Source organism: Urocampus carinirostris, chromosome 6, assembly GCF_059441175.1.
Source record: "Urocampus carinirostris isolate Australia breed hairy pipefish chromosome 6, RoL_Ucar_1.0, whole genome shotgun sequence".
Classification (NCBI taxonomy): Eukaryota; Metazoa; Chordata; class Actinopteri; order Syngnathiformes; family Syngnathidae; genus Urocampus; species Urocampus carinirostris.
Genome location: NC_142354.1, coordinates 23,372,241 through 23,444,329, shown reverse-complemented (window position 1 = coordinate 23,444,329; position 72,089 = coordinate 23,372,241). Strand labels below are relative to the sequence as shown.

General features: G+C 38.6%; 1 protein-coding gene and 1 pseudogene across 4 annotated transcripts; one reads left to right on the top strand and one right to left on the bottom strand.

The window, feature by feature from the left end:
* Positions 1-29,241: 29,241 nt before the first annotated feature.
* On the bottom strand, positions 29,242-70,130 carry rad18 (RAD18 E3 ubiquitin protein ligase). Of its 4 annotated transcripts, none has more exons than XM_088338353.1 (13): positions 69,953-70,130; positions 69,628-69,706; positions 65,616-65,677; positions 65,140-65,210; positions 54,554-54,918; positions 52,561-52,660; positions 50,397-50,584; positions 47,220-47,290; positions 47,050-47,110; positions 44,677-44,799; positions 42,975-43,098; positions 37,448-37,489; positions 29,242-29,612 (listed from the first exon to the last, which is right to left on the bottom strand). In XM_088338353.1, the coding sequence occupies exons 1-13, from the start codon at positions 70,001-70,003 to the stop codon at positions 29,510-29,512; spliced, it is 1,440 nt and encodes a 479-aa protein (XP_088194479.1). In that variant the 5' UTR covers positions 70,004-70,130; the 3' UTR covers positions 29,242-29,509. The 4 variants fall into 4 exon arrangements, with proteins under 4 accessions (XP_088194479.1, XP_088194478.1, XP_088194480.1 ...); XM_088338352.1 differs by having other exon boundaries at positions 42,975-43,101; positions 69,953-70,129; XM_088338354.1 differs by lacking the exon at positions 37,448-37,489 and having other exon boundaries at positions 42,975-43,101; positions 69,953-70,129.
* Positions 48,710-48,841, top strand: LOC148364293 (U2 spliceosomal RNA; annotated as a pseudogene).
* Positions 70,131-72,089: the final 1,959 nt, after the last annotated feature.

Genomic DNA, 72,089 nt, shown 5'->3' with positions numbered 1-72,089 from the left:
GTCCGCATAAAATGTTTAAGATGAATTGCCAGTACCAGTTTCATGTTGTTGTTTCATTTCTTAAAATATCTCATCTCATCTCATTAGCTGCACCGCTTATCCTCAGTAGGGTCGCGGGGGTGCTGGAGCCCATCCCAGCAATCATCGGGCAGTGGGCAGGGGACACCCTGAACTGGTTGCCAGCCAATCGCAGGGCACACAGGGACAGACAACTCGCTTGCTCATTCACACCTAGGGACAATTTGGACCGGCCAATCCACCTGAAATGCCGGAATGCCCGGAGGAAACCCACGCAAGAAAGGGGAGAACATACAAACTCCGCACAGTGGGTCCGGTAGCTGGATTTGAACCCACACAGGAGGTTCCCAAGACCTTAGAACTGTGCCGCACACGCGCTATCATGTTGACAAAATGACAGCATAAAGTATACGTATACGCACTTTGGTACACTGAAAGGACTGTTGTAAAGGGTTGCGTAAATAAAGTACTGTACATTTTACGTTAACATTTTTATCATCATTTGTGGTCACTGTGGGTACGGAGGTAAACCAAGTTATTCATTCTGGTTAATAATTTTGCTGTGATTTGGAATTGTATTCCAGGATATGTTTCATCTGTTTTCAAGTTTTACTATATGTTTATGATGTTTTCCTAGAAAAATAACAAACTAAAAATGAGCAAAAAAGATTTTCTAGTGGAACAAAACATGTTTCACTCCGCTCTAACTCTTTCAGTCCTTTTTTTGGTAAAATATCAAGATAATATTTAAATTATGATTCTTACTTGATTCCATTTATTTTATTATTTTCTGTTGGAAAATGTTAAACAGCTTCATTAAAAACAAAATAAGCGATCAAAATATGTACCTGTTCTGTCTCATAAGCAGATAACTGCTTTATAAAAAGAGAGAAAGTGAATGCTGCCACCGACCGGTATGGATGGATTTCACAGCACACATACTAATACAATTAGGCAATTTCCTGTGGCACACGAGACAAGGTGTCACGGCACACTAGTTTGTCCGGCACACCGGTTGAAAAACACTGGTTTAGGGTACCCTTTGCGGCAAGATGGCGGACCATCGCGTCTGCTTCCTTTAAGTGAGACTCATGTTATTTAAAAATACATGTTTACATTATAGTAATGTATTTTTGTCTATTATTTAATCATGATTGCTTTATATATTTTTTCCCACTACAAGCCGCTAAATAATACACAATGTGCCTTTAAATGAGAAAAAAGCTATTTTTTCCAATTCTACCGACCATGCTCTGCTCTCCCGCTCTGGCTATCGACACGTTTTGCTCGTTTAACCATGCTTCGATCTCTCGCTCCGGGAGATCCACTTCCGCATTCCGATCACGCTCCAATCCCGGGAACGACTTGCTTCCCTCGTCCAGCGAGCACCGGATCGGTGGTGTTTGTTTTCCTCTGTATCTCAATAAACTTGTGTGTAAACGTTACTCGTTTGGGTCTTCCTTTGTCCTGGTTCTGACACTGCTTGTAATATTCCAAACACTAACCTAAAGCCCAAAAAAGATGGAAAAAAAGAGTTCATTCAAGTGTGTCTAAGAAATGCACATATTTGCACACACATCATTTATGAGGTGATTAAGGCTGCAGTTTCAAGCTAGGAGAGAATTTAAACCGGCAAACAGTAACAATGTTCCAAATTCCGTACAACTACTTTGAATTGACAGAGTGTATTATAATGTACAAAACATGTTAAAATTATGAACCAAATATTTCACTCAGAAAACTGAATAAATCAACTTTATTAAAAAAAAAAAAAACTAGGACTTCAAATTACCAAACAGTATATAACAACATGCCCTGGTCTATAATTAGCTGTTTGTTTTTTCTGTGTCCAAGATGGAGTCAAAAATGATCCATTATATCCAAAAAACCTACTTTATGAAACAAACATAAAATAAAATAATCAGGCGAAAAGTAATCTTCCCTTTTTAAAAAAATAAATAAATCACAAAGTCCTCATTTAGCCGTCGTTCAACTTTCAAACCAAGTTATCCTGGCTAGCTACTACAAACAGTAATTAAAGATACCATTAAGTATTGCTCTGAAATTGGAACTGCATGGTAGAATCTCTTCATCTTCACTTCTCAAACTGGCTTCTGGCTTGCTAAAATAATATTATTGCTCCCAATCAGACACCGAAAATCGTGACTAAACTCTCTTATGCCTCCATATTTCAACCTACTGAAGCCGATAAATCTCACTGAATACACTTTGGAGACTCTTCAGATTTAAAATAAGACCGCAGAAGATTAAATGTCTGTGGTCTTTTATACTACATAATTCTTGTACATACACTACTGCTTTCTCTGTGGTTAAACTGTATTTATTTCAGAAATATTTTTCAGGATGTTTAACATATTAAGCAAGCCCCAAAATTGTGCAACATTTTTATCATAAAAATAGTGCAAAGATAAAATAAAATTTGGGCAAGAAAACCCAAATATTTCTATTATGTAGTTTTTGTAGATACACTGATAAAAAACCCCAAAGAAATCTGAATGGTATGCCACTGGTGGAATATGAAAAAAAGAAAACGTTACATATTGCAGACTGGTGCAGCATACATGTGAGGCGCATTGTCCCAGGAACAACCTCAAAGGAAAATCGAACAGAAGTAAACAAAACAAAACAAAAATCTGAAAAAAATGTAAATTTGTGACAAGTGACAGAGGGGAATATTCAGTCTTGGGAATAATGCTGTATGTAAATGGCATTATATTTTCAGTAACAGGGTAATATAACTAATTATTTTTGCCGTTACAATGTCGTTACCGTTACTGACGGTCAGTGTTGGGAAATATCGCTGTTATAAATAATGCTGCTATGTAATGCTGTTGTTTTTTCAGTAACGTGGTTATGTAACTAAGACACTTTTCCGCGGTTACATCGCCATCATCGTTACTGATGGTCAAAAGTGTTACGGTGACTGCAGAACACCGGCAGCGGCGTGTCCCCCATAGCACACTTGAAGCTGTTTTCAGCAGCGTGGTTTTCCGCTCTCATCTGAGTTGTTTACGTCACGTCTTTTCAGATCATGTCACCATTCAAAATACTGTCATATAGTTATATAGCGATTACGAATACAGTATTTACTAATGCGTGCACCGAAAGAAAAGGCGAATGGGGGCTGTGTTTTGACAGCACCCGACTAGTGTCGTTTGCAAACGAAACGTTTCTATGAGCCGGCTCTTGGAAATGAACGAAGGGAGCCATATGCCCACCAATCAACAGCTGGTTCCCTCCGAGACACATTTTTTTCTTTATGATTTGTCAATATGGATTTTTCGTTGACTTGTTGAGCATAAAAAGGTTAAAATTGTTTTGCATTTTTTTGTTGTTGCGGATTCATAAATATTGTAATTGTATTTCCTGTGTATTTTAGTGTTAATGTGTTCAAATAAAAATGTAAGGTTTATCCTTTGCTTTCACGAGGTTTTGTTTTTTGGGGTACCAGTAAAATCAAAGATGGGACGCAATCATGTCATTGTTTATGTACAACTAAGACGGCAACGCCATTGAAGCACAGGCAGACACAGGCAGAAAATGGGCAGGGCAACTGTTTAGCCAACCAGATGCACTATGAAAATCTGCAAAACCGCAAAAACTAAACTACGATACCGCGAGGGATTACTGTAAGCGTATTTTTAATTGTAACTTCCTGATGAAAATCAGACTTCTTACTTTTCTTGAATGCAGCATTAGTTCAAGCCCAATCCCTGCAGACAAACCGTGATTGGTCGTCACCTCAGAAGCTGTGGTGTTATTTTCACTCAACAGCAATCATCAAAATGGCCGCCTTCTGATCAAGATTAAAAGCAAAACATTTTTTTTCTGCTTCATTCTTATTCCGAACCCACGGAGCTCCTAGAAATCATCCCTGGAGCATTGCTCCTAACTGACGAGATAAAAACTAAAACTATCTAATCGCACATTCTTTTTCAATTCCTCGCAAATGTCAGCAAACTTCGAAGAAACGTTCGAGGATCCTCGGGTGAGCAACTTCACAGGTAAGAAAACTCAGCTCCCATTAAGTCCAATGTGACAATTTACTGGTTACATAAAAAAGTAGGAATTTTCAGCCTCCAGTGGTTTTCCATAAGGATGACGTTGAAGTAAACACATGTGGGACAAGAGCAAAAGCAGTTTTTTAACTGCCTTCTATGGTGCTGTGAAGGACGTACCAAGTCGTGTTACTTCTAATTTAATAACCGTCTAATTGGACCCAAATGGATCCTTTCTTTGAACAGTCGGAAAACTCGCTGAAAGCACTTTTTTCATCCTAATTAACATAATGATAAATGACAGGGCAAGACAATAGAGTCATTAACGGCTTTGGGTACTTGTATAAAGGACTTTGTCCATTTTTTGTTGCCCTCTGTTGGAACGCTATCTCAAGGCAGGAATTGATTTTCATAGCGGGAATTAAAATAAGACGCGATCAAAGCTATGTGTAACCAAAGGAGACTTGACAAAAACAAGTTGAAGTGGGAAATATTCGCTCACGTGTCAGAGAAGATTATAACACAAAGACAGTTCGAAAATGTTATGGAAAAAAGGTTCACAGTGCCTAGAACAGGGGTGTCAAAGTAAAAAAATGGAGGCCCGAATCAGAAATTTGATTACAAGATAAAGGCAGAACTAATGGAATGTTGACATTTTTGGCATATAGTCTTGTGGACTTGTTTGACTTCAGGGCCCAAAATATCCAATGAAAGGATTGTGTGGTTAAAAGCAGATATAGTACAATATATTTACCTTTATAAACAAAAACAAAAAAACAGCAAAACCAAAACGATTTCAAGTATATACTCGCAAATAAGCCCACAATTGCATATAAGCAACCCCCTTAAAACTGCTTCAAAATAGCCACAAATTAAAATAAATTCAAAATATGAATTAGGTGTGTACCTTAACATTGATAACTATTTAGTTGTGTTGTTAATAATGAAAATATACAAATAAAAAGCTAAAAAATTAATTATTTTAAACCATTTTATTTACATTTCAACAGTGCTTCGATGGCAGACACTCGTACACAATTTTTGTTCCCTTCTTCGACCCGATTGTTTCTACTGGTTACTACTTATCATTGACTTTCTCACAAATTTTTGGGGGATCCATTTTTATAGGCGGAAAAATAAATAAAACTAACACAATCACAATAACGTGAGATGTGGTCCCTCTCAAACGCACTGATTGACTGAACACGTAGAAGAGATCGAACAGGACATTATCGCCATCTACTATTAAGGAGTGTAATTTGTTTCTTCTTAGCCTTTGTTTGCCAAGGAAGAGATCCACGACCCACTTTCAGAAGAAGAATAGAGTAGAATAGAATTTACTATTATTGTCATTCTTTGTAACAATGCACACAGAACGAAATGTCGATACACCTGACCCGTACAGTTAAACTGTAGCGAGCCGATGCAGGTCCCGACCCACCATTTGAGAAACACTGGTCTCATGAAACTAATTGAAGCAATGAAAATATATTGAAAAATAATCAGACAAATAAAGCAATATTTCCTTATGGCTCTTTTAGTAATAATTGTTAATCAACTGATACAAAAAGACAAATTTCCTTAATACAAAAAACCTTATATCCTGAACATAGAATACGCTAATGCCAGTTGCTAAAATTGATCTAGTCACAGCTCACGACCACTAAAGCTAGTGACAACGTCCAAGATGTCCACTGATAAAGCAACACTAGTTGCTAGGGATGTGCTACTTAACCCCTAAAGCTATGCTAGACGATACAAATATTAAGACCACCTTAACTCTCAAGACTTATTTATGAAACCCTAGCCTTGCTTTAACACCCTTCTTTGAAACACTTCTTTAAAACCCTGGACGTGCTTTGAAACCTTACTTTAAAACCTTAGCGGTACTTTTAAACCCTACTTTGAAACACTAACTTTGACTTGACACCCCACCTTTACTTTGAAAACCTAATTTGAAACTCTAGCCTTTCTTTTAAAACTACTCTGAAACCCTAACCTTTGAAACACTAAGCTTGCCTTAAAACCTTAGCAATGCTTTTAAACCCTACTTTAACATGGACTTGACACACCACTTTTACTTTAAAGACTTTTTCCTAAATCATGCCTTGCTTTAACCATTTTCTCAAACTCTAACCTTTAAAACCATAGACTTGCTTTGAAACCTTACTTTAAAACCTTAGCAGTACTTTTTAACCCTACCTTGAAACTCTGACTTAACACTGTACGTTTACTTTGAAATCTTAGTCTTGTTTTAGATAGATAGATAGATAGATAGATAGATAGATAGATAGATAGATAGATAGATAGATAGATAGATAGATAGATAGATACTTTGTTCATCCCCGAAGGGAAATTCACATTTCCAGCAGCATCCCTGAGCTGAGAACAATCGAGAACAATCGAAAATAACACGGGAGCTGCTGGAGTGGCTGCCATTCGTGACGGCGCCGGAAGAAAAGATTCAATTTGAATCATGTACAAACAAAAACCCTACTCTGAAACCCTAGCCTTTAAAACCCTAAGCTTGCCTTAAACCCTTAGCTGTGCGTTTAAACCTTACTTTGAAACCCTAACACTAACATGACACCCCACTTTTACTTTAAAGACTTATTTCTAAACCATACCCTTGCTTTAACCACTTCGTTGAAACCCTAACCTTTGAAACCCTAACCTTTAAAACCATAGACTTTAAAACCTTACTTTAAAAACTTAGCAGTAGTTTTTAACCCTACCTTGAAACTCTGACTTTGACTTAACAGTCCACCTTTATTTTAAAAACCTACTTTGAAACCTTAGCCTTGCTTTTAAAACCCTACTCTGAAACCCTACCCTTTAAAACACTAAGTTTGCTTTGAAGACCAAGTTTAAAACCTTGGCCGTGCATTTAAACCTTAACTTTTACTTGACACCCCAACTTTATTTTGAAAAGCAATCTGAAAACTCTAGCCTTGCTTTTAGCTCTACGTTGAAACCCTAAACCCACTTTCAAACGAATGATAATTCTGAGCTCCCTGACCTCAATTCCAACGCTCGATTATTTGTCTTTAAAAGATAAAATGAAGTTAATAAAAATCCTTCTCGTAATGAAAAAATAATAGAGAAATATTACTCAATGCTAACGTCGTCACATAAGTGTAATATTTTCTTAGTAGAGCTTAACAATTTAAGGTTCTCTTTAAAATTAATTATTCACACAGAAACAATTATGCTAAATGCTAATGCGGCACAGGTCTAGACATAATAGATACACTACGATTAGATTTTAATTTAAAACTAGGGAAAACATGGGATAAAAGATTGAATGGTAATTGTGAGAATCTCAGTACACACAAAAAACAAAAACAAGATTTAGCATGTCACAAACCTGACCTGATTTCCAAACTTCAACTATGTGTCCTTTAAAAGAAAGCAAAGTGAATATAAATAGTAACAAAAAAAATGGACTAGTTTACCCACCCCTGATTTAACACTCTGATTAAAACTTGCCATGAAGACATTTTTATACCTGACCTTCCATTTTAAATGCCACCACTGCGTCTGACTTTGATAGAGAAAGGAAGGGAAAAATGATTTGTTTGAAACCAGCCATCTATAACGAAGTATTTTTAACTTCCATTATATATGAAAAAGGAGATATTTTACGTGACTGTCACAGAGTATGACATCCACTGTTGAGACCAGGGTTGGGTAGGGTTACTTTAACTGGATTACTTTCAATTACTTTTAGATTACTCCAATACCAAATATGCTAACTAAAAACAAAATAAACTAAATATGAATAAAATTATGACTCACAACAACAGTAAGCTTTCTCTCCTGGATTTGATCTCCGGCAAAACTAACATAAAATGCGACTGAAACAAAATGTAAATAAATCCAAACAGCTTGCCAACATCATTTTTGCCGTTCCATGTATTCCGTTACTCCCCAAGCCTGCACAAAATTTAATAATTTTATTCATATTTAGTTTATTTTGTATTTTATTAGCATATTTGGTATTGGAGTAATCCAAAAGTAATTGAAAGTAATTCAGTTAAAGTAACTCTACCCAACCCTGGTTGAGACTAGCACGTAACAAAGGAAGGCAATTACTTTACTCGGTGAGGAGTACTGTAACGGGTTAGTATTATCAAAACATTGCATTATTCTGCTACTTATTAAAAGCGGATTGTGTTTTGCAGAGTCTCATTTTTGAAAATTACTCCTTCTTTGCTCTATATGTAGACAGAGAGATAGAGACTGTCTCAGAAAATTAGAATATTGTGATAAAGTTCTTTATTTTCTGTAATGCAATTAAAAAAACAAAAATGTCATACATTCTGGATTCATTACACATCAACTGAACTATTTCAAGCCTTTTATTATTTGAATATTGCTGAATTTGGCTTAAAGCTTAAGAAAACTCAAAAATCCTATCTCAAAATATTAGAATATCATGAAAAAGTATACAAGTAGGCTATTGAACTAATCACCTGAATCATCTAATTAACTCGAAACACCTTGCGAGGGTTTCCTGAGCCTTAAAAACACTCAGCTTGGTTCAGTAAACTAAATCACAAGTATGGGGAAGACTGCTGATCTGACTGCTGTCCAGAGGACCATCATTGATACCCTCCATCAGGAGGGTAAGACACAAAAAGAAATTTCTTAAAGAGCAGGCTGTTCACAGAGTGCAGTTTCAAAGCATATCCACAAAAAGTCTGTTGGAAGGGAAAAATGTGGCCGGAAACGCTGCACAACCAAGAGAGATGACCGCAGCCTTAACAAAATTGTGAAGAAGAGCCGCTTCCAGAATTTGGGGGAGCTTCAAAGACAGTGGGCTGAAGCTGGAGTCCAGGTATCAAAAGCCACAGTTCACAGACGTGTCCGGGAAATGGGCTACAATAGCCGTATTCCCATGGTCAAGCCACTTCTGAACTCAAGACAACGGAAGAAGCGTCTGACTTGGGCTATGGAGAAGAAGCACTGGACAGTTGCAGAGTGGTCCAAAGTCCTCTTTTCAGACGAAAGCAAGTTTTGCATTTCATTTGGAAGTCAAGGCGCCAGAGTCTGGAGAAAGGCTGGAGAAGAGCAAAATCCAAGTTGCTTGAAATCCAGTGTGAAGTTCCCACAGTCAGCAATGGTTTGGGGAGCCATGTCAGCTGCTGGTGTTGGTCTACTGTGTTTCATCAAGTCCAGAGTAAATGCAACTGTGTACCAAGAGATTTTAGAGCACTACATGCTTCCATCTGCTGAAAAGCTCTATGGAGATGAGGATTTCATTTTCCAGCATGATCTGGCACCTGCCCACAGTGCCAAAACCACCAGTAACTGGTGCACTGACCATGGCATCACTGTCCTTGATTGGCCTGCTAATTCCCCTGACCTGAACCCCATCGAGAATTTGTGGGGTATAGTTAAGAAGAAGATGAAAGACACCAGACCTACAAATGCAAATGAGCTAAAGGCCGCTATCGAAGCATCCTGGGCATCAATAACACCTCAGCAATGCCACAGGCTGATTGCCTCCATGCCACGCCGGATTGATGCAGTAATCCGTGCAAAAGGATTCCCAACCAAGTACTGAGTGCATCAATGGACATTTTCAAATGTTTGATTCTAATATTTTGAGATAGGATTTTTGAGTTTTTTTCAGCTGTAAGCCAAAATCAGCAATATTCAAATAATAAAAGGCTTGAAATAGTTCAGTTGATGTGTAATGAATCCAGAATGTATGACATTTTTGTTTTTTTAATTGCATTACAGAAAATAAAGAACTTTATCACAATATTCTAATTTTCTGAGACAGTCCTGTAGATAGATAGATAGATAGATAGATAGATATAGATACTTTATTCATCCCCGTAGGGAAATTCACACTTCCAGCAGTATCATTGTGTTGAAAAATAAAATAATAGAATAAAAGAAATAGAATACAGAAACACCCAATATACCGTGTTGATATAGAGTATTTAAATGGTGTTACATAAAATACACACTGTAGTAATAATAGGGTAATTTGAAAATGTCGGGGTGGGGTTTAATGTGGGCTTTTACTCCGCCGGGTGGAGTTAAAGAGCCTCATGTAATTTCTGAACGGCATGTAACATTTCTAGACAAATTTCAACAGGTTACCTATTGCTTTCGTTTATTGTTGTTCACTATGTTTTGTGTACTGTTACCCAATGCTAAATTAATTGCACCCTTGTCATCCTGGAAGGGGGATTACCACTTGGGAGGCCCCTTCTCAAGGTTTCTTATTTTCCTCATGCTGAGATTTTTGGGGTTTTTCTTGCCTGCATGTTGGTTTAAGATCAGGGGATGGTGTAATTGTAACCTGTGCAGCCCTTGGAGACATCTTGCGACTAAGGGCTATACAAATAAATGTGACTTGACATTGCAATCAGCATTTAAGAATGGTGGGCATGATATATCTACGGACAAAGTACAACTGAATTTAGTTACAGTGGCGCTGTCTCAAGCTCTGAATTTCTCCTCATGGAGATATCCTCCCTACTCTATATACTTGATTCTAAGCCGTATTTACAACTACAGAATAAAATACTGAAATCAGAGGGTTAGTTTATATGCGCATATTTTGTTGTGCGTCACCAGTAGCGAATAGTGGGCGGTGCGTGGGGAGGGGGCGTGGCTTATACAGTAAAAACAAAATTGATGGGGCAAATGGAGATCACAGAAGTTATGGTAAAAGTGTGCTGAAACTTAAACTTTTTATTTATGAAATTAGTTTTGCAATAAAGCACGTCTTGGACAGTATCCAGAAATGAAGAAGAAAATCTTCGAGGGGTTCAATGACCTATATTTCACATTGACAATATCTGTGTATTATTTGTTATTGCAACATCCGTTGCAACCTGGTCATCCTGAAAGGTTTCTTCACTTACCTCATGTTGAGGTTTTGAGTTTTTCCTTGCCCTCATGTAGGTTTTGGATCAGGGGATGGTGTAATAATAGACTGTAGTTTGCAACAATCTGTGCTCTGTTCTTCCCTTTGAGACTCCTTGTGATAAAGGGCGTCACAAGTAAACATGACCCGACTTAAAGACTAGAGACAAAATGGATATGGAGTGTCTCAGCTAAGTGTTCATTTTTGATTGACTGAAGATCGCACAAGGTACGAAACGTGAAGGGTTTGATTCCCTTTATTCATGGCAGTCGTATAGGGTCTGCTTCTCTGCAAGTTCATACAGTAATTTGTAACTAGATAGTTACTTTCAGACTAATGCGCTCTTTTTAGGTGTCAGTAACTAAATTACTTTATAAATAAAGTAACTAGTAACCGTAACTAATCACTGATTTTCAGTAACCTGCTTAACCCTGGGGACATTACTCATGTTTGCCACAAGAAAAGTCTGAAAGAAGCCAAGAAACCTGCATACAGAAGAAAGAGCAAATCCATTCAAAAACTTTAAAAACACTTCAAAGTTTCAACCTGTCTGCTGAACAAAAACGAAGCCCATTAAGGTTTAAAAATACCCTCAGGTGGTCAAGTGGTGACAGTCCATTAGTGCCAGAATATCACCATTCTCCTTTGAAAGGTAGTAGGAACAAAGTGCTGAAAACATTCGTGAGGACCTTCAAAAGACACAGAATAACCACCTAAAAAGCAAAAAAGTTTAGAAAAATACTTTTTTCAGGTTTTGCAAAAAAAAAAGCACGCCATTATTCAATATCTTTTGTCTCTCCCAGTGATCGGCCAAATAACTAGCATTCATCCATGTCAGTAGGTGGCAGCACTATACTACGCACCTATGAACCCCAAATTATCCTATAATTTGAAAGTGCGTCTTTAAATCCAGTGCGCTGAAAAATGCGGTGGATAAGATTGGAAATTACTAGCTGTAATTATAATTCTGCATACATTAACTGTCCTGCCTTTGTGAAACATGAAGTGGTATTCCAGTGCCCTCTTGCGGTTAACATGTCAATTGTTTGTTGCAGAAATTGATTTTAGTGGTGAAACCAGGTGTCATAATGTCAATACATTTTCAATGAAGTAAATTATTTAAATTTATATGTATTTTAATTTTCTTATGCATGTCACAGTTGCCATTGCGCCCAATTGGCCCCGCCCGTGTGGCGCCAGCTGCGGCTCGTTGACAGATTGGTTTCCCTTCTATTTAAGCTCAGTGCTCTCAATCTGCCTTGGTCAGTCCGTCAACTAACCTCTGCCCCGCAAGACGTGTCCGGTATTGTTCCCGTTTATTTTGTCCTGTTTAATATCAGTTTCCATTTTCTTTCCCATCTAGTTTGTCCTGTCTAATTTCAATATCCTGTTTTGATATCAATCCTGTCTGTCCCGTCTTATCCAGTATCGACCCCATCTCTGATATCTGCTCGGGCAATTGGTCGATCTCGTCGGCCTCTGGCTTCCTATTTCCACGCCAGACTGCTGCCTACCGTGCATGACTCCCCATTTCCCGTAAAATAAAAGGCTTGTGTGAGAAACGTCACGCATTTGGGTCCTGATCCAGTTCCGGTTCATGACAATGCAACTCTAGCTTTTAATGTAGTTTTAATTCTATGTGCCCTATAGTCTAGTGCGCCTTATATATGAGACTATTTTGGGATGTGCACCTTATAATCTGGTGTGCTTATAGTGGGGAAAATGCATTACTATTTTTAAACAATAATTATCTGCTCATGTACAGGAAAGTATTCTGTTTGATAGAGCTGTTTTAGATTGAATTGCTAAGAGTAGAAAAATAAATTAAATAAAGTAAAAATCTTGTACAAAATTTTTTAGATTTTATTTATCATTTTCTTATTTTACCCAAAAAGATACAGAAAAGGTTTAAACATAGACTAGAAAAACTCCAATGCCAGGAAATATTTACTAATTTTAAGTATTTTTTATCTTATTTTATTAGAAAAACATTATTATTTCATTATTTTAATTCATTATTCATTATTTTAACATTTGTTTGTTTTGCAAATTTCACTTCTTAAATTTATTAAATGAAAGGATTGGAGAGTTTACAGCAGAAATAGTATGAAATATTCAACTTTTAATAAAAATGACTAGCGTAGCCAAAACCATATTGTATATACACGTTTATAAGCCTACATCGCATACAAGCCAGCCCCCTAAAACTGCTTTAAAGTAGCCACGTACAAAAAAAAGGTACCCTAAATATTTACAAAACCTGTACCTGAACAACTGTTAATACTTCAAATATGTAGATGAAAAAGATCAATATACCGGTAAAAAAAATCTAAAAATATCACATTTTTAAACCATTTACTGTACTTTCAAGCAGCACTTTGTATTTCCTGATCACATCGATCGTTGTCTTTAATGTTGTCTGTGTTTTCCACTTCTACTCTCCCTTATCACAAATTTTGATGGGACCCATTATAATTGGGGGAAAAAAGGAAATAAAACAAACACAATCGCAATAAAATGAGATGTGCTCCTTTTAACACAATCGGGACGCAACAATTAACTGAACAAAAAGAGATCGAGTAAGGTACTATCGTCATCTACTGTTAAGGAGTGTTATTGACTGTCAGTTTTTTTTCTTCTTATCTCGTTAAGTCAAAAGTCCGCGACCAACTGAGAAAAACTGTGCTAATGTACAGTAACTATTCATGAAGGAGCATGAGCAGGATAGATGACTTTGTGTGACAGTGGCACTGAATGAGTTAAGATTCTGAGATTTCCAAATAACGGTTCTTATGAAATGTTGTGCGCTGTTATCATTTGCATATTTAACATACATTCTCTATTGCTATAGCCTCGATGATGAGTATAATTTCTAAGGCGCACTGATCTTTCATCGAGGTCCTTAATCCCAAACGGCTCATGATTAATGTCGGACATAATCCTTTTCCATCGCCCAAAAAAATGTACGCGAGTTTGAATTTCATTTCATCTCATGAGCATGCGTCATTCCGCTCTCCACGGAGGCCGTGTGATAGCAACCCCGATAACTGGCGCTGATAATCTTACCGCTTAACAGCAATATTTTTGTTGTTTTGAGCTATGACAAACGTTTTTTTTACTTAAAAAAATCGAAACCGGTTGGTGTTTTGTTACGTGTATATGTCGTTCTGGATGATCAAGAGATTTTTGCGCTCCCTCTTATCGTCGTGGGACGTCAAAACGTATTGGGAAAGAAGTCATTAAGGAACAGGACTCAAATTCAGCTGACGTTTTCTTCTCCGAGGTTTATAATTATGTTTTGAAAGATTCAATAGGGAGAGAGAAAAACATCTTAAGTTTATGAAACTGATACATTAAGCTTACATAAACATTGCATCAAGTGGATGACATCATGTCAAGAATAACTTAAGGAAACGGGAAACCTGAAGATTAGCCACAGTAGAGACCCCTCGCTATTTCAAGATTCAAGATTCCATCCATCCATCCATTATCTGCACAGCTTATCCTCAGTAGGGTCGCGGGAGTGCTGGAGCCCATCCCAGCTATCTTCGGGCAGTGGGCAGGGGACACACTGAACTGGTTGCCAGCCAGTCGCAGGCCACATAGAGACAGACAACTCACTCGCTAATTCACACTTAGGACTGGACTTTGGACTGGGAAATTAACCCGAAATGCATGTTTTTGGAATGTGGGAGGAAACCGGAGTGCCTGGAGGAAACCCACGCAAGCACGGGGAGAACATGCAAACTCCACACAGGAGGTTCGATCTCACGACCTCAGAATTGTGCCGCACACCTGCTAACCACTGCGCTGCCGTGCTCCCCGATTCAAGATTCAAAGTGTTTATTTGTCAAATGCACAGTGAAGAACCATGTTTCCCTGCACAGTGAAATTTTTACTTTGCTGTCCACACACTTGCCAGTGTAAAAATAGAAACAAGAGAACTCTATACATGTACAGACACTGCTTTACTTAGAAACGAGACGATCGTTCGTATGTTGAATTTTTTCGTAAGTTGCTTCAGTGCTATATTTTGTATAATTAAGGCTTGTATGGGTAACCTGTATTGTTTTGTGCGAAAAAAACAAACATTTCATGAAATAATATGCTCTATAACGTTAAAAAGCAGGCTTAATGATAAAGCATAGTACTGAGTGTAGTGCACGCAAATCTGAACAATTTGGTACTTTCCAGTATATATGGGGCATATTTTTAACTACAGTTTACAGTCATGGTGATACACCTACAGGCCTCGTTTTGGTAGTTTGCAAAGAAATATTTTGTATATAGCTGATAACTATTGAGACAACTTATGATGAAAAACTACATAATAAACTATATACAGTGCTGTTCAAAATAATAGTGCAATGTGACTAACCAGAATATCGGAGGATTTAGTCTATTTTCTTATTGTTGCATTCCAAACAAGTTACCAGTATGTGCAGTAGATTCTCAACCAACAAATAAGCCCCAGCATTCCATAAAGGCATGCTCCGAAGACTGTGCAATTGGGCGAATAGTTCAAAGGGGTGTGTTAAAAAAGTTAGCCGTGTCTACTGTTGACTGTACAAACCCAAAACTATTTTGTATTTCCATAAAAAATAGGATTATGTCATCTTAATATTTATTGCATGACCACAGTTTTTATAACTGTATCACGTCTGAGTGGCATAGTCAAGCAACTTGTGGCACCTTTCAGTTGTTTTACATTTCACAATTGTTGGTGTTGCTTCACAAACAGCTTTTTTGATATTACCCCACAAGTTCTCGATTGGATTGAGATCTGGGGATTGAGTTGGCCACTTCATAAAAATAATTGTATTGGTTTGGAACCAAGACTACTCCTCTACAGGTGTGTTTGGGGTCATTGTCTTGTTGAAACGCCCATTTCAAGGGTATGTCCTCTCCAGCATAAGGTAACATAATCTATCCAAGTATCTTGACATACACAAACTAATCCATGATCCCTGGTATGCAATAAATCTGCCCAACACCAGAATAGGAGAAAAAGGCCCAGACCATGATACTTGCACCACCATGCTTCACTGTCTTCAATATGTACTGAGGTTTGAATTCAGACTTTGGGGTCGTCTCACACGTGGTCTGTGCCCCCTGGGCCCAAAAAGGACAATCTTACTTTTATTAGTCCACAAACATGTTCCTCCATTTTTCTTTAGGCCATTTAATGTGTTCTTTGGTGAATTGTAGCCTCTGCACATGCCTTTTTTAACAGAGCGACTTTGCGTGGGATTCTTGAAAATAAATTTGCTTTACACAGACGTCTTCCAAATGTCACAGCACTTACAGGTAACTGCAGACTGTGTTCGATCGTCCGGGAGCTGGTTATTGGCTGAGCCGTTGCCATTCTGGTTATTCTCCGGTCCATTTTAAAGTTGTTTTTCGTTTTCTTCCACTCTGATTTTTCTACATATTTTAAAGCATTGGAGATCATTTAAGCTGAACAGCCAACAATTTCTTTGCACCTTTTTAAGGTTCTTTCCTCTCCCATCAACTTTTTAATCAAAGAACACCATTCTTCAGAGCAGTGTCTTGAACGACCCATTTTCCTCAATTGGAAAACCTGTGCTGGCTTTATCATCCTTAAATAGGCACCACCCAATACGCACCTAAATCAGACCTATTTTTGTTTTTCTTTTCTCCCCCAAAATTGATGAACTCAAAGATTGGGTACCAACCTGTTATTTTTTTAACACACCCTTTTGAACTATTTACCCAATTGCACAGCTTTCGGAGCGTGCCTATTATGAATGCCTGGTCTTGTTTGTTTTCTGAGAATCTACTGCACCTATGGTAACATGTCTGGCATGTAACAATACAAAATATCCTAAAAACCAGGGATATTCTGGTTAGTCACATTGCACTGCTATTTTTTGAACAGCACTGTACGCAAAAAACTCCGGAAGAGCACCAAAAGCAGTTTGATTGGGTGAGCGGTAGGGATGGGTGGTGCTATGTAGATCGCAAGCATATCTTCCTTTCTTTCACCCTGCGCCGTCTGCGCTAGAAGTAAAAACGTCGGGATATTCGTTTGCAGAATTCTACGACGTTTTACTAAATAACTGCTTGCACCTTGTTTTGAAACCATTCTTTTATGAGAAAATGAAGGTCAAAATGAGCCACAGCGATCTTAAGTAATTGAGGGAGGGAGACAAGTTTAGAGTGGTAGATCTGTTGATATTTGGGACACAGGCTCTGGTATGATTGTTATTTCATCAATTTTGATAAAACGTCACACAGTGAAAAAAAATGTGCTGAAGAAAAAACTTATGTCCATGGTCACGGGTTTAGCGGTTTTGTTGAATTTTGACTCTAAATGTATGGTGTAGCTCTTTCTCTAAAAAAGATCGAAACATTTTGCTTTTATGGCTGTTTGAGTTGAAAAGGTACCTGACCCCTGTTCGAGGTGTTTCCCACCACCGTGAGCTACGATGTGAGACCCGCTGTACACTTTTGATCGTCTGGACTGGGAACACCTTGGGATTCCATTGGCGAAGCTAGACAAATTGGCTCGGGAGAAGAAAAACTGGGATTCCCTGTTAAAGCTGCCAACAATGTAAACATGAGCCCAGATAAGAAGTAGGTAATATCTCGGTGGAGGTCTTAGAATGTCTGCAGACTAAACTGCCGGAAGCTCTGACAAGTCCCAAGTTGCGCTATAGTGCTTCGAAAAGTGCATCAGAATATCACAAACATTTTGAGCCGCAGGCTGCTGCTGGAACATCATACCATAGGCTGATCTGACAGCCTTATCGGCTGAAACGTATTTTGAAACAGTCAAATGAGACTGAATAAATACGAAAATCTTAAGTACTTACCTCTTTTAACTGAATGTATCACTGCTTTCAAAGGCACATATGATAGGTAGAACAAAATTTCCACATTTCCGGGAAAATTCCTATTGCATGCGTGCACGAGTGCACTGGGCATTAGTAGGACGTCTGGGAAGAAAGGAATTTTAGAACACCAGCCTAGAAAGAAAAAAGATTGATTGATTCAATTTCGTTCCTATGCCAATGATTGTTGGGCACATTACTTAAAAGCCTATTCTTCAGCACATTTTATTTCACTGTATAACAGGTAGATGATTTGTTAAAACCAATGAAATAATAATAATGCAAGCAAGAGCCTGTGTCACATTTAAATACACCACTTATAGTTTCTCTCCCTCCCGCAGTTACTTAAGAGTGCCGAGGCTCATTTTGACTGTCATTTTTGTCATAATGGTTTCGAGGTGCGAGCAAAGTTATTTTGTAAAAATGTCACAAAATTCTGCAAACGAAGATCCAGACGAATTTAGCTTTGTTGCAGACGGTGCAGTGAGTGACGGGAGGGAGTGCTTGTGCTCTAAGCGTAGCTCCACACATCTCTATTGCTCACCCAATCTAATTGCTCGCGGTGATTTGCAAGATCTTCTGGGTATTTAAACATAGTTAGGTGGCCTTTCATCATAAAGAGTCTCAATAATGAGCATAGATTGTTGAATAATCTTCTATATTGAGGATTCTTTAGCGATATACAACCAAGACAAAGTTTTTTAGTGTGACACTTTAACTGTAAACTGTAGGAAAATTTGCCTGTATAAATACTGGACAGTACCTTTCTTTAAGTAGAGCTATTTTTGGCCTCATGTGCATTAATGATAACCGTTGCTCATGCAATCTGCAACAACATGGAGACAATTTGCATTGCTATAATTTTGTCCCGGAGCCATACGCATTCATGAAAAGAGCCATATATGGAGCCACAGGTTTCCGAGCCCTGAGCTAGAACAACCCACCAGGGAGAATTCCCACCTCAGGTGTTTTGTTTTAACATAGATAAATTGTTGGACACAGTCCAAAATTAGAGAAGCTACTCTATGAGTGGTTTGAAGACAAAATGGATATGGAGTGTCTTGGCTCTGTTCATTTGCAGGTTCTCAAGATTGCTCAAGCCAAGAAATATAAGGGGTTGACGGCTTCCAAAGGTTGATGTACACGATCATTTATGACTGGACAGTTATTTTTAGAGTAACACGCTACTTTTGGGTGTCAGCAACTGCAGGTATCTGAGCAGTAGCTCAGGCGGTAGAGGGCTCGTCTTGGGATCAAGGGATCCCAGTTCGAATCCCGGCTCGTCCGTGTTACATGTCGAAGTGTCCTTGGGTAAGACACTGAACCCCTAATACAATAAGCAGGTTAGTGCCTTACATGGCTGCAAGGCCACTATTGGGAAATGTGGAGCACATTGTAAAGCGCTTTGGGAAGTCATTGACTTGAAAAGTGCTATATAAATGCAGATCATTTCATTTCATAACTAGGATATTACTGCGGGTATTTTATTTGTCTTAAACGTGGGACATTAGGTTTCGAATCCCGGCATGGATGAACATCACCGAATAAGGGTCCTTATGATATCCCTGCCTACCTCACAGATGAGAGTACACAATAATGATAGAGTCATACAGGCTCACATATCGCCCAGTTCAAAAGGTCTGTAGAAGGCGTTAGGGAAGCAGGGCATACTGATGAGAAACGGGCTACCGGAACAAAACACAGATGGATGAGGTCAGAAAATATGAAGTTGTTGGAATGCTCCTACAATAGCAATCCCAGAGAGAGGAGCTACATGCGCCGAATGTATATAATATATACACACACTATATCTAATGGTATGGGGTTTTTCTCATTGATTTTTATTCAGTTTTTAATAGCTATCGTACAACACAAAAACACAATTCAATAAAAGAAAAGATTTTTATGTGTATGTAAAATACTTCTTTAATGAATCAAGTACTTTAAGAACATTAAAAGTGAATATAAAACTGGTAACCCTTTGCTTTAACCGGTATCAGTGATGCAGCTTATTGATTAAATTAATTTGCACCTCCTAGAGGTAAAAATAGGTGCTTTATTAAAAAAAAATGTATTTGAATAATATGCAAAAATATATACGTGCATTTCCTTTTAAATACTCATAGGTCGAGATATTTGTATATAATTTACATAGCATGAGTGACAAGTCTCACCTTGAGGGAGCAGATATGATTGTCCGCCATCTTACTATTACAGGAACCCCCCAAAAAAACAAAAATCTGGGCAAAACAGGAAAGGCTGGGCAAAACATTAAGAAGAAAAATGTTGAGGTTATGACTCTTTAAATCACCGTAGTTTGCGTTCTTCTTTGTAGCACTCGTTTGTAGTTGCACTACAGCAGAGGTTGGCAACCCAAAATGTTGAAAGAGCCATTTTTGACCAAAACAAAAAACATGTTTGGAGCTGCGAAAAAGTAAAAGCTTTAAAAAAAGCCACATAAGGAAGGCAACACGTACTGTATAATTTTATATACATACACATTTATATATATATATATTGCGTGGGTTTACTCCGGTTTCCTCCCACATTCCAAAAACATGCGTGTCCGGTTAATTGACTAGTCCAAATTGTCCCTATGCGTGAATGGGCGAGTGAGTGGTCTGTCCCTGTGTGCCCTGTGATTGGCTGGCAACCAGTTCAGGGTGTCCCCTGCCCACTGCCCGAGGATAGCTGGGATGGGCTCGAGCACCCCGCGACCTACTGAGGATAAGCGATGCAGATAATGGATGGTTGGATAAATATACACACACACACATTGGGAAACGTGAAAAATGTTTGTGTCGTGTTTGTACTCCTGCATTTTCCATTATCAATCCAGGAAGCCACTAGAGAGCGCCAAAGAGCCACAGGCGGGTCCAAAGCCGCTTGCTGCTGACCTACGCACAACACAATACAGCCACATTTCGTGGTCAAATATTACATAGTGGCCCTTTAAAAAAGCTGATGAATAAATAAAACAATGTAATATAATCAAGGATATTTTCAAGTAAACAAAAAACGTTTTGTATTAATATCTGTAAATTTTGGACCGAATCTGCAAGTCATTTAATAGAGTAGGAGGAGGTTAAGGGTAAGAGTAAGAGTAGGAGTAGGAGTAGCAGTACAATAGAATAGAATGGATTAGCCTAAAAATTTTAAAGAGTATTGCAAGCAAACACCTCAACAATGAGCAAGCCAAAGTCAGCACCTGAAATTTTATCTGACGCGGATCCTTCCATATATTGTCGAGCAAAACATGTCAGGAAGCCGGAATGTAAACAGACCTTTTCCATTGATGTCATGCTCCTTTGATTATTATTATTATTGTCAACGCTGTCTGCTGAGATCAGGCAATCACCAGGCAATCAGTGTTTGGCTCGTCAATAGCAGGAAATTGTGCTTCATTTTTGCGTAATCATATCTTGCATTTGTGTACATGACCTTTAAGATGCATGAATGAATAGTTTCTTGTTTTGCATCTCAAGCAATTAATCACTCAACGAAAGATTTTTAAAGATCTTTTGAAATCGTTTGTTGAGTCTAAGGCAGGCATGTTTAGAGTCTGGCCCAGGGGCCAAATTTTTACCGGCACGTGGCCTCTGTCATAAAATTAGTAATATGTGTACCAAAAGAATTTAACCATTTCCCCAGATGATGACAGTAGCCCTTTGACCACCTTGCCCTAGGCCTTCTGTGAGCATGTTAGCCCACCCCATTTCAGACATGGCGTCCTGTAAATAAAAAAGGAGAGTAGACTGTGAGGGAAATTAAAAAAAAAATTCCACTGATATCTGAAACCACTACGTCTGAGAGACTGTAGCTGTTTTCAAAGAATATAATATCATGAGGCACTGCCAGACTAAACATGCTGACTACGACAAGCTAACCGGAAAGGAACGCAGTGGGAAGGTGAAGCGACTGGAAGCTGTTTTAACGGCACAGCACTAATGTTTCACAATGATCTGCATGTCAAATGAGAACGCTACAAAGGCAAGCTACAAGGTTGCAACACCAAATACTGCAAACCTTTCACGAAGGGTGAATCGATTAAAGACTGTTAAAAGAATGCCGGGCTGAATAGTCGGCCCTCGCACATTTTCAGTTCACCAAATTAAGACTAAGGGATTAAATACTCAACAAAAGCAAGATAATTAAAGCAGGGGTGTCAAACTCTTTTTATCTTAGGGGGTCACATGGTAGAAAAAATGTTCTCACAGGGCCCGGACTAATAGATTAAAGTGGAAGAAATAAAGAGAGAGGGAGTGAGAAGGAGAAAAAAAAAGGAGAGAGTTATATCAGGGGATGATGTAGTATGTAGTTTGCAATAATCTGTGGTCTGTGAAGCCCTTTGAGACTCCTTGTGATAAAGGATATAAAGGGAAAGGGGGATAAAAAGAAAGATAAAAGGAGAGAGAAAGAAAAGGAGAGCAAGAAAGTAGAAAAAAGAGAATGAGAGAGAGGGAACGTATTGGGAGAAAAGAGAGAGAGAAAGATATAGGGAAAGACAAATTGAAAGAAAACAATAAGATATACAAAGAGAAAGAAAGGGAGAGAAACAGAGGTAAAGGGAAATACATATAGAAAGAAAAGGAGAGCAAGAAAGAGATGAGAAGCAGAAGAGAGAGACAAAGAGAGAAAGTTAGAAAGATGTAAAGAGAGACAATAGAAAAATAAAATAGTTGGACAAAAAACAAATTGTAAAGAAAAAGAGACAAGATAGATAGAAAAGAGAAAAAAGAGATAAAGAATAAAAGAGGGGGGAAAAGGTATTAAGAGAAGGAAAGAGAAAAAGAGGCAGAAATGGACAAAAAGAGAACAAAAAGAGAGAAGGAAATAGGGAAAGACAGCGAGATAGGGGCAAAATAAAGAAGAAGAGGAAGAAAAAAAAAAGAGTTTTTGAATATTTTAGGCAGTAGTTAATTTTTTGACCTTTATTAGCTTTAGCGGTTCACTCAGAGTTGTCTGGCGGGTCAGATTGGAGCTGATGGCCAGCATTTGTGACACCTCTGCATTTAAAGCATTCAGCCATTATAAACAAACCTCATACATACACTGTTTTTTCACTACCACGCCAGATTTGTTGCTGGATTTCTCGTTTGGATGACGTATTAGCGGTATTGTTAATAAATACCATCCTTATCCAGAGCACCCCTGCCTCCGTATGCTTCCCTGCATTTGGGTCCACTTCCTAAAAACTTACCTTGCCAAGGATTCATTTTGATCACGTCCGGCGTTGTAATTACTTGCAGCCAATCAGAGCTTTTCTTGCAATCCGATGCTATTGAGCCAATAGCACTTAACCTTTTGTGATGATGGCTGTTGGCAAGGTGGACGTGGCCTCATTTTAAGTTCCCGTCGTGACTGTGAATACACTTCTTTTGCTATTAGGCCGCTGCAAAAGCAGGGAGGGAAGAGAAAAAGAAAGAGAAAAATAAGAGGAAAAAAAAAGAGGTCAGCGCAACTGTGCAGGGTATTTCAGAGGGACACGATATATAATTCTCACATAGTTACTGAGATCGTAAACAACCGGGCCACATGTGAATATAGAGGCCACGCTTCCAAGACCCGAGTCTGCAGGTCTTTTCTAGAGACCATGAAAACGCATGCTTAGCCTTAATATCATTTTTTTAAATTGATTTGAATTTTCCATGAACGATATCTGAATAAATAAAATCAATTACAGGTGCTGATCACAAGAATTAGCAGTAACCCGTACCTGTCAAACTCAGCCAGTTGCTCCCCTTATTAATGACTGCAATTTTCCTTATAAAGCGTTTATAAACCTTAGAAAAACGGACGTGAATGGGTTCATTTTTGAGACTTTAAATCGGGGCGGCTTGAACTAGATTTTGTTTTGTTTTTAAATTTGAGCATGCGGCTTATGATTGAGTGAGCTCTGTAGTCCGGGAATTATAATATCTAAAAATTAAAACCAGTTAGTTACTTATTATGAAGTATAATATGCTTTTTGTTTCATAAAACTTGCGGATTTATGCGGCAAAATTTGGACAAATGACCAGAAATATGCATGTACTGTACAAGGTAGTTTGGTTCCCTTGACCACACAGATGGTAGAGGCCTGTCACGATCCTGTCAGTTGCCCGCTGATTGCCCTCACCTGCGCTCATTCCTTCAGCCCGAGCTGCCACTCGTTTCCTAATTATCATTCTCCTTAATTAGGCGCTTCCTCTCCGGTCACTCTTGGTCAGTCCGCCAGCAAACCTCAGCACATGCAGGGCAAGCACTTTTGACTGTGGCTCCCGTTTTGATTCCCACCTGTTCCTGCATCCTGCCACCTGCCTGCCCACCTCGTCTTCCTGCCTGATTCCTTCCCCTGATTCCTGCTATCAATCCCCCTCCCCCTGGCTTCCCGATCATCTCCGGTTCCCCGACTTGCTTACGATCCCCGACCATGCTTCGTTCCCCTATCCTGGCTACCCGAATTGTTCCGATCCACGGCCACGCTTTGTTCTCCTGTCCCGGCTACCCGACTTGCTCTGATCCACGATCCTGCTCTGCTCTCCTGCCCCGGCTATCCGCCCCGACACCTGTCAGCGGTCATGAGGGCTTCCCGTTCCACCTGCCCAGCGAGCACCAGATAGCAGTTTTTCCTCCCTCCCCGATCCCTTAATAAAGTGTTGTGTGAAACGTTACACATTTGGGGTCCTCTATTTGTTCCAGTCGTGACAGAGGCCACATTTCCAGTGGTGTGTCTTGGGCAAGTACAGCCTGTTCACACCCATCCCTCAGCAAGCCACTGACCCCCCATTCAGGGAATAAAATCAGTGTTAAATCTTGGGTCTTGCATCTCCTAAGCAAGGTCAGAATCGGAGCAGAGGGTAGTTCCATCCGGGGTTCGTACACGTTTTTCACGGCCAAATTCAAGCACTTTTGAAGGACCTTTAAAGCCAATTTTTCAATATCTCTGGTACCATTAAAATATCAAATCTGGTGTGAATCATGTATTTGCAAATCCACAAATATCTCTGCGATTTTTAAACTTGCGCATGCATTTATCAAGACGTATGATTTTTCGACCTTCAGTACATTGCAAATATTTGTGGATCTTCACAATACGTGTGTAAATATTTTAAAGAAAAATGCCTCCCCCACATAAATGTAAAAATATAGTAACATGCAGCTTACATTTTTAGTTGCAGGATGTCCTTGGGCCCGGGCTAGAACCCGACCGGGTCAGGCTTCCCTCAAGTCAAGTCATGTTTATTTGTGACGCCCTTAATCACATAGTCTCAAAGGGCTGCACAGACCACAGATTATTGCAAACCACAAACTATTATGACACCATCCCCTGATTTAAAACATACATGAGGGCAAATAATACACAAAAAAAGACTTGACAAATATTGTCAACATAAAATATAGGTTATTCATAAGCTATAGAATAGAAGTGTGATTTAAGCTTAGATTGAAACAGTTCCACTGAGGTTGCAGATCGCATCTCAGGTGGAAAAGCATTCCACAGCACCAGGCCAAAATAAGGAACGCTCTCAAACACTCAGAGTAAGAGAAAGAGGAAGGGGAAAGGAGAGAGGGTGGGACAAAGAACAAAAAGAGAGAGAGGGAGAGAGCGTGAAAAACAAAAGATAAAATGTCGTGAGAGAGGGGGTAAAGAAAGGGAGAGGAAGAAATAAGTCCAAAGAGAAATGGAAAGAAAGGAGAGAAAAGAAAGTGCGAAGGGTGTGAAGAGAGAAAGAGAAAAGAGAGAAAAAGGAAAAAAAGAAGTTAGAGCAAAATAAGTTAAAAAGACACAGAGAGAGAGAGAGAGAGACAAAGAGCAACACAGGAAGAGAAAAAGAGAAACACAGAGAGTGACAGAGACAGAGTGGGAGAAAAGGGGTGGAAAAGAGAGAGTAGTGTCTTTGTTCGAGGCACCTGGCTTTGGCAACATCAAGTTGACATATTTCAACCTGAGGCTTGTTTTTCTCTTGCGCTTCTCTGAGTGTTGTTTCGCGGGCCGGAATCAATCCCTTAGCGGGCCTCGTGTGGCCCGCCGGCCGCCTGTTTGACACCTGTGATTTAGGCGCTGAACTTGCATTGGACACTTGATTTGAGGGACTCGGACCTATGTATCCCCCAAGCTGCGTAGTTCAGCAGAAATGCAGATCCGCGCTGAAGTACAAACGGCCGAAGTAAAGCTTCCTGTTTTCTTTGGCAGCAAGTTAAAGCTCCGGGTTTATTTCGGGCTCCTTTATCAAATCAAGTTAGTCTGACTGGTTTGGGCAGGTTCGAGTTTATAAACACGGGTCGGGTAGAAATTGTTTAGGCCTGATCTTACCTCTAGTTCTTCCCCTTACAATTATAAATTACCCCGAGAAAACATTACCTCCATATTTTTTCATGGCCCACAATAAATATCCATGATTATCTAATTATGATTGGCTTTTGTAAACTGTCAGTCAAACGGTTGGGCGGGCGCTGCCTCCGTAAACAAACTAGGAAGCATAGGGACTGCTGGCTTTTAGCGGCTCGTTACATTAAAAATAAATGAATCAAGTATATTGGAGCAGGTGCATCCTGGGATTATTGTCAGGTTCCGGTAGCGACTCGGGCGGCGTCTGGAAGAAAGCAAGAGCGGTGCTGCTGGTCCGGGTTACTGCTAAGGGCAAGGCTAACAACTCTTCAAAGCCACCGCTGCGGACCCTGTATCTTGCTAATGTCAGGTCTATTAGCCATGAAACTGATGACTTGGAAAACTGAGGAGTCTATTTACAACAAAATTCTGACTACAGAAATACTAGAAATATGCTACAGGAATACAAAATTTAATATCAAACCAAGTGCTTAAAACAGCAACCTAGTATATTATTTTACTTTAATTGGGAACATTTCAAAACCAATCTGATGAAACTCATTTTTTTTTTTAAACAAATATTGAAAGAAATAAAACATGTAGATGACTGAAATGGGAAAACTTGAATAGGCTTCAGGACCGGCCCCTTCGCCATGTTTTATTTTTTTAAACTTTGACTTAAAAAGTTTACCTACCCCTACTCTAGGTGATACAAACCAAACCTATCCATCCATCCATCTATCATCTGGACTGCTTATCCTCATTTAGGGTCGCGGGTGCGCTGGAGCCCATCCCAGCTTTCTTCGGCAGTAGGCAGGGGACACCCCGAACTGGTTGCCAGCCAGTCGCAGGGCACGCAGGCAGACAACCAACCGCTCATTTACACCTAGGGACAATTCGGAAAGGCCAAATAACCTGACATGCATGTTTTTGGAATGTGGGAGGAAACCAGAGTAAACCCACGCAACCACGGGGAGAACATGCAAACTCCACACAGGAAGGTTTGATCCCATGACCTCAGAACTGTGCCGCACACGTGCTAACCATTGCGCTGCTGTGCTGCCCTGTATATGATATATAATAATACAGTATGTGTTGCCTTCCTTATGTGGCTTTTTTAAAGCTTTTAATTTTCTGCAGCTCCAAACATGTTTTTTGTTTTGGTCAAAAATGGCTCTTTCAACATTTTGGGTTGCCAACCTCTGCTGTAGTGCAACTACAAACGAGTGCTCCAAAGAAGAAGGCAAACTACGGTGACTTAGAGACATAACCTCAATATTGATGCGGTTGAGAAAATGGTCGAAACTCTTAGCACGGGGAGAACATGCTAACTCAGCACAAGAAGGCTGGTAGTTGGATTTGATCCCATGACCTAAGAACTGTGCCACTCAGCCGCCATGCCACCTACAAACTAAACCATTATCTTAAAATCAAAACGATTTTGTTGCTCATTAAAAATGAAAATATACTCTCTGTCTGTTGTATTTCTAACTTGTGCCCTTTTAATTAAAGTGAAATTTGGGAGAATGACCCTAACTATTTTGATCGTACTTAGGGTTAGGGACAAATGTGTCAAATCTCGGTTTCGCCTCTCTAAAACGAAGTCAGAATCGGGAGCCAAACGTGGTTCCAAGAAGGACTGCTCTCCATTCGAAGTGGAGGAAAGTAAACAAGAAGACGGCGCGAGAGGAAACGTCTCAGCGGTGGAGATCAGAGGTGTAATAAGCAGCATCGGTACGAGGCCAGCGTTTGTCCGTCAGCTCGTCTCGGTTCGGCCCGATGGGAGGGATAAGAGTCCGAAGTGGCGCTTTCTGTCCAAGCTCCAGGCGAACTCTGTTTTCAATCAAGATGAAGTCTGACCCTCCCACCCCCCACTATCTACATAAACATCAGATCTCCGCCATTGTAGACTCGCTCGCCTTCACCCGAGTTTCTCAGTCGGTTTTGAATTGATTGAATTACAGTGACCTCAGTTGTTTTTTCATCGAAGGCAACGAAAACCAATTGAAATCCTTTATTAGTTTTACGAACTCTTTAAAATTGGCCCGACAAAGCCCACATGACAGAACCTTGTAATGCCTTTTTGTTGGGGGGATTATATACACTAAACCTCATGGCCCATGTAGGGACACAAGTTATGTGTTTTAGTGTATAAAAGCAAGGACAACATTTTTGAGATGTCTGAATTCTGACAACAGTCTAATAGTGCCTGGATTTGTCAAAAAGCTGGAAATGATGAAAAGAAAGTTAGGGGTTCAACAGAAACTGAAAGAACAAATTCACTCTTGCAAATGCTTGGTAAAATTAACCAAAATTGGATTAAATGGCACAACAATCGAAAAATCTTACTTTATTTGACAGGGCTTTAAAAAATCCAGTTGATGGGATTATTGTAAATACGCTTATTTTTCATTAACTACAATGTTAGAATTAGAATTGTCTTAATTATATAGGGTTCCAACAGTTGAGTCAAATGTTTTCCTTGCTTCAAAGCGTTTTATCACCTTGTTAATCACTCAACCATTCACCAAAGAAGAGAGGCTGCTGCATTGTTATATTTATTTTTCTCTGTCCTGTTTGATGTTTCATTTTTCTTATCTTACGATGGTCTGTTTGATGTTTTTTGGTGTCCTCTGGCTATGTTAAACTCTCCTCCCACATCGACCCTGTAACACAACTGTTTGCAAGAAAATACAAGAGCGGTTGCAGTTCTGGTCAGATGTGAAACAGTGTCGCTCGTCTTTCTTGTTGTGTGTTTTTTTAATGATGTAAGGTAATAGATCTAACAACAGTGAACCCTCGCTGTGGCGGTGTGAGAGGTCACCCAGCATCCATCCCGAAGAAGAAATACGCTTCCTCTTCCTAGGCAAAGTGAAGCCACCAGAGAGCAGTGTCGGCGTCATATTTAGGCAGACTTGTTGTGAAACATGGCAACAATTTCAAGAATTTACAAGCACTTCAGCCAATCAATCTTTGAAAACACAACAAAAAAATCAAGCATTTTTAAGGATTTCAAGCATCCGTACGAACCATAAATGAAGGATACACAAAAAATAAAAATGACTGGAGAAATTACATTTTAGAAAATTCGCTTATGAGCTGAGTTTTATTTGAATGGCTTTTCAGGCTTATCAAATATAACAAAGGTCATTAATTCAAATATAGTCTCTTTATTTACATTTTTGCTAAAAACAATTATACAATCAGGAAGAGAACATGTGTCGCTCAGTAGAAAAGTATGAGCCACATATAGAATTTAACTAATAAAACCGAAAGCCACATATGCGCGCAATGGAATGCAAGGAAAGACTTATTCCACAAAAAAATGAGAAGAAAAGACAAGAACCAGACATACATATCTTAATTCATTCAATTCCCTCATGTTTTGTACCGTCTTCCGTCTTCAATCAATCCCTTCTCACATTTTACGTTGGCGTTTCCCAAAAACGGTGCAGGAGGCGGCGGCGGCGGATATCCGGGCACTGGAGGTTCGCTTTCCGACGGACGCCATCTTCTTCACACTGTTTAGAAGAACATTTGGTTGCGTTTAAATGGCGCATGGAGAAATATGCAACATTGTTCTTACATTACATCCCTATAGTTTACGGTGCCTTGCAAAACCGAACTCTTTGGGAAGAAATCCAAACTTTCTTTTTAGAAAAACTTGGCTTTTCTATTCTCTAACATTTGTTTCTGGTACAGTGACTAAAAACAGCGTGATGAAATAAAAATGTAAGTTCAGGTGGTTAGGATACGGCGCTCTCACTGCCACAACATGGTTCTATTGCATACAATGTTTTGTGATTGTAGTCAGCAATATTTTTATGAATGATTACTGTAGAAATATGGCAAGATACTACTGTAAAATACATAACCAGCAATGTTTTTTGGTAAACACAAATAAATACGGTATGTACAGTTTTTGCAGTATACAATCCCATTGTTAATTACAATAGTATGTATTTGCATAGTTTGAGCTCTGGGAATTTCATAATTTTTAATCCAGACTGCAGTACAATTCTTATTACAGTTTCTTGCAATAGCATCATTGGCAATGCAATAGAAACTGACTTGAATTGAATTTAAACTGGCTTGATAATATCCTAACAGGGTTCGTACACCTTATTAACACGCTAGGGCAGTACTTACAGCGACAGAGTGTATTATTTAGTGCCTCCTCGGGGTAAAAATGTCAATATTTGAAAAATATATGTATATATTATTGATTTGAATAATCATCAAAAAATACATGAACAATTATGGTGCATTTTTGAACACTGTTAAGTTTAGATACTGGCATTCCTTTTATATAACAGGAGCCTCACCTATACGGAGCTGACTTAAATGTCCTTCATCGTTCTGCTAATTGTACCAAAAACAAAAATCTGGCGAAAGGCTGGGCAAAAAAAATAAAAGGAAAATGTTGTTTTATGCTCACCTTGAGTCTCTATATTTTCTTTTATCACACTACATGTTGTGTTCAAGATACATACTGTCCACTTAACGTTTTAATAAAGGTGGGGGCCTTAAACTATCATTTTGAGGGCAGCAAGTTAGAAACCCCTGTAAAAGTACTGAAAAAAAAAAAAGAGCTAAACTACAACTTATCCGGCCCATCTGAGAACATTACGTCTGGATCCAGCCCTCGAGCCAAACAGTATATATATAATTGCATACACACACACACTGGAGCCATATTCCCCTGGTGGTAGGTAGCTAGACTCAAGAACACATTCACATTTTTGACTCTTTCTGGGAGATTGATAAAGAGGAGGGGATTCCCAGCCCCCTCGCTCAACTAATCTCAGGTGTTGCAACATCTCTTTGGGAGTCGTTAAAAGACCGAACCCCCAAACGGGTACCAATGTTGTAAGTCTAAGGTACCCAGCCGAGGCTCGAACCGGCAACCTCCCAGTCTCGTGGCGGGCGCCCTGCCCCCAAAGCCACCAGGCTGAAGCAAATATAACTCCCTTTAAATAACTTCTCTTCTGGTTGATAATGCAAACAAGAAATGTTCCAACTGTAGGATTTAACAGAATACTCAACAACCATGGGCAGTCACTAATCTTATTATCAATGTGGCTCACATTGTTTTTTTTTCTGGGAAAAAATATAAAATTAGAGATAAAAGTGGGTACATATAAACCAGGAGAAAACCTCAATTATTTTAAAGCAGAAATTCTGCCCATGTAAATCAGCGCACAATTAAAATGCTGCTGGCATGACTGACTATTTATTCCCGTCTATCTCCACAAACAGCTTTCTAATTTTTTCACCAACAAATTCATTACAATTCAACCGGTTCCTCGCATGGCTCAGAACCGCCCTGCAGAGATAAGCGTGTGCAACAACCAATTAAAAGACAATTAGTGACGTGCTCACATATGTCTTCCAATAATTCCTGTTCTTTTGTTGACGCAAGTAGAAAAACAACAATTTTGGCCTTCAGGAAAATATTGAACTGTCAAAATGTCATCCCAATTTTCTCGTTTGAAATTATCACAGTCTTTTTGATTCATCATTTGAGAATTCATAGATCCGACAGCCAATCATAACAGGAGGCAGACAAGAGCCCATGGCTGCTGATGTAGGTGGGCCATCTTTGTATCACAGGCAATGGACATGTGATCCAGACTCGTACAGTGTTTTGCATCAAAATGGTTGGACTATGTGTCTGGGGCACTTGTGATGTATATCAGCTGTATCCAGAACGATTGGTAGGGGGTGGGGAGGAAGTTTGTCCCTTTTCCTCGGACAAAAACTAATTTGGAGAACTGTTTGAGATGGATAAAGGCATCCGAGCGACTTCACGATCAACTCAACGAAGAGGATCGATGGGAACTGAAAAAAAGTTATTTGTTCAACAGTGTTTTATTTTCATAATGCTGCTGTTGGGTCCGTTAATTATCAGTTAGAAAATATGGTACAGTGAGCTTCTGGCCACAGACTTTGTCTGATTTGACGTTGGTCAAATTCTTGTTGGAGATCAGTTCACTCAGTGGATCCCAGTACTTAATGGGTATGAACAATAATGTCTAATTTGTTTAAAATTAATGGATAACTTGATTGTGTTTCGTAGTAATTAGACAAATATTCAGAGTAACCAATGCGGTCTACATCCCCGAATCAGCCTGCAGTCTTTATGCAGGACAATGCTCCATGTTACAGAGCAAAAAGGGTAAATAATTTCCTTGAAGGGGAAAACATCTAATTTAGGGAATGGCCCAGAGTCCTGATTTTAACGCAATAGAGAACCTCTGGAAGATCCTTGGTAACTAAGTTATAGTCTAGAAACCCACTACAATCACCAAACTGTGGAGGAGGCTGGAAAAAGAACGGACCAAAATCACACCAGAGCAGTATGAGAGACTAGTGCTATCCTCTGGTTGTAGATGTGTTGAGGTCCTGTATTTGGTTCCATCCATCTTCGCATCAACTCTAATTTCTCATGCCTGCTGAATAAAAGCAACACCAGATAATTATGCTGCCACCACCATGTTTGACAGTGGGGTTGGTATTTTCAGGGTGATGTGCAGTGTTACTCTTACGCCAAAAGTAACACTTTGCATTCATCCCAAAAAGTTCAATTTTGGTCTCATCTGACAAGAGCACCTTGTTCCATGTTATTTGTGTCTCCCACATGGCTTCTCGCAAACGCCAAAGGGGCCTTTTTATGCTATTCTGCCAGAAAGGGATTTCTTCTTGCCACTTTTCCATAAAGGGTAGATTTATGCAGAGTATGACTAATAGGTATCTTATGGACCTATTGTCCCAACTCAGCTGTGTATGCCCGCCAGCCATCCAATGTGATCACGTGCATCTTGGTTGCTTCCCTGAATAGTTTTTATCCTTGTTTTGGCCAGGTCTTGGTAGGTGTGCAGTGGTCTAATGCTTTTGATTTTTAAATTATTGCTCATAAGCTAAGGCTTAATGACACACAGGTGCATTCTGTCATTTTAAGTCTTTAATGTTGACATTGGATCATTCAAAAGTAATTAAGGAACTTCTGGTGTCAGTTGGCTGAGCTGAGATAATAGGGGACCAACATTTTTCGACAACTACTTTGCTTCCTCCCCTTGCAAGTATAATATAAAAAAATAAAATAACACTTCACGTCTCACATATTGTTGATTCTTGGAAATTATTTTCAGTTGTATATCTTTAAGTTTAAAGCATAAAAAGTGCCAACATGACAAAAAGGGGGGCAACCATTTTGCTAGGCACTGTGAGGGAATGCGACTGCCGCATGTGGAACCTGTTAAAGCTGACAATAAAGGGTTAAGGGGGAGTCTAGATTGAGATCAGCTCACGGCTATGACAAGGTGTCCCGTGTCTCTTTATCCTGATTTTTGTTGGCTGCAAAAATAACATTCCAGAAATGGAATTTGGGTCACAAGTTCACGTGGGGAATGGAAGCCACAATAATGACAAAGTGAGCGAGGGAATATACTGTATTTTTCGCACGATAAAATAGTCTTTTGTCAATTTATTCTCTACATAAGGCACACCCAGCTTTAAGGCACATGAAATTAAGTTATAGTAAGAGCTACTGTGTGTATTTGTGTATAACTGATGAGCTATATATACACTAATGCAATGATTGCTCAATCGATAAGAATCGCTGACCAAGATCACATAACATTGTATTCAAAGGGAATCATACCTAAGTAGTGGTAGTGGCAGTAACAGCGCTGATACTTTACCAATTGCCCCTCATACAGATGTCATACAAAAAGGCATTAGAGCTTATCCAATTATCACACTAATTTTACTCAATGCGCCAGCAACGTTGATTTGCATAGTGCCTTCTGATAGTCTATCCACTTTTTCACCTGTGCGTCAATAACCTTTCGGGTCAATATGTTTATGTACGTTAAAGAGCTTGTATAGTATTTTGATGAAAGACTTCCACTTTTTTCATCCGTGGTAAAAAAGTAGAGAGACTGTTAACCTATCAGAATACACTATGCAAAGCCATGTTACTGGCACCGTGAGTGAAAATAGTGTGATAATGAGATCTATTGCCTTGTTGTATGTCATCTGTGCTAGTGGTGGTTTAGTGGTAATACACAATAAAATCAAGTATGCAACACCTTAACTTGTAAACAGGTAATGACTATGTATTTTCAATTTTATTCACCAAATTCCACATAATATAAAGCGCACCAGGTTAAAAGGCTCAATTTCAAATTTCTGTCCAATTTGGGGTTATAGTCTGAAAAATACGGTGAATAAACATTGCTTTTGCCAGTCATGTCAACCTGCATGAGGAGATTAAGCCTCTATCTTTATTCCAGCTTCCTTCCATGTCATTTTCTCGTTCAATCTCCAACCCTCCATTTCCTCTGTACTTTTTGGGAATGTTTAGCCTTAAAACAGTAGCTCCAAGCCTAAACAACTCGGAGCAGAGAGAAATACTTGGGCAAGTGTACGGACGTCCAGAGAGCCCGTTAGCAAACACTTTCCAAGTGGGCGACTTCCTTTTGATAACTTTCAAAGCTTGACGTCTGCTCTGCAGGGGAAAATGTACAGGCGCTGAAAACGGCAATGAGCCAACTTGAAAGGGAAGCTGACCATCTACGAATCAATCAGATAACTACAGGCCAGGCTTTAAAGTAAAAACAAATTCCTTCTAAACATTATGTATAGATCAATGTAAAACTTTGATTTATGAAGCTGTCAATTGCGGCCCAATCACTCATTTTCAATTCTAAATGTTCTACCGTATGTGTATAGCGCACGTTTTTTACCTAAAAAGAATTTAAAGCTTGTTTTTTGTTGTATCTGATGATGAATCTTTGAAGGGGATGAAATAAATACAGATGCTGCCCTACTTACGACCATTCGACTTACGTAAAACGGTAGATACAAACATTTTTTTCGGGATGTCGAAAAATATCCCGACATTTGCTGTATTGCACCTTTTTCCGAGTAAAGGACAGTGCTGTAGAGCTTCTTTCCGCCGCGTGGCGCTGTGAGATGTCACCCAGCATCCACCAAGAAGAAGAAATCCGGCTTCTACTTCCTAGTTCGTGTGTAAACACACTGCACTGTTTCTCTAGCACGCTTAGAACCTTGACATTTTTACTGTTTAATATCTAGTGCATCTGTTCAATATGGTTGGTGTAAAGTGTAAACAAAAGGCGAGTCAATTCTTTTGAAATGAAAGAGGAATAAGAAAGCTTGATGCGGTTAAGAAAATGGTTGGATCATTTTTTTCTGCCACTTTTTACCACGGAAGAGGAAGTTGCATAACTATTGAAGCTCATCTTCCAAAAGTAAGTTAAACTTGACTTTATTTAACGTTATCTACAAGAGCATATTATTGTATGAAATGTTTATTATTTTAGTACAAAATACAGGTTACTTATACAAGCCTCAAACATACTTGTACAAACCCTAAACATACAAAATATAACACTGAAGCAACTTACAAACTCAACCTACGATCGTCTCGTTCGTAAGTAGCATCTGTACACTGTAAATTTGATGTTGGTATTGTGTTCATAGTTTATGTTGTTAAGAATCATTGCCAAACGTATTCAACATTTGTCACAATGCTTAGTTTGACCTGAGAAAGAGTGATACAAAATATTATACCAATTTTGAGAAAGTTATACTGAAATAAAAACGGTTCTTATGGCCACATTTCGTGCAGCAAAGTAAATATAGGTCTCTAATGATTTACAAAGGAATACAATTGTTGCCTCAATGCTATTCCTGTAGGCAACAGCGTTGTAAAGGACTCCTCTCACCCTGGCCACCACCTCTTTGACAAATTACCTTTTGGTATAAGCTACAGGTCCCTAAAAACAGATACCAACAGTTTTCCTCAGGGCCATCACTACCCTAAACAAGTGGGTAGCGGTATACTTCAAAGCGGCGCTGCCACGAGCGGCTGCCTTTTCCAGCAGCTGCCCTATTGTTTTATTGTCTGCTCCTATCTTCGGTGTTTTTTCTTCCCGTTTTGACAACTACACTATGGAATACTTCTATCCTATGGGACATGGGTTTTAGTGCACAAAAAAATGCGTGTATTCAAGGAATTTTAATTCCTTGCCCTGAAGAATTCTTGTGCCGGCGTGATGAAGGGGCCTATCGTGGAAGAAGAGCCGGAGCTAGCGAAGCGGCTAGCGGCGTTATAAGTCTTCGGTACCATCCGTAATCATGGTAAATGCGAACTCACGACCAAATAAGATCATCGAGTGCTGGTGGAAAACATCGAAGCGCACAGGGAGCGCAGTTGCTGTGTTTTGCGGAAACGTGGCTCACGTTTAGCATTCCGGACGCTAACGTGTAGCCACCCGGAGCTATCCAGCTTCAACGCCGCTAAACAGAGACACGAAAGCCGGGGGGAATCGGAGAGGAGGCGGACTTGCTAACACGAGGTGGTGTATCCCTGGATTTTTTACAAAGAAAAGATTTCCATCTGCCGCAGGGATGTCGAACTTTTGGACTGGCGTGACGTCATCCACTCCGCTACAAGCACCCCTAGGGCATCATGTTAATCTGTTAAACAACGGGGTAGACTGCTGGAAGTGTGAATTTCCCTACGGGGATGAATAAAGTATCTATCTATCTATCTATCTATCTACTTTGAGTATATGTATACCCTAGAATCAAGAACACCATTTTTTTACTCTTTCTAGGAGATCGATACAAAGGAGAGGATTCCCAGCCCCTCACTCAACCCATCCAATGTGTCTCAACACCCGAGTCCTTAGGTGACTAAACCCCCCAATTCCAACCCCTAATGCCGAGCGCCAAGCATGGAGGCAATGGGTACCAATGTTGTAGCTGTTAGGTATGACCTGGCCGAGGCCCGGACTAGCAACCTCCCAGTCTCAGGGCAGGCGCCCTACCCCCAAGGCCACCGAGCTGGTACTTTTAGTATGAGTTGCAGTTAATTCATTGAAAAAGTAATTCATGTACAAAATTGATAATAATCATTTTTGTAACCCCGCTTATGACATATTTACAGTTCAAACCAAGCGGTGTAAACGGATTTCAATTACAGCGGATCCTATTATGGTTTTCTTATTGTCATTCATTTAATATTCTCCCTTTTTAACGTCTGTATAGTGAAGATTTCGTTTGTTTACTTTGCAGTAAAGCTCCTGAGAACGTGAGCAGGATCTGGCGAGCTTGCCTCACGATTGACAAAAAATAAGTCTAGCAGCCCGGCAGCAGGCGTGTTATGCACTTGGAATTCTGATGCCATGTTCTTGATACCACAAACTACAAGGTGGGATTACGTTTACATAGATTCATACTTTTAACTTACAAAGAAAAAAATACACGTGAGCAATGAGAATGCAATTTCTCCATTTATTTTCCAGCAGTTGAAAGAACTTACTCGATTATGGAAGGTTCTGGTGCGCAGATGTCCGAAATCGAACTGAAGGAGAGTAGAGGAAGAATGAATAAAAACAGTTAATTTGACTGATAATGTTAATTTTCTGTGGCAACACAAAGCTATGATAACGTTACTGGATTGGACCGCAAGACGCTTGCTTTTAAACGGTGCCAAACTTCACACTTTGGACTTCGAAACAGAAACGTCATTTTGTATGCACGCGGCGTGAAACTCTTCCCCGCTGGTTCACCTCATTATGTGTTTCCTTTATTTTTATGCACATGGGGAGGTCAGGCATTTGCAATACACCAACTGTCTCATTCTAATCGAGGGGGCCACTAAATAAGCAAACCAGACCCGGGTTAATACATCTGCAAGGTCGATCATAAAGCATTACTTATAAAGAGTTAGAATAGGAAATCGAATACTGTAATAGCTCGCTCTAACACGGTTCACATTTCACCGTCTTGCTGCTTTAAGGAATTTTATCAGGCATTGTGTTCTGCATTTTGATTGGCTAAACAGTCCCTTCGAGAGTATTTATAGGTCACAAATGAATTACTCATTCAGTGCCAAGGACTTATTTTTACATTGCCTGAGTTTTTTTTTCCTCATTGCAAAACTCTTAGCCCCTTGTCGCTTTTTTTTTTTAAATACAATGTTTTACTACAATTTATCAATAAATTATACTCTCATTACAAAAGAATCGTAAGTTTTACCCCATTGTCAGAGATGTCAATTAATGTATATTTCTAATTTAATGATATATTTACTCCAATTTATGAGAAAATTACACACACAATACAAAATGAATAAATTCATATTACCCTATTGTTGGAAAATGTTGCTTATTTTATTTTTGTAATTACACAATTTTATACTTCAATTTATTACAAAAATTATTTAACATTGTCAGCAAATGTCAATTATTTTAGCTGTTTTTCTAAATGATATTTTCTAATAAATGATATTTTAACTTTTATAACAAAGTGACACTCACATTGCAAAAAAATACATCATATTCTAACTCATTTTGAGTTTTTCCTTGCCCTCATGTAGGTTTTAGATCAGGGGATGGTGTAAGAGTAGTTGGTAGTTCGCTCCTTGTGATTAAGGGCATCACAAATAAACAAGACTTGACTTACCCCATTGTCAGAAAATGTTGCTTATTTCAGTTTTTGGTTTTATAAATTTTACATTCTTTAATCATAACTAATTAACACTCTTCTTGGGGACAAAATTCAACTCCACTGACAGAAAACTTTTTTTAAAAATAAATGTACAATACTTTTTATTGAAAATTATAACTCTATACTTAATGATTTTTTTTCCCAGATAATTTTACTTCAATTTAAAACTGCGTTACACTCGCATTACAAAAAAATAAACACAAACTTCAGCCCATTTTTTCCAATGTCATGACATTTTACATAAATTTATAATAAACTGATATTAATTGCAAAAATAGTCATTTCTATTCTTACCGCAAAGACAGAAAATTTTGCTTCTTTCTAATTTTACAATCTATTTCTTAAATTTACAAGTAATTTACACTCTTTGGAAAGAAAACAAAACTTAAATTCATTGCTATAAAATGTTGCTTATTTTTTGTAAAATAAATTTACGATTTGTTTTACTGACATTTATAACTCTATACTTATAACTCATTCAGCGCCATAACATATGAATATGTTTTCCGAAGCGAGTGCAAAAACGTAAAAATACTTTTTTTTACCATTCTTAAAGCAGCCCTTTCATGAGTATTAAGCCTCTGGTAATTATATCAGTATATACAAATCACCACTGGATGGTAGGAGTGGCTTTAATCAGATTTTTGTCAAGACTTAATGACAAGTATTGTTCCTGCATCCACCGTATTACTTCATATGGCAGTGTGTAGGCGTCGGCCCATATGCAGAGTACGCGCAACGTGGTAATAAAAGCGAAGGTATAAGCAAAGACTGTTAACGCTTCAAAGCTTTATTGTTTCCAAAAAAGATGACTGAGTGCCTTCATAATCGTCGGGGCAGAGAGCGATGACGTTTTGTAAGCCTCCACGATCGCCATGAAGAAAATTGCCCTTGTGTATATGTAAAGCATTGTTTTTATGTTATAGCCATCTTTTATATATATATATATATATATATATATATTATATATATATATATATATTATATATATATATATATATATATATATATACAAAGCACAAAAGTAAAAGTTCTGCTTGAAATGCATCCTTTCAAAAAGAGCCGTTTTTCTCAGAAGTTTTCTTAGAAACAAGTATTTTCAAGAAACTGCTGTTTACTACACAATGGTAAAAGCTGGAAGCATTAGCTAGCTGGATTATTTTTTCTTCCTTGTGCTTTTTAGAGCACGTTTTGATTGCACTTAGCAATATAGTGACATTGAGAGGTCAAATAATACACAGTCCCTTTAATTTGTACAAATGATTGGTAGCAATGCATAATGTAGCACTTTTAATTTAATTTTAAGTTTGCAAATTATTTTAGTAAAGGAACTAACAAATAATAATAATAAAGTACTGTATTAGAATTATATGTTCACGTAGCATATATATTAAGGATATTTAAAGTAAGAATTAATGTTTTATATAACAGCATGCATAGATTATTCATATAGTTTAGTTCCAAACGACAACAGAACATCCACAAATCCAAATCGAATAGGATTCGGTACATTTGATATAAAAAATGAAAAAATGCTTTAAAAAACAAAACCACGTATTTAATTTTGAGATAACTCTTTCATACTGAACGACAGAAGACAGAATATTTAAAAGTAAAAAAAACGAGATTTAGAGCATTTGTACAGTTATTTATTTAAGGGGACGTCATCCAAAAATATTCTTTCCAAAAATGTGTTTTAACTGCTTTATTATTCCATACACGGCCTTGTGATTAATATTGCATTTTGGGATTGTGAACTAGGTAGCTAATTGATTTTGTTATTTTCTCTCAGTGGACAACCATTTTTGCTGTTAATTGAGTTCAGGTGATAATCACAGATCATTAAAAAACAAAAAAGGATTTGTCATGAGTTAATTTAGTTGTCATTTTCAGATGACGTGGAGTGGTAAAATGGCCTCTGCCCCCGAGACTGATAGGAAGGAGGGATGTATAAGTAATTTCTGTTACATAAAAGCAATATTAGTCAGAAAGACATGGTTGGACTTGTAGGACATGCCATGACCGTTTTAGTATCTTTGTTTGTGTACAAGGCGGCTTTTTTTAACCTAAAAAATAACTCCAAGTTTGGGTGCTCGTTTTATGCTAGGATATTACCGTATTTGTGCAATGATTTTATCAATCAAAAAAAAAATGCTGACCACAATCGCAAAAAAATTGGATGCAACGGAAATTGAACCCAGGTTGCGATGGTGAAAGCGCCGAGACCATTGATATAGATGAAAAATGAAAAGACATCAATTTTATCTCATTATCACAGACTGGTGATAAACAATGCCGCTTCTACACGATGTCACCAGTCCCTGAAATGAGTCATGCTACATATCATTGGAAAGCTTAAACTATAGAGATTTAAGATATGATGACCATTACAAAATCTACTCATCAGTCTGAAACAAGATACCTAAAAGCTATAGAGTACAACTCATCCAAATAGTGAAAAACATTCCACTCATTAAATCATTATTCACAAATATGGTCTGGTTGCATTTACGAGAGTCCAGTGAATCCAACAGTGTAAAATATTTAATCCGAAACACATAATAATGGAGACAAAAAAAAATATGCCTAAAAGCTTTCTTGCCTCATTTAACAATCCTTGTAGTATTCAGTTTGTTTTGCGGCATAATTTCCCTATAAAAATAAACAGAATTGTCAAATGATTTCCAATATGGCCGTTTGCCTTTGACATTTGCATTGACACCACTCTTGGCCAATTGCAAGCTTTTTCTTTTACTGTTTCTACTATTAATCTCCAAATGGCCACTTTTGGAAACGCTTTGACATATCTTGAGAAAAATGTATCAAATACAATCTTTTAGTTTTTCAGATTGTGATCAAATTTGACCTGGGTAAAGCTTAATGCTATTGTCCCAACTGTTTTCCAAGTGATGCCCATGCTACAAAATCGGGCGAGAATAAAAACTGTGTCTGTGTGTTCCAACTTGAATAACACAAAGTTAGGAGCACTTGCAGTAATTATTTCAGTTTTGGACAAAACTTCAGTATGTAAACCTTCCGAAAAAGACCAAAACCGACATTCTTTTAAAGTGTCCTTAAAAGGTAAAGTTAAATATTTGGTATGAGTTAACAATGCCCTACGGAGTTCAATGAGCCCGTATAAAAAATTCAACCGCACCCATCTCCGTTTGTCTTACTTTTAGCACCGCTGTTTCGGGACTCGCAACACATTAGGGAGCAGGAAGGGGCAAGGGATAAGAGGGGGTGAGAGTGATTTCATGCTCATCGCTGGGGTTTTTGTTAGAGTAGCCTGAAAAGAGTAAAAGCAAGAAAGGGCCTGTTTCAAATACAGTCCCAACGCCAACCCAAATCCCTAAAACGGTGAAAAAACGAAGAGTACTTGCTAGCAGAAGCGGCGATCATGACTTTAAGCCAGTAGATGGTGGCAGTGTGTAGCAAAATATCAAGTTGTGGTATTACGCTCTTATAAAACATTTAACAAAAACATTTTTTGCAAACATTTCATTTTCATCTCCAAAGAGTTTTTAAAACACCATCAAAGCGGTTAAAAAATATTTTGTTTTTTCTATAGCTGGGTTTTACAGAGTTAAAGTATTATATTGGTATTTATTTTTAGAAAAACAAGATAAAAATAGAGTTAAATATAATGAAATCCCAAAACAACAGCCAAACTATAGGATAAAAAACTTTATTACTATATTTTACAGTCAATTTAGGAAATATGATAATGCAAGCTTGAAAAATGTTAATGGAAAAGAAGTGTGCCATAACTTAAAAAAGGTTGAGAAACACTGACTGATGTAACAGGTGAAAAATACATATACAATATATTCTCAGCGATAGCCATTTTAAGTTCCAACATATACAAATAAATAAATAGATAAACAATATTTAATCTGCACATTGTGAAATGCAAATATGTTGAGTATTACTGTAGTATTTATTCATTCTATCTATTTTACCACACAACGGCGGATTATGACTTACATAAATCGAGACACGTCAGCGGTCCCCCCTTGTACAGATTTGAAAAACTGCTAGGAAATGACTACTTAGGGACAGCTCATAAGATTTACAGCACATCATCAGTGGCCACAAAGTAGGGCAAACACCAATTCAAAAGTCAATTTGTGGTTTTGCACGTCCATGAAAAATATCTGCAAGCATTCTACCGGGCATGCAACAAATCTCTCATAGTACAGCCAGCCAGCAATGTCCTTAAACACACAGCCAAAGTTCACTCAAAAGCTCAGAGGCTCCAAAAAAATAAGAAAAAAAATCAGACTGCAAGGAAGTCTGACTTGTGGGATTGTGCATGCAAGCGCTTGATAACTCACCTACTGTCTGACATGTCACTGTAGGTGGGACTGTTGGACAAGACAATGCCTTTTGTAGAGGTGTCCATTTCTTCTTCTCTTTCTAGTGTCTTGACCTCCAAAGATTTACTTGATCCTGCGACTTCTGCTGAAATATGCAATCAAATTTCACACACAAATCAAGTATTTAGTCAACCACCAATGGTGCAAGTTATCTGACTGGAAAACATTAGAGAAGCCTGTAATTGTAAACATGGGTAAACCTCAACCATAAGAGACAGAATATGAAAAAAAAAACGGAAAATCACTCGTTTGATTTTAAAACAAATTATTTCAAAATTTGTGTAGACAATAAAAGTTTGGTCACCGAAAAAAAAAAAAAGATTTTAGTTAAAAAGCTCTAATTTTTTCTAACGAGGTTCAACAAGGCTCGATACCTATATTAAGGTGACCTGTTTAATTATTGTTAAAAAAAAACACACCTGTCCACTATCTTGGTCAGTCACACTGACTATGGTCAAGCTTAAAGAGTTGTCGAAGGACACCAGACACATAATTGTAGACCTGCACCAGGCTGGGAAGACCGAATCTGCAATAGCTAAAACCTTGGTCTCAAGAAATGAACTATGGGAGCAATTGTTAGAAAATGGAAATCATACCAGACCACTGACAATCTTGCTCGATCTGGGGATCCATGCAATATTTCAATATGAAAACAATAACAGTGAGCAACAATCCCAAAACTACACAGGAGGAGCTAGTGAATAACCTAAAGAGAGCTGTACCAAAGAAATAAAGACTACTATTGGTAACACCATGCGCCGCCAGGGACTCAAATCCTGGCACCCGTGTCCCCCTGCTGATTCCAGTACACTGTGGTTCGCTAGAGAGCATTTGGATGATCAGACGAAACCAAAAATAACTTTTTGGTAGAAACACAGCTTTTTGTGTTTGGAGGAGAAAGTACTGAATTCCATCTGAAGAACGTCATACTCATTGTAAAGCATGCGTTGGAAAAACCATGCTCTGGATCCGTTTTTCTGCAGAAGGACCAAGGCGACTGATCTGTGTAAAGAAAAGAATGAATGGGGCCATGTATCGAGATATTTTGAGTGAAAACCTCCTTTCCATCAGCAAGGGCTTTGAATATGAAACGTGGCTGGGTCATTCATTATGACAAGAATCCCAAACACACAGCTAGGACCCTAAAGGAGTGGCTTGGAAAGAAGCTTTTCAAGGTCCTGGAGTGGCCTACCCAGTGTCCAGATCTCAACCCCATAGAAAATCTGTGGAGGGAGTTGAAAGTCCATGTTGCCCAACAACAACCCAAAACATCACTGCTCAAAAGGATATCTGCAGGAAGCCAAAATACCAGCAAGTGTGTGTTAAAAGCTTGTGAAGAGTTATAGAAAATGCAAAAGTATTGAGATGAACTTTGGGTCTTGACCAAATACTTATTTTCCACCATGATTTGCAAATAAATTATTTAAAAGTCAAACAAAGTAATTTTCTTTTATTTATTTTTTTTACACATTTTGCCTCTCATGGTTGAGGTTTACCCATGTTGACAAATTAGTGTTTGACTATTTATTTGCCCCACTGTATAGATTTCATAAAAAAAAACATGTACTATTTCCTCAAACTTTGGATGTTTAAGAATTTGGGAAAACCTTTAAAAATGTTATCAGACAAGAGAAAATAAACATCTTAAGGACCCCTATACCTGCCGAAGGAGCTTGCTCTGCATCATCTCCTGCAACCCCTTTTATCCGAGTCTGCCGGGTCGTATCCAGGCGACCGCGAACCTGAGCGACCAGTCGACTGAAGTCGTTGCTGTGCTGCTTTCCTGTGAAGATAATGACGCTTGAGAAGACCATCTGAACGACCGGTAGAACTGACCCGGGAGGCTACAAGGGGTAAACTGGCCTCAAATCAAGCACCGTTGAAAGATAATGGATATGTAATTGCTTTAAGAAGCACCATAAATTAGCCACTTTCCTATTCATTAGCAACACTTCTGAACACAAGATGATTTGCAATCATGCGACTGAAAAAAATGAAACAATGTACATTATTAAAATTAGTCGTCTTTGTCTTTCGCTGCACTTTACAGATTTGCCGCCTATGTCGAATAAATGTTCCGATGATAAATGGCATGTTTTAACGAAAGGCTGGAAGCGCACACAAGTGTGACACGGATATTCCTATCTGCTGGCGCTGTGACTCACCCACGAGCTCCTGTGATAAATCAAGAGGTTATCACAGAGGTTCACCTATTATTAGACGCCTCCTCCTGTGAGTCATATTCATTTTTCAATTATTTTCAACGGCTCTTTCCCCTAGTCAACATGACGATTAAACAGGATGTATTCTCAAACGGTGCGGCGCATTCAAACTTCATCTATATGGCTTCTTGAACATTCCTCAAAACGGTCACAGCTTGAACTGAAACATTACTTCCTTCTCAAATAATGTCTACACACTGTACATTTTTAGTTTTTATTTATTGTCTTTAAAGATTGTGAAACTACTAAGGAGATTTCAAAAGATTCCAGGTAGTTTGTTACTCAACACACAACATTCGACTTGAAGGAACCGGGAATCGAACCTGCAACCTCTCAGTCGAGCGCTCTAATTTTGATTTTGTAACCGAAAATGTTTTATTTTAAAAGAAAAGACTCGGAAAAAAGCTTAAACAAAAGGTTGGCCTTTCTTATCAGAAGGAGTCTCTTCCTGTCCTCTTTGCAAGTGCAAAATCCATTGACGTCTTCTCCTTATTTTGAGTGTCTACTAAACTTTAAACTTAACATTTTTTAATATTAAATTCAAATATAAAATTTGATTTTGAAGACAAGTACTTAAAAATAAGTGATACTTTTTATATAAAAAAAAAACATTTTTGAAGGCCATTTGGATTTGTTAAAAACCAAACCAAATAAAACAAACCTAGAAGGAGGATGCACCATAAATAACAATTTTTAAAATAGTGGCGCTTAAATCATTTAGTTCAGGGGTATCTAACGTGGTGCCCGCAGGCACCAGAAGCCCCCTAAGTCCACCGGAGGAGCCCACAGACTGGTTCTGAAAATGCATCATTGGTCATTGTTATTCTCTAAGAAATTGGATTTCTAACTGGCATGATGTTTAGTGGTTGACCAAGCCAATTTAACATGAAATGGAAACCAGATAATAAAATAGTGACAACAAAGTAATTACATGTTATTATAGAAATGCATATGACACTGGAAGTCGTTAGTGCTGATCAGTGACAAAAAAGTAGCTAAGCTTCAAAAGGATGGCAAACCCTGATGTAATTCATTAGAATTTGGCCCCCAGGAGAAAAAATGCGCAACAATTATTCAAAGTTTTATGTTCCAATAAACTGCTATGTGAAGGTGGACATAAACATAACTGTATAAAAATGTAGTATGTACTTTGGGGGGAAAAGCAATTTGAGGACTATAAATGTTCCTTTTGGTCTATCCTGCATTGTTCAATGGGTCACAAATGGGTAACTAATTTAAAAATACCAAAATTCCTTCACCTCCAATTTGTCTCATGGACTCTGCATGACAAGTGCAAAAATACTTCAAAGGGCAAGGTTTAATTTGGCTCGCAAAGCATCAAAATTGCTTTTTGTTGGAAAGGAGAACTTTCTACTCCTTTTTTCATTGTCTTATAGACGAGCCGTCTCAGGAAGGCATGCGGGCCCTATGTGAAACACTAGTTTAAATATTTTTTCACCTGAAAGGCAGCAAAATATATTAACTGCTTTGCTCAAATGGACAAATTTCAAAAACCAAGACCTTGGATTTGTTTTGTATTATGGGTTTTGAGAGTTTCATCCGGCAAAGGCCAATGATGGTATGTCTCGTTGTGACTTATGTATATATTTCTCAAGAAATGCAACAAAACTAAGTCCAACTATTGGTTGCATCAGACAAAACTTAGTAGCGACTACACTTTGTATTAAATGAATTATTCAGTAATGCATTTTCATACAATTTTCAAGAATAATGATTAAGTAGGCTTTTTTGTTTTGAAAAACAGAAGTGTAAGCAATCCAGACAAATTTGTGTACTAAACAATTACTTACGATATTTTGAGTGAACTTCATCAATCTTCTCTTCAGTGTCTTTCTTTGAGAAAACCATAACCTAGACAGTTTAATTTGTGATTAGCATTTTTATTCCGTCATCACAAAAATCCAATGAACACATAATTCATTATAAAATAAATATAATTGAAAATAATTTGGCAACTTACAGGTTTCACTCTGTCCTGCAGCTTATTTTTGACTTTCTCAGCGGCTTCAACCTCTTTAGCAATTTCTTCAGCTGTCAAAGAATGACATGTTTATTACACATATAAAGGTACATGTCAACAGCAAAGTAGTCTGTGCTTTAAAGAACCAGCAAGGTAATTTGCCCCATACCCCCCACTGGCAATGAAGGAAATCAACTCTGGTTCAATGAATCCCTTATGACTGCCTGAGGCAATGCTTCAAAGACTGGACAATCTTTCTAGGAGCGGCATGCGCTGGTTCAGGTTTTATGAACAAAGTCACATGTGACCTTTGGGTGAACCAACAGATCCCACAAGAGAGGCACTGGCCATCTGGATGCTGTTGTTGGCCAACCTACACAAAACGTGATCTGTGCCATCAAGCCAACAAGGGAGCACAGCCAAAGGGCCACACAATTGATGAGCTTCTGCAAGGATTTCTACAAGAGAACAGTCACCTGTTCATGGCCAAGACCCCATACATCAATCAGCTTCAAGCTATAGGTGAAAAACTACCATGTTGAACGCACTGGAAAATGTCTCATGGCTTATATTCGCATCATCTAAGAGAATGCTATGAATTGCTAAATATCCTTCAATTGGCAGATTATTTGCTATTTTTCCTAAATACCGTAAATTCCAGACTATAAGCCGCTACTTTTTTCCCAAATGTTTAACCCTGCGGCTTATTCAGTGATGCGGCCAATTTATGTATTTTTTTCTAACAGCCGCCAGCGGCGCTCGAGTACAAAAGGTAAGATTTAGACCGGTGAAATATATGTGTGTTGCTAGCGTGTTTTTGAATAAAGGAGCGTAGGACGGCGTCTATATGACAGAGTCTCTTTCCCATACTGGGGAAGACGACTTTAATGACGTCAGTTATAAAGAAGAAGATGAGCACGGATTACCATGATTTTTACAAATACCGTATATTTTTTAACAGACCCGTTTCCTTATGTTGCGAGCGTGTTCCTAGTAGCGTTTTGCTGCCTTTCACAGACTGGTTTGGGATGAAAGTTATATTATTATTAAAGCTTTGAAAACTCTCTCGGTGTACCGTCTTTCTTTGTAAATATGTGTAACCATATATAATATGTATTTGCAACTGTATATTTTTGTAATGTATTTATTTTAGAGACTTATTCTGATATGTTTTCCACGGGCGAATCAAAAAGAATGGGCGAATACAACGGGGGCTGATGGGAAGTGGGGTAAAGGTGAGACGTGTTTGTGGACGCAGCGGACAATAGTGGATATATATTTTTCCCACCCTTACCTTTGGAAATATACTTTTTTTTCCCTTGGATTATTTTCAATGGGACCCGGACTCTGCAGGTTTGTGTCATATGTTAAGTACGGGTATCATTTTACGTTCAATTTGCCGGCTGATGTTTTTGGACTGCATACTTCATATTCTGTGTTAAAAAAAGCTGTGCTGCAATTATGAAATCCACGGCAAGCTACTTGGCCAAATTGCAGCAGTGCTGTAGGCTGTCTCGACTGTGAGATTGATTTTTGCAATCGGGAGATGGAATAAGAGCTTGCTCTGTCCACTCCACGCATCGGCCCGGTACTGCAGTACCTCCGGGAACGGTGCATTCGCACTGATCGCTGCTCGGTTCTGTGGCTAGGACCTTGACTCAGCCTCTTGGCTGAGAGCAAGTGTCTCGGCCCCTTGGCTTTGTAGCGTATTATGATTTGACCAATAACGGATAATGGATAATTGATAAAGAATATAGAACAATAAACCTTACCTTTGTTTAAAGGCTTACACCATTTTATATTTAGATTTTTTAATTTAAGGAAATTCCTTAATTAGCACTATACTTTTGCTGAGACTTTTTTGTAGCATCACCAATAATAATTAAAATGACACAATGTAGAATTATAAAAACAATTATAATGCAATCTCATTTTAATAGAAAAAGTTTAATATGCAGTAAAATAAGAAAAAAACTTAACTCTGCCAATGGGGAATGAATGTTATTTTTTTTGCAACGTTACTGAAACTGTCCAACAGTAGAAACTAGTTTATTGGTGGCCAGGATGGAGCCATAAAGATGACTTCTTCCTATATAACTGAAAACAAGAGAAGACCTGGCTTTGGTGTCACACGTTTGTTCAGGCAAAGAGCGAGGCACTCATGGGTCAGTTCACTTGGCTGGTATTCAAATTTCAACTGAAACACATGTCTGAAAGATCACCTAGTGCTTGAAGCACTGCTCTTTTCGCTGTTGAATGAAAACAAAGCTATGCCAGAGACCATAAAGCACAAGAGATAAATCATTAAATGCTCAGTTCAAGTTCAATTGGAGGTTTAGATTAGATTTAACAATGAGAAGTTAATTGCAACACTGCATTTACTATATTCATACAGAAACTCCAGGTACTTTGCACTTCGGTAATCGCTGGTTCACATTTTCGCAGAATTTGGATTGAATTGACTTTTTGATGTCATTGATATTAACGTATTGTACATTGTGTTCTGAGGACAGCACACAGCAAATGCTATCACGGGGGTAGTTAAGGGAGGGCTTTGTGTGTTGTGAGCATGACTGTGATAGGCTTGCTTATGCTGTCAGTCAAAGAGCAGGGCGGGCGCACTGGTCAATGGGTCCATTTAAAGCAAACAGTGACAGCTTTTAGCAGCTTGTTGCACTTGAAAGATATTCTTCATCAATTAGATCAGACTTTCTTCAAAGCCAGCAGAGCAAACTGAAATGGTGATCACCAGCAGGTGCTCGGTGGATTGTTATCGGCAAGTTCGGCCTAGTGCTACAGCTAGGCTAACAACTCTCGCCACCCCTGCCGAGCCTGTATGTAGTTGTTACTTTGTTAGTCGTATACTCTTTTGGTAAGAACGTAATCTCAAGATAAATGTGACCCTTGAGGGCTTTAATGAAGGTGTAACGCTACTTTGCAAGTTTTCACTTTTTCGTGAGGGGTACTGGTCCCAATTAACAACAATAGCTGAGTGATAACTTATATTAAAGATTATACATAAGATAAGATTTGAATCAGTGAGATCGGACCAAAACCTTTAGTAGATACAACAGCCTGATTGCCCACAAAAATCCATCAAACCATTTCTAGGTCACAACAGACTGAAATTAAAAACTCAGAAAGAAGCATCAGCCTTGAAGGACTTTTCCCCTTTACCTGATTTTGGGTCGAGCGAGTCACACTGCGCATTATAAATATGCACAAACTCGTGATGCCTTTTGATCAACTGATCTCGCGTGCCTTGCGTCGAAAGGTGGCATTCCTTGAGCCTGCGCTTCAATTCCTGCAAGGAGAGCAGGTTGTAGACCAACTTCCCCATTGGGCGCTTTGTCCTGCCGAAGGAACTGTGACAGATAAACATACTGGCTTAATTGACGGGCTGCATTAAGGGATATGTCTACAATACCAATTTCCCTGCCAGGCCAGTTAAAATGGATCGTTGACAGCTCTAGCAGTCAGCAGTAGTGAATGATCTATTAGCAAATAGACGAACCCAATACAAACATCTAAGAACACACTTTTTTTCTTTTGTTGGACGATTAACTCTCCTAAAAGGACGAACGGTATGCCAAGCTGCATGCTCTTAAACCTAATTTGCATTTTTTCCAAGAGTGAAATAATGAGGTTGTTTTTTTCCTCATCCCTCCACACTCTTTTATAAAAGATGTTTTGCTGCGACAGTAACCCTGTCAATGAAGACTCCTTGTTTGATAAGCAGTCAAGAATATTTAAAGTATGGCCATTCACCAGAGGGACAAAAGCATTATCCAGATTAAGTGTTATATCGACATTGGTGCAAGAATATGACCAGAGGAATATAAATCAGAAAAAACTGTCCAACGCAAACAAAATGAGAAGAACGGTCAAAATATTGTTAATCATTTTCGGTAAGGGGAAGCAATGTCGACGGACGGACGGACACAATACATCGCTATGCATGCATTTTTTTCCCTATGGGTCGCCAGGGGTGCCGAGACTGTGCACTTGACTCTAATTTATCATGAACTGACTCTTATTGTGGAAAATGCAAAAAGAAAAGCAAAAGTTAATGAAGGAAACAAGAGCTACTGCATGTAAACTTTGCATTGATGAACCGATCGGGAGATGCTAGAAACGGAAGCGAGATGAACTGGATATAATGTAACACAGGGGTCGGGAACCTATGGCTCGCGAGCCATTTATGGCTCTTTCTATGAGTATCTGTGGCTCAGAGACAAATTTGCGAGCAAAAATTCTCCATCCTGTTCAAAACTTGAGAAGTATATTCTTCTCAGGTACACGCAAAGCCAAACCAATGATAAATTTTAGAGCGTTACTTCGCAGTATATATAGGGCACGTTTTTCACTACAATTTACAGTCAAGGTGTCACACAAAAAAAGGGGAAAAAAAACTCGTTTTGGCTGTACAACGCTAAAGAATCCTTTCTATAAAAGTTCACTATATAATCTGTGTTCAGTGTTCAGATACCTTATGATGAATCCACAGAACTGTAAATACGCCAAAACACCGGAAGAGAACTTAGTCATTTGATTGGGTGAGTGGGAGGGATGGGTGGAGCTATGCAAAAAGTGCAAGCACTCCCTCCCATCTCTCGCCCCACTCCGTATGCGCCAAAAGTAAGCACATCAGGCTCCCTGTTTGCAGAATGTTGTCACGTTTTTACAAAACAACTGCTTGCATCTGGTTTTGAAACCAATATGTTGAAAAAAAGGGTCAAAATGAGTTTAACCGATCTTGAGTAATTGCAAGAAAGAGACAAGTTTAAAGTGGTAAGTTTGTTGATTTTGGGACAGGGGCTCTGGCATTATTCTCTTTTCATCATTTTTATCAAATCATCAAAAATAAATGTGCTGAAGACTAAGCTTTTGTCTGGGGCGCGGGTTTAGCAATTTAGTAAATTTGTCTCATAATATATGGTGTGGCTCTTTCCCAAAATAAAATTAATATTTTTTGCTTTTATGGCTCTTTGAGTCCAAAAGGTTCCCGACCCCTGATGTAACAGGTCAACACTAAGAAAGGAGACCCCATAGCTTCAGTACACAGGGGAAGATGAAGACAGTTCTCAGGGACTTACCAGTAAGCTAAAGTTTTCACCGTGTTAGCATTCTTTTTCTATGCATTTTTTTATGTTCTGTGTGTGTTTCTTGTATTGTTATAGTGTTTTTGTTGTGTAACCTGTGTTCCTGTGTCTTGGTGCCTTTTCCCTGTGTGTCAGGTGCAGGTTATAGTCCAGAAGTTAGAGTATTGAGAAATGAAGTGAGTCTTAAATGTGTTTGGTTCCTTTTACAAAACATAAATCTTTAATTGTGGTTACTTTACCTCCGTAAGCTTTCTTTCTTTTCTCCACTTGTGAGACACATGTCCAGATGTTTATTGATGAATAGCTTGGACACACTCACAGAACACACGGGGCACTCCACTGCAAGACAAGATGAATGGTATCAACATGTAAGAATTTTTTAAAAATCTTTCGCATCCTTAATTTCCGAAATATGAGAGTAAAATCATTATAATAGTAAAATCATTATTTGAAAATTGATATAATCATAATGGAGGTACAAAAGTAAACACATATGAGCAACAATCTTTAAAATAGAACTCCAATATTTTATGTTTAAAAAAAAATCGATTATTAGGCATGTTCAAGTCAAGCCGAAATTTTATTTATAGATCCTTTAATCTCAAATTGTTTTTCCTAATTTCAGATTAAGGGAGGGGCATTGGTAAATTTATGTTATCTGTTTGATAATCTGCTGCCATCCCTCAGTGTACGATCAGGTCCCTTTTCTCACAGGGTTGGTCTTTGCTCGATTTAATTATTCTACATGTATTATTATTTACAGTACTTTGTTTTTGTTTCATTTTATTTTACTGAGTGTCTGTGTATTTTGGTATTCTTGGTTGTTGGGTGAGGAAGAAGAGGGGTTTTTAGTTCTACACTGGATGTTTTATCAGTGTCTGAAACTCATGACAAAAAGTTACCGGACACCAGGGCAGACAACTCTGAAAAGAGACCTACCCAGCCATAAAGTTGCGTGCCCCATTTTTCACAACTTGAAACACAATAAAACGACTAATCAGGGGGAAAAAAAAACAAAAACAAAAAAAAAACACTGATGCAAAGTATTAAGGATTGATTATTAGAATATATAACAGAACAACACTTTAAAATTAAGTTTATCATAAATCTACTTATAACATTCATTGCATGTATCTGCCATCACTATGTATCTGTATTTACTCATCTTCATTCATGAAATGTTTGCGCTGCGTCGTCTGCGACAAGCCACGTGAACTCCTTTTTCCACGATGCTTTTAATGTACGTTTTGAAGCGTCATCAATTTTGTTAGCTTCTTTTGAATCTTTCTTCTGGGGCTGAGGATTTGGCTTGATTCCCAACGACATATCTATTTTTCTTGTATTCTCTGTGCGTCTACTTTGGAAAATGATATGCAAATGCACAACCTTATAACGCTTGGGAAAGTCCGGAAGCACGAAATCGATGTAGGCTTCTGATTGGATGCAAAGTATGCAAATTGCCAAACAAACCGAAATTCTAAAATTTCCAAACCGAGCGAAGATTTTGAAATCGGAATAAAGCAAATGTTTGATTTGAAAAAAGAAAAAAAACGTACGTTTTTTTTCCCCCCCTTTAAAAAGTTATCAGCCACCCGGGCCGGGTCGTTTTGTAAATTGTACACCCAACATCAAAGATGCACGCACCGGGCGTCCGGCAGACGTTATTTCAGGCACTGGTTTTGTAAAGCACTTTGAGTTGCAATTCATTGCCTAAAGTGCTTTACACAATTTTGATCCGATTTTAAAAGCACGGGCCACTACTGGACTTTGAAAGTAGTACGAAAACATTGATGTCACCACAGTAATAAACTAGAAGTCCCAAATTGTTTTTTTTTTTTTTTAAATAATCACTATATTGAATATTTTAATATTTGATAGAAGCTGTTAGAAGAACAGACCAATTGGTTACTTTTATCGCCATTGAGTCCCAACGGTTATACACTGCCAATTTCTTATATGAATGGATGTTAATAAAAATGTATGTTTACACAAGACATAATCACTGTTAGGCATGTATTTTCCTGGCATTCCTATATTTAACTGCTCTCAAAAACATCTAAACAGAAGCCTCGTTTTATTTGCTTGTCAAAACCCAGCTTGTGAGCTTTTACCTTACTATTGGCCAGGTAATTATGTTCTGTGTACCACTAGATTGTGAGTGCAAACTGCAGTAGTTACATAACTGATGCTATCAGGACCAACAAAACCCTGTGTGCCGGAGATATGTTCTACCTTTGATTACAGGCTTCATATCTGGCGGTGATGAGGAAGAATGCGCCAACTCTTGCTCTGTGCCATCGTGATGCAATTCTGTCTCCTCCTGCTGAGATGATGTGACGACCTGGTTGGATGTTTCTTCCAACTCGACGGGCTCCTCCTTGACAGCAATCGAACGTGTTTCAGAGTTGAAAGGGTCGGGCCTACGTGCGGTCTGGACATCTTTGCCGTCAGAATTTCTAGACCTCTTCTGGAAGAACTGACTCACGACCGTGTTTTTACATTTCTGGCCTTTGTCTCTGGGCACTTTAATTTTAATTGAGGCAGGGTTCGTTGGGGATATGGGCGGGGAATCAAAATATGTTTGCGACAATTGCTGCCTGGAAAAAAAGGGAGAAAGGGTTTATTTGAAACAAGGGAAGCAAAATTGGAAGAAAGATGTGAAAGCTTTGCTTCTTTCATTTAGCAATCTTACAAAATGTAAAGGCGGAACAGGACTAATCTTGCAAATTATTAAATCAATTACGGTAATCATTTGCCATATCGCAGTTTGCTTTTCAGTTTTGATACTTTGCACTTTCATCGTGCACGGTGCTCTTCAGCAGACAACAAACAGCAAATGCAATCATGGGGGGCAGGTCCGGCCTACGAGGGATATACAATTTTTGAAAAAAAACATAACTGCAATTTTTCAGACCGTGTTACAATTTCGATGCCATATGGGATTTTAAGAAAAAACTGCATTTCTGTCCTTGTTTGTTGGGCAGAACTTAAACATAGTGCCATGCAAACATACTTAAAAATGACGTCCTCAGAGACTGAGAGTCCACGACTGTAACCAAATAACCATAGTTCTACAAATATAAACAGAATTGCAGTTGGATAGATAGTCTTTATTGTCGTAATACAAAAGGACAACAAAATTGGAGGTTTTCTCCAAGTTCAATTATTTTTATATTGAACAAAAACTGCTGAATGCATGGAACTACATTTCATTGGTCATAATATGGTAATGTTTTTAAATCATGTTGATCAAACCACATTTGTAGGTGTTATCTTTACAGATTATTGACCGATAGAGTGTGAAAATTCCATGTTGATGGTTGAAACCATCATTTTGGGAATCAGCAGTTAACTTTTTGCTTGTATTGCAACACATCGTTTGCCAAACTAAGACCTCAATTATAAGTGTTTTGTTTCAAATTAGGTAATCATCACATACAAATCGACAAACATCAAGAAAAGAGCATTCCTTATCCAAAAAGAAGCAGAAGTCTACTTTTTGTAATCACTTTTTTTTAATTTATGTCTTGATTCATGTTTAAAATCACAGTATTTATTCATGTGTAATGTCCTTTTTTTCACTAAAAATTTTGGGTGTGTGCTTCACACGCGTTTTTACCTTTAAACATTGTCACTGGATTTGACCCGGGTCGCAGCAGTGACCTCATTTTACCACTGCACCACCAGTGTTCTGTAGCTGCCATACCAAAAGGCATTGACCTCATCTCATAATAACACTATCTTAAGTGACGAGACCCGAGACAAATGTTCATTTTGTTGCGCATTTCACAATGGCAATAAATTCTATTCTCATAGCAAAGATCTCAGATACAGTGACGAAAAAAGGTTGTGATAACGAGATAAAATCTACAGTTTTTTCGTCTATTTCTTTTTAGATTATACAGTTTGCAACTAACACATTTCCATTTGATGTGATGCTTTGTTTGATCAACCAACAATTTAATGGTTTAGCAAAACAAAAATAATGTTTGTTGCGGCCCTAAAATAAATATCATTTATGGGGTGAACCAGAAGTTTGCCAACATAATTCTCTGAGACACAAATACAGAAAAAAAGGATTCAATCGTTCTCTGGACCTTCCTTTTTACTAAAATTTACCAAGCAAGTATGTTGTTTTATTTGTTGTCAAATAAAAGAACCAAAATATTGAAGAAAGGATCAAAGACTGACGGAAAAAAGTGACAAATTATTGAAAGGTGATTAGCATTTTAGCATAGTTTGAACACTCTAAGAATAACCACCTTAACTCCAGTACAGAAAAGTATTGCAGCCAATGAGACGAGACCTTTGACTGTAATGTCCAAGTATCACGTCCCTTTCCAACAGACCATGAAAAAGGTGACATTTTGTCCAGGATCTTAAAAAACGAGGCAAACAAATGGCAGCAGGTCGTAGCAATAAAATGAAACCAATGAGGTGTGCAACACTCAGCTTTCCATATTTAAAACTTTATAATTCAGCACAAAGCGGCCATTAGCGCAGAATGGCACGTATCACACGCAGACAGTATTGCAGCACATACTGTAAGTCCACACAAGACTTTGAGGACACAAAGTCAACAATGCTGCACCATATGAACTCTCACACACTTTGTTAAGTAATCCATGAGAGAAATATCTGGGAGGAAAAAGCACCTCAGAACAACAGTATGTCCGAATGGGTTAAGTCCTGGACGGTTGTTCTTTACTGTAAAATTCGAACAGAAAGGTGCACCCATTGAATTTTGAAATGAAAAAAACATTTTGTGCATATATAAGCTGCACCTGACTATAAGCCGCACGTGCCCACATTGAAACATGAAGATATTTATAAAGAAAGACAGTACTAAGAATGTTTTAATAATATACGTTAACTTAACCCCTTAACTTTGCGACGACCCGCCAGTGGGCCGCCGGACTTTTGATAAACAAATACGTGTGTGTTCGATGTCACCAGTCACTTAAATACGTCAAGCCAAATATCATTAAAAAGCTTAAACTCTTGGGATTCAAGATATGATGACCATTTCAAAATATACACATCATTTATTTCTGTTCAAGAATTTTTGAAATGTTTCAGTAGTTTTTTGCAATACTTCAATACTAGAATTCTTGTTGTTCTTGTTTTTATTTTCTATTTTTGTATTATTACTGTAGTTGTATTTTTGTAGTGTTTCAGTTGTAGTGTTTTTGTGGTAGTAGTTTTGTAGTATATTTGTATTACTGAAGTAGAATTTTAGTATTATTTCTTCAGTATTTTTTAGTTTTCTGATTAAAACCAAAATAACAAAGTCCCTGCCTTTTATTAGTTGTGTTTTGAGAAAATAAAATAAATTGGAATCATCAAACGGATCACAATACTTGTAAGATGAATCAACAACTTAGTATCTTGATACAATCGAACCGTGACCAGAGCATATCGTCCCATTCTTAGGCTCCGGGTTCAATGTTTCCGGACCTAAAAAAATCGTCTCCACTCACTTCAAATATCCAACCGGATGAAGATAAGATTCTGAGCAGATTCTATTGTCAGTTCGTTAGTCAATGGCAGGAAGTAAAAGGGCATAATTTATCCATTTTGGACAAACTAAATAACACACTGCTACTTTAGAGAAAATGTTTGTTTAAAGTGATGGATAATCTCAGAAGTATGTAAAATATTTTCAGTATCATCTCCTTTGACTATGTAAACAATTATACTATGATGCAAAGCAGATATGGTCACCACCGTCCTCTTTTTTGTCTGAAAAAAAAAATCATAAACATATGTATATTTTAAAGAGCATTTCATCTAGAGACATCACTTCATATCCAGGTCCTCACCTATGCCTCTTGGCAAAAACACTATTTCAGGCACTCAAGCTGACAGGAAATTAAAAGGCCTGTTGCGTCATCTTTTCATGTCAACACACTGAAGTGAGAGCGGAACTAATACCGTGAGGTGATTGATTGATAAAGGAACTATTGCTTAACTACCTAGCAAAAAGAGCCATTGTGACAATAAAAGAAACATTTTAGGCCCATTTGAAAGGCTGCTCAAAGCTTACAAGTAATTAAAAGAGTTAAAGAGATTTTCTGAAAACATGCAGACAATGCGGAAGTCATTAAAACATTTTTTTTATTATGTCAAATTTATATGACTATGTGCACAAAAGGTTCCAATACGTTGTGACTTGCAAAAACTAATTGCAATTTCAGGCAATTAATTACTTTTCATTAGGTGCACTACAAAAAACAAATAATGTTCAACTCCACTCACATAATTTTTTGCCTATACTCATTGTTATCTTTCTTAGGGCTATGATTTGGAAGTGTATTGTGAGAAAAAATTGGCCTCAGTGTAACTATGGTAAATTATCTAATTTTGGTCAAACTTGTGGCCACATTTAAGCCTTCAGTTCAAGTAAATTACCCATCCATCCATCCTTTTTCTTCCGCTTATCTAGGGTCAGGTTGCTGGTGCATTTGATTCAGCAGGGAAGCCTAGACCTCCCTAGAACTAGTTCATCCAGCTCATGAGACAGGCGTTTCCAGGCCAACCTAGAGATGTAGTTTCTCCAGCATGTCCCGAAGGCGGAGGGAGTCTACCCTCTCACCTACCAGGGTGAACCCCAACATACAGATGGTGAGCCGTGGGGCAACCAATATGTCCACACCGGCTCTGCGCCTCTCACCCCGGGCAAATCCAGAGTGCAAGAGTCCAACCCCTCTCGAGAGGACTGGTATCAGAGCCTAGGCTGTGTGTGGAGGTGAGTCAGACAATATCTATTCGAAACCTCTCAACCTCACACACTACATCAGGCTTCCTCGCCGACAAAGAGGTGACATGCCATTTCCCAAAAGCCGGTTTCTGTAGCCGGGGATCGGCGCGCCAAGGACACCCTTTTCGGCTAATAGCCGGCCCTTTGCGCACATGACCCGAAGGTAAACCCATGTCGTCCCTTTAGGCTGTCCCTAGCAGGACCCCATGAGCGAAGGCCTGACAACAAGGTGCTCCCTGTGGATCCCAACTCCAGACCTGGTTCCAGAGGAGGGCCCTGGAAAACCCAAGCCCGGGCGGGGGAAATTATGCTACAATGTTTCTTTGCTTCATAAATTGTCTGTAATCAGAATTTTGTCTGGCAACTTACCTAGGACCGGTTTGTCATGGGTGACCCAACCAGAAGCTTGAAGCCCCCGGCCAACATAGGTCATAAGATCATGGGGACACACAAACTCCTCCACCACGATAAGGTGGTAGATCAAAGAGGAGTCAAGTAAGTTAAAACACGTTTAAAAAAACTAATAATTGAGATGAATCATCTTACAAAGGGATTTTTTTATGCAACATATACATGCTAAAAAAAAAATCACAATATGACCAAATTTCAAAGTACCGTATTTTCCGCACTATAGGGCGCACCAGGTTATAGGGCGCACCCCCCAAAAATAGTTTTTGGTCCTATATCTTCCATAGATAAGGCGCACCGGATTATAAGGCGCTACAATGGGAATGTCGACAAAACAGTCAGATGATTCAGTCAAATTGATTACCCCCTTAACATTCCCAAAGCTTGCAAAGAAGCAAATACGTGTTGTAGACACGTGCGGATGCAGTGTCCGTACGATGTCACTCAAATGCTTCGTTTCAAATATCATTCGGAAGGTTAAAGTCTTGGGATTCAAGAAATGCCAACCATTCCTTAGTTTCTATTTTTTTTTTTCGCTCGCAACTTTACTGTGCATATGACAATAAACACTTGGAATTGAGTTTAATTCACTCAACTCATCACAGCAACATCAAGATCGTTCTGAAACAAGATACCGGGAAAATATAAAGCCGCATAGCTCACCTAAGTTCTCACGTTCAATAATGATACGCAATCATGGTCTTCTTACAACCGTGAGTGTAGTAAAACCAGGAGAGTAAAATGTTTACGAATACAGACTAATGAAACATGTTTTTTTATGGCGTAGTTTAGCAAGCTTGCTATTTAGTCATATTTTTCGGCCAATTGCAGGGTTTGTTTTGGCCCTCTAGCCAATCCGAGGCTCCGAATAACTTCAGCCAATACCGATCGATTTAACGGATGAGTGACACATCTTTTTCGGCCAATTGCAGGGTTTGTTTTGGCCCTCTAGCCAATCCGAGGCTCCGAATAACTTTAGCCAATAGCGATCGATTCAAATGATGATTGACACATTGGTTAGCCAATGAAACGCCAGTTTATAAATCCCAGCATACACCGCGGACTACTCCACGTTCGGGGGAAAATAGAGTCGGCGGCTGTTGCGTAAGTTGCGAGACCTTGCGATTTAATATTGAGCCATATATAAGGCGCACTGTATTATAAGGCGCATGGTCAGCTTTTGAAAAAAATTAAGACTTTTAGGTGCGCCCTATAGTGCGGAAAATACGGTACCTTTCGGGCATTCAATTTTGAATGAGGGGCTTCATGTGAAAAAATAATATGAGGCAGAGAAAAAGTGAGGTGAACCATGTGGTTGGGGGTCACTTGCAAAAAAAAAGACTGATTTAAAAACACAATTTCCTCAAGACCAGCAGCCTGCTGACATTGAGCCTTAAAGCAACGTTAGCCATAAAGCTAGCCACTATATACAACAATATACAATGTTGCATAACCTCAGCTAATGAAAACAAAATCCCAATTGGATTTGATGCAAATCCTTAATTTAGAAAATGAATTACTTTGAGGCAAGTGCCGTGCAAATGCCAATAAGATGCAGATGAATTGCAGGGCACTAAAAGATATTCCCTGCCGACATCTATACTTATATTAATAAAAATAGGATCCACAATAAATACGCTGCACACAGTCTGGTGCACCAGCAGACTGTCAGTTGACTTCTTGTATTTTTGTAGCCAGATTTCCTGTCTATCTTATTATTTGATAGGAATAAAGCCTCAACTGAAGTAGGTCAAAACTACAACTCAAAAAGTTACCCGAGACAGCTGCCATTACAAAAAACACCTAATTTAGTTGATAAAATCAAATAAAAGTATAATATAAAAACAACAGATTCCATGGTCGGATAGACTTCTATGTCTTTTGCAGTGGTGGGCCATCATGGCCAGCGATGTTTTTTTTTTGGCCTAAAAATATCGGAATTATGTGATGTTAGATATATTTTGTCCATGAACACTTGATAATTCCAAATTGTCAGCGTCCTTTCATGGCTTTTCCCCTGGTTGTGCTGCTTCCGGATGTGTGCTTTCATTTTTAGGCAATAACATTTTAGCCATTACTTGTTGCAAGGGTAAGAAATCCACCCTAAAGGCCTTCACAATCAGTTCAGCAAGCAAGTTGATGGTTCAGATTTTGAGTTGGCGAAAACAAGGGCCTTCTAGAAGCCGCAAGGAAACATCAGCGGTTTCGCAAATAATAGTTGGCTAAAAGCACATGGCCTACTACTTCTGTGCAAAGGACATTTTTAGCCCTAAATGGGATAAAAACGTATGTTTGAAATACGACAAGACAGGCTCGACTTTCAGCATCAGCTTCATCGGTACCAGAAAAGAGCTTCTTGATTGAACTGAAATGCACGGATTATCTGACAGAGTGATTAAACTCTTTTGAAGAAAGGATTTATTTTGAGCAAAAATAAAAATGGTTTTAGGTGAGTAAAATGTGTTATTAGATTCAAGACATTTTAATGCAAATCAGGCATTATTTTTAGAATAATGAATACAATGCCTTTTAAGACTTTAAGGATCCGCGGGAACCCTGATCCAACCCGAATCCCAACAAATGAACTTGATTTGAGGGACTGAGCCAGAAGAAAACCAAAATTTGCATATTTATGAGGACTAGTAGGAGGGAAGAGGAGGAAGAAAGTGTGACTAGCTGACGAGTGCACATGCCACACACACATGAGTGCACCGATTAGCATGCACCGTAGAACAGAGTGGCGTGGCACTAGCACGCCGCGAATGAGCAACAAGCGCAAATCATCAGCAAAAAAAAGGAAATACAGATCAACAATAAACAACCGTGAGCACAGAGCCGGTTTCCAAATGCCTTTTTGGCGACAAGGAAGGAGTTTCCACTCCTGCCCCTATCCTCTGTTCTTCGCCCTTCCTGGGGATGTGCCAGTCCCATGGCCCAACTGAAGCCATCGGGCTATTTGACGCTAGACAGGCAATGCTAATCCATAGCCTGGGCAGTGAGTACCAAGGCGTCTTTCTGACCTGCCAGGGAATTTGCGGACTGTATTGCATTGCTTTCAGACCACTTCACTGCTCCACAGAGTGTCACAGTGCGGCGGATTATCTTCCGGCAACGTCGAGAGCAGCCCGGTAAATCGGTCCACCATCACATCGCTAACCTCCAGGGATTAGGTAGTCTCTGAAGGTTCAGATATTTGGGGTATGAGATGATTAGAGAACAGCTAGCTGAGCACACAAGGGACCTTAAACTGCAGGACAAGCTCTTTTTATCGCCACATGACACGTCACTAAGAAAAAAAAAAACAGCGAGAGAGAAGCCCGGCCTAGCCTGAATTAATGATTGACATTTGAAGCCCTGGCCTAAGATCTTACTGCTAGTTCAGACATAGCACTACTGAAGTCCTAGGTGTTCACTGCCTGCCACTGGTCTTTTGAGTATTGATAGAAGGGCGCACGGAGGAAGACGCGCTTGCGTCTTCGTGGGATGCAACACAGATGACATTTGCCATCCTATGGCATAACATTCCGTTTTGAATTCAGAGCACGAATGGCAAGCAACCTCCGTATGAGACAGGAAATTGAATGCATCAAAAGAACAACTGGTATCAGTCCTTGGTATCAGTAACACCGAAAGAATACAGTGCTGATGAAAGTGTTGAACGTCCTTATTTATGATAAATGAATATAAAAATTATTTATTGACGCCAGGTTTTCGCGCAAATTACAATTTCAATTGCTTGTAAATAGGAGGGCGGCACGGCAGCTGAGTGGTTCTGAGGTTATCGGTTCAAATTCAGCTAACAGCCTTCCTGTGCGGAGTTTGCATGTTCTCCCCACGCTTGCATAGGTTTCTCCAGGCACTCCAGTTTCCTCCCACATTTGAAGAACATGCATGTCGGGTTAATTGGACGGTTCTTATTGTCCCTAGGTGTGAATGAGCGAGTGAGTTGTCTGTCTCTATGTGTGCCCTGTGAATGGCTGGCAGTCAGTTAAGGGTGTCCCCTGCCTGAGGACAGCTGGGATTGGCTCCAGCGCCCCTGCGACACTGATAATTAATGGATGATGTAAATAGGATTTATGACAATATAACAGCAAAAACAACTGACGATAAAACAATCTTTCTCAACTATAAGAATATTATGGTCACCACAGACACAATCGATCATTTTAGCAACACTGCAAGCGGCTGGTCAATGTCTTATTACTCACAAACTATGAATATTGTGAGGGTGAAATTATGTGCCCATTTTGGTGAAACTAAAAGCAAAACTTTAATCGAATTTTGGACATTGACTGTGACAGTAATTGGGGTAAAGTATGAAGTCTTTGAGGTGCTTTTTGCACAATTAGCACAAGACAAGAGCTGCATACAAATGGTTGTGTGGTGGGAACACCAGATTTCAGCGAGGTAAGGAAATTGGGCAATAAATCATAAATAATAAGTGAGTATTTTATTCATTGTTCAAAAGGAAAGCTAAAACACTAAATAGAACTTGTTTATTTTTAGTCTGTATTGTTTTAGAGGAGTGTACTCCAAGAGATGTGCCATGTTAGTTGGAATTTTAAGGTCTGTGTGTTTCAGTTTTTCCGTACATTGTCTGTTCCTGCATTGTTTACCCCAGTGCGACTAATTGTGAATAACTATGAAATTGACCAGACAGTGGTTTGTAGGAGTTATCTTATGAGGGCACTAAATAAGCGTTCGGAACAAGGTTGTTCCAGTCAGCCTAAAATAAAAAAATTATAATACTATTTTTTTTGCAATAAAAATTGCGTCATTCTCTGTGTGTAGCGCTAGAATCTTCTTCCATACAAAACCAAAAAAAGATTCATACTCTAGTAAATTGTGTCGATGTTTTCTTATTTTCTATGTAACTATTCTAAAACTCCACATTGACTCATAACCTGGAAAATACTACAGAGAACAAAAAATAATCTAAATTTCTTAACATTCACTCATATACTCACATCCACAAAATGTTTTTAAATCGGTAGAACCAAAACCTGTTATTTAACTAGTGTATATGTTGGCCTGTGTGGTTATGGGATCCAACCAACTAATCAACCAACATATTCCAGACTACAGGCTGCATTTAAAAAAAAAAAATAATAATAATAATTTAAGCACTGAGGCTTTGAACACTGTGCGCCATATTAGTTGCATGGCATTGAAAATCTCAGTACAGCCGAGCAATAAGAAAGTTTTTCGAAAATTCAATTGACGCGGCATTCCTTGCTTTATAAATGCCGCAAGATGCCTTCAGTACAACCTCAGAAGACGTAAAATTTGCAGGTCGACATAAAACCCCACAGCCCGTGTATCTACTGCTCACACATAACAGCGAGACTGCAAACAAGAGAAGCCAGACCAAAGTGGCTTTCTATGGAGTTGGTGTGAAAAAGAGGTTTTTCCCTCTCCAGCTCTTTTTGATGATTTGCTGCAAAATGGAAAGCTGCCATAGGCTCAACCTAACCTGGCTTAGCAGAAGATGTACGGATTTTTATATTCAAACACAATTAGAAATACAAAATGGAATCAAATTAATGTTCAATGCAAACACAATATAAACACAAACCCAAAATGATGGCAACCAGAAGTTGATAATCAACTCTAGCAAATAAAAAATGAGTACAGAAATGAATGTGCTTACCTTGCAGCTTGAAAGTTTGCCACCAATTCATCAAGCAAACGGTTGTTCCGTAGATCGTGTTCTGTTGTTTGCTAAGGGAGCAAGAACAAATGAAAAAAGTGTTCAAAGCTTCAAAAAGATAGACGTTTGTAGCTTTAACCTTAAATTCTGAAGTGATCCGAATAGATTAACTGAAATGTATTCTGAAAATTGTTTAAATCTTGCTCAAAATACCCAAATGGTCATCCAGTGAAATCAAATTGAAAAGACATCAACACATCATATAAAATGAACATCTCTAAATCTCACTGAGTTTGCAAGATTTTCGGATTAGTTGTGTGACCTCGTTTGGATCAGGGCTTCCGTATTTCTGAAAAATGTATTCATCCTTCCATTTATTACAGTATACAATATTTCCACTTGATTAAGGGCTATGCAAATATTTGACTTGACTTTTACATTACCATGCACACATATTGAATAACATTTAAACTTACTGCATTGCAAACTGGACATTGAAGCTTATAAGAGAAGAATTTCCTGATGCACAAGGAGCAAACTGAAATGAGAAACAGACAGGTCAGACAAAGGGTCGGGGACCTATGACTCACAAGCCATGTATGGCTCCTTTCATGAGTACATATGGCTCAGAGATAAAATTAAACTTGCGCAGTTATCTAACGCATTGGTACTTGCAGCGCCGATTATCACACTCACAAAGCAAAGACAATGCTGACTAACCAAATGGTTCAGTAAGACACAATTATAACTAAAGATAACATTTAAGGTGTCACACCAACAAACCCCGTTTTGGCTGTAAAACTTTAAAGAATCCCTAATACGGAAGCTCATTAAACAATCTATGCTCATTGCTGAGACACCGATGAAAAGCCACAAAACAATCTTTACCCAAAAACACTAGCAAATCACTTAGAGCCATTTGATTGGGTGAGCGGTAGAAATGGGCAGCATTATAAACAAAGATGTGCACTCCTCGTCCAGCATCGTCTGCACTGAAGGTAAATATGTTGGTATCGTTTGCTGTATTTTGTGAGATTTTTACAAAAGAACGTTGCTTGCTTGTTACTTGTTTTGAAACGACTATTTAGGATAAAAATGACAGTCGAAATGAGCCTCGACACTTTTAATTAACTGCGGGAGGTAGAGCAATTTTAAGTGGTGTATTTATATAATATGGGACATGGTCACTAGCGTTATTATTATTTTATAGCTTTTTTCATCAGCCTTTTTCTGGAGAGCAGGTTTGGAGGTTTTGTTAAAATTGTTCTTAAAATAGATTGTGTGTGTGTATATATATATATATATATATATATATATATACTGGTCGTTTTATTGTCAAACATATTCCCCAGAAGCATGATTTTGATTTAAATCTGAAGTATTGCTAATTTGTTGACAAATTTTAAAAATTGTTGAATTAAAGTACAATGGAACCTCGGTTTTCGAACGCCTCTCAGTTCGAACAAATCGGTTCTCGACCAAAAATTTCGAGAAATTCTTTCTTCGCTGTTCAGTCAAATAATCGGAGTTCGAACGCCGGTACGCTAGGGTGCGATGCTGAGCGGCGTACGGGTGTAGATTGTGTAGATTGCCCCCACCCCTCGTGAAGAACTGTTATCACGTGCGGATGTGTTTCGTTTTGCTTTCGCTTTTAATATAGGTGTACCAAGTGTTTTAGCCCCTAATTATGCCTCCGAAGAAGGTCGGTGCAAGCAGCAAAGTTGCTACAGGTGAAAAAAGAAGAGTAGTGCGTACAACTATTGCATTTAAGAAAGAAATAATAGCAAAATATGAAGGTGTGCAAGTTTCCGATCTTGCTATACATACAGCATGGCTTCTGCTGAGCACCACAAAGGTAAGAAATCCTATTCATAATTATTTTCTTTACCCTTTGTTTATTTTTACACGTTCATGTTAGCGTAATCTTTCGTACGGAAGATTACGATAACGCGAACGTACGATTAGCCTAGATTAGCTTTGTTTACGTAAAACATTCAGGGTGTTGCAACGGAGCCCCATTTCCAATGAAGTGCTAGTCACTTGCTGTGGAGACCCGGGTGCTAAATGACGTGTAAACGACCAGATTTTTTTATTTTTACACGTTCATGTTAGCGGAAGATTACGCTAACGCGAACGTACGATTAGCCTGGGTTAGCTTCATGTTTACGTTCATGGTAAACATTCAGGGTGTTGGAACGGATTAAAAATTATTTACATTACTTTTAATGGGAAAAACGATTTCGGTGATTGAACAAATCGGTTTTCGAACAGGGTTCTGGAATGGATTATGGTCGAGAACCGAGGTTCCACTGTATAAAAATTACCAAACCTCTAAAATACATTCTTTTGCACAAACATAAAAATTGGTGTGTGCTATTGTTATACATAGCACCTCGCGTACTGATAAATTGATTTGCGCTAAGGAATGGTGGATTTTTGACCCATTTTGTTTGTGTATCACCCAACTGTTATTATTATAATTTTTTTTTTAATATATTTTTTTAGTCTTTACAGGGTTTGTACACCTTTTCATGGCCAAATTCAAGCACTTTTTAAGCACTTTAAAGAACAATTTTCCAATTTCTACAGTACCCTGCACCATGGTCTCTTCACCTGTCCTCTTGGGTGCTATACAAACTAACTCAAGCTGCCGTTAGTCGCAAGGAACAAAATGCAATGGCAAACCCAAGCCATATGACCAGGCATGTCAGTGTAATTTATAAGCAGACTTGATTTCTTTTTCATTACTTCTCTTTCATTTCATTCAATGTGTGGTCTATCAATTCAGACCGCCAGGACACATGGCGACAATTACTTGCATTTACATGCACATCACACAAAATTGAAGCACTTTTCAAGCCTTTAAAAAAACAACATTGAAATCCAAGCTTTTTAAAGGATTTCAACCAACATTATGTGTGATGCCCTAATATGAGTGGGAGAACTTAATTTTATTTTGAAAAGTATTAAACACAATTTCTATTGTTCAATTTATTTATATATACAATTGAAAACTAAAGAGAATTTACAATATTATTACAGTGTGTTGTCATGGGGTAGAAACCTTTGTGAGGTTTCTGTTCACCGGTGTGCTTTACGGCGTGAGTTACTTCAGCCCAAATCATATCAGTGAATGGGTTCAAGTAGTGGTTTAAGTCTCATTTAAACTAACAATCTTCTTATTTGGCAGTTTAGTCTTTTGTTTATACACTAATGATTTAAACAATATATATTGTCATTAGTGTCGCAATATTTCTGACCGTTTGAATGTCGAGAATGAATTTGAGGTTTGAAGGGCGTAGATGGGTTTATTTAAAAACAAAAAAGGATAGTTCACTAAGTAGCCAGTTAAGGGCCCTTATGATACAGAGTGTGTCCTTTTATCCACATTGTTAGTTTGAAATGAAATGATCTGCATTTATATAGCGCTTTTCAAGTCAATGACTTCCCAAAGCGCTTTACATTGTGCTTCTGATTTCCCAATAGCGGCCGTGATCTGTGAAGCCATGTAAGGCGCTAACCTGCTTATTGGGGGTATTGGGGGTTCAGTGTCTTACCCAAGGACACTTCGACATGTAACACGGACAAGCCGGGATTTGAACTGGGATCCCTTAATCCTAAAACGATCGCTCTACCTCCTGAGCTACTGCCGCCCCCAAGTTGGAGTTGATAGTTGAAATAGTAATGGATGAGTGTGCACTATATATATATACCCGATTACTTTTTTTTAAAACAAAGATTTAATTCTTCAGGCAGATCCACCATTGTTGTTTTGGTCTCGCAGTTCGAGTTTTCGTCTGCACGCCGATCTCGGCCAACGAGATCTCGTTGTGTAGTGAAAGGAAGTCCCATCTTTTTTTAGAGAACCGGCTTTTTTGGCTCAACTCATTAAGAAGAGCCGTCTCTCAAACAGCTCACTTGCTTTGATGATGGATATTATGAATAATGTTGTATAGAGAAGTTAAGAAAAAAAGGAAGTATAAAAGGAGAAAATAAAAAAGACAGGTTTGTGGTTATCCCTTTAATCGGTATATTACCAACAATAATTTGATGCAGAAAATGCATTAATAAATTTGATGATTAAAACTGAATGGATGTATAGATTTATGTTATATATTTGTCGCCGATTTACAATTTCAACCTCGATAACACCAAATTTTGGGGACCCATAGATCTCTGTTGGGACCCATAGATTTTTGAGCATGCGAGTCCCCGGGACCCATCACTTTTCAGAGGTAAAATGAACACAGCAATATTGTTGTGTGGTACCTGCAGTTATCTGGGACCTGTAACATATGAACCCTGTTTTTATCATATCATTTTTTTAAATCATTAATCAGTGTGTGTTTACATATACATACAAAGTTGACAACTACTGCGTTTATGAAAGAATGCTTATGTAAGGAGTGGTGCACCTAAACGTAAACAAAACTAGAAAATCTGGGGAATACGAACAACATAAAAACAACGTTATTACCCGATACTTACAATTGTGTGAACATTTAGTCATCATCGAAGTGTTGAGAAAATCAAAACAAATAGGACATCGCAAAAGGGCGTCGAAGTTCTGAAAAGATAACATACAAGTCAAATGTTAAGTCTCCATCACCAAATGCACACAAAAGTACATAAACGATCAACACTATTGTGATACACTAATCTGCAATCGTTGCGTTGAGTTTCTGAGTTTGATTACTTTTGACTTTTAATAAACAAGTTAGCTTCAGATGTGGAGCACTTTGTCATTTAGCCACCAAGCTAACTTTAAGAATTAGAAATATTAAATAACCCCACAACAACAGCTACCACTTACTTTCATGGTTGCCAGGCACGCTGGAGGATCATTTTCCATCTGAAAAGCCATTTTCGTTCAATGAAACATGTGGTGCTCCGCAAATAATGTTTGTCAACTTATTTTGACTACTCCTGGTCCCGCCGAAAGCCAAAAACTGTGACGTCACATGACGACTTCCGACACGTCAGAGTTTCCCAGCTGTTGTCCAAGCACGTTTTTTGTTTTTTTTTTTTAGAAAGGACCACTGCGGTCTGTAATACTCCTTTAAATCAAACTAAATTTGTTTTATAATGTATTTGAATCTATAAACCAAAGCCTGTTATACAGTCTTTATTTTGTAAGTGTCCCATATGTTAATGAATCGCATAAATAACAACTAATCACGGCCCAGCTTCATAAAATAGGGGAGCTTAGCGGGTTGTGGTACCCCTACTACCTGCTGGTATGGAGGTGCAGGCAGATCCCCCCCGTGGCTGTGCTCCAAATGGCTGCAGATACCATACAATCTGCGAGCGGCGGGCCTAGGACGTAGCCATAAAGAAGACTCGTCTGCACCCACCCGGAGGGGGGAACCGGAGCAACACTGTGGGAGTCCCGGCAGCAACGGCCTGGGTTGTGGAACCCAGAAGGGAGAGGACCCACACAGAAGGGAGAGGACCCACACAGAGGACTGGAAGGATGCTGCTTGGGAGGGTGGGATGGCAGAGCTATGCCCTTGCACAATAGTATTGCCCTTTACAAGCTGGTTAACTACTGTTAAAAGAAAATAACTCTGAAATTGTTTAATTGATTTTGAAAATGTCAGAAAAAAATGTTAAAACGTCATATCGTCACGTCATATTGTCAGATATAAAAAATTGTGACTATGCTTGATGGCTGTTGAGATTGTCGTGTTTGTTTTGCTGCTGTTGGTGTCGGTGGATTTGTTTAGACCGAGGACAATCGACTTTGGCCTGGACGGATCTATTGACACCAACAAAGATGTTATATAATGAAATTGTGAATATGCTTGATTGCTAATAAGATTTTTGAGAAGGGTTGTTCAAACCTCACTTTGTGTTTGCTGTTAAAAACGTCATATTGGAATATAATATTGTGAATGTGCTTAATTGCTGTTGAGATTGTCATGATTGTTTTCTGTTATTAGTGTCAATAAATTTGTTCAAACCAAAAAAAAAAAAAGATTGCTATTAAGATTTTTGAGAAGGGTTGTTCAAACCTCACATTGTGTTTGCTGTTAAAATTCATATTGAAATATAATATTGTGAATGTGCTTGATTGCTGTTGAGATTGTCAAGATTGTTTTCTGTTATTAGTGTCAATAAATTTGTTCAAACCCCCCTACTAAGATGGCATGCGTTGGTTGGGTTTTTGCAATCGGGAGATGGAATATGAGCCTGCACTGTCCACTCTACGCATCGGCCCGGTATTGCAGTACCTCCGGGAACGGTGCATTCGCACTGATCGCTGTTTGGCTCTGTGGCTAGGACCTTGACTTAGCCTCTTGGCTGGGAGCAAGTAACGGATAATTGATAAAGAATATAGAACAACAAACCTTACAACCCCCCCCCCCCCCCCCCATTCCAAAAATTCTATTCTAAAATATGGACAACACCAGTTCGGTGGCCATGGGGTTGAGGGCCCACCTCGAGACTGAGAGGCTGCAGGTTTGAGCCTTTGTCAAGTCATACCTAATACTTACAACAATGGTAGCAATTGCTTCCCTTGTTGGCGCTTGGCATCAGGGGTTGGGAGTGGAGGGGTCTGGTCACTTAATGACAAGTAACAATCAGGAAAAACATCTTTTTTCGATGTGGACGATATCAAGCGTATAAACTGTTACGCTAAAGTTAAGATGATGACATTTTGCAGCTCTGATCGTTGAAGGTTCTGAAGCAAAAAAGGCTAAATACAATATTCATTTGAATAATAAGCACAACATATGAGAACCGTTACACAATTGTCCCTTTTTATAAACACTCGTAGGTCAAGAAATTTGTATTCTTTTTACATAACATCAGACTTAAAATGGTCCAATTAAAGAGGCATCAAAGTACAGTCCTTGGCTGCTTTTAAGTATACATCATTTAATGTTTGCTACACTCGTCTGCACCCAAACCCCAAAAAGAAAAATGGAGACAAACCATGGACATTT

What these genes read in the sequence shown, in the direction of transcription:
- rad18 (XM_088338352.1), bottom strand. Translation starts at nt 70,003, where the DNA reads ATGGCTTTTCAGATGGAAAATGATCCTCCAGCGTGCCTGGCAACCATG. An exon ending in AAGAAAGAAAGCTTACGGAG is followed by an intron (nt 50,585 to 52,560) that starts GTAAAGTAACCA and finishes TATCTGTCACAG; the next exon opens with TTCCTTCGGCAGGACAAAGC. An exon ending in CTCGCTCGACCCAAAATCAG is followed by an intron (nt 47,291 to 50,396) that starts GTAAAGGGGAAA and finishes ATTCTTTGACAG; the next exon opens with CTGAAGAAATTGCTAAAGAG.